The 71,285-nt window shown below is 48.6% G+C and overlaps 1 protein-coding gene across 3 annotated transcripts; it reads right to left on the bottom strand.

The window, feature by feature from the left end:
- Positions 1 to 11,309: 11,309 nt before the first annotated feature.
- On the bottom strand, positions 11,310 to 60,895 carry KLHL25 (kelch like family member 25). Of its 3 annotated transcripts, none has more exons than XM_024749552.1 (4): positions 60,790 to 60,878; positions 33,246 to 33,329; positions 25,625 to 27,432; positions 11,310 to 11,643 (listed from the first exon to the last, which is right to left on the bottom strand). In XM_024749552.1, exon 3 carries the CDS (start codon positions 27,416 to 27,418, stop codon positions 25,649 to 25,651), a length of 1,770 nt encoding a protein of 589 aa, XP_024605320.1. In that variant the 5' UTR covers positions 27,419 to 27,432; positions 33,246 to 33,329; positions 60,790 to 60,878; the 3' UTR covers positions 11,310 to 11,643; positions 25,625 to 25,648. The 3 variants fall into 3 exon arrangements, with proteins under 3 accessions (XP_024605320.1, XP_024605230.1, XP_024605377.1); XM_024749462.1 differs by having other exon boundaries at positions 25,625 to 27,429; XM_024749609.1 differs by lacking the exon at positions 33,246 to 33,329 and having other exon boundaries at positions 60,790 to 60,895.
- Positions 60,896 to 71,285: the final 10,390 nt, after the last annotated feature.

Genomic DNA, 71,285 nt, shown 5'->3' with positions numbered 1-71,285 from the left:
CAAAAAAAAAAAAAAAAAAAAAAATGTTCCCCCTCCTGAAGGAGAGAGGCTAGTGGGTGGAGTCATAGGGGCTGGGGGGCTGGGACAGGATAGAGTTTACAAGTTTCTTGCTGTGCTAAATACCCACCGAGAGGAACCAAAGCGCTTTCCAAGCTGCACTTATTAAAGACAATCGCTGCTTAAAAGGCTCCTTTTTTTTCTTTAAAGTCTTTATTGAATTTGTTACAATATTGCTTCTGTTTTTGGTTTCTTTGGCCCCGAGGCATGTGGGATCCTATCTCCCCAACTAGGGATGGAACCCACACTCCCTGCATTGGAAGGCAAAGTCTCAACCACTGGACCGCCAGGGAAGTCCCTTGCTGTGCTAAATACCCACCGAGAGGAACCAAAGCGCTTTCCAAGCTGCACTTATTAAAGACAATCGCTGCTTAAAAGGCTCCTTTTTTTTCTTTAAAGTCTTTATTGAATTTGTTACAATATTGCTTCTGTTTTTGGTTTCTTTGGCCCCGAGGCATGTGGGATCCTATCTCCCCAACTAGGGATGGAACCCACACTCCCTGCATTGGAAGGCAAAGTCTCAACCACTGGACCGCCAGGGAAGTCCCAAAAGGCTCCTTCTATAATGGAAAAGAATCGAAAAAATATATATATATATACATATATATATGTATAACTGAATCACCTTGAGGTACACCTGAAACTAACACAATATTAGAAGTTAACTATACTTCAATTTTAAAAAAAAAAGCTCCTTCTTTCCCCACTATGATTTACAGGCTCGGGTGTACCAGGAAGCATATCCAGTACTTTCACCCTACACATCTTTGCTGTAAGAATTTTCACCACATAACTAATTGGCCATAAGGCAATTTTGCTGTAAAAGATAAAATAATGAAAAATAAGAGAGGAATGTTTAAAAGAACATAATAAAATATGAGAAATGAATAACAAAATTAAAAGCGTTGTGAAATACAAAACGTTTAAATACATTTAAAATGTGTGTAGATTCATGGCAATACTGCACAAAAAACTGATTTTATTTTGTGAGTTGTATCTAAGCCCTTGTCCTCCAAGTCATAGTATTTTATACATATTTTTATTTGCTGGTTCATCTGTTTTGTTGACATCACACTTTTTCATTAAAATTTCTTCCTTCATTAAGAAAGTATGTTTTCCAAGTACTAAGAGCATATTCATAGCTGAGCTCTGTGTTGTGTTGTGAAAGCCTCTTTCACTGCTCTTCTGTTTTTTGGCATTTTGTCATATGTCTGCTGATAGACGTTCCAAAGTTCTACGGGAAATGTGGGTTCAACTCTGGGCCTTCAAATCACCGAAGGATTTACGAACTGATATGTTATCATTTCCTAGTATAGCAGGCAGTGTGGCTTTACACTTTGTTATTTCACACTTCCAGTAAGTTTCATCACCATATTTCCTATCACGGCCACATACATAATGGTTATCATCCACTATTTTAAGACCCCTGCATCTACCCGTCACTGTATAAGGCTATTATGAAAATGCTAAATGCCAGAGGTTCCTGAAAATTCCTGAGATTTATGTAATATGTAAATGGGAGTATTGTGTTAATGGAGAAGTGAAACCAAACTGTCAACCAGTTACTTTATCTTTTACAGCAAAATTGCCTTATGGCCAATTAGTTAGGCAGTGAAAATGCTTGGGACAAAGATGTCGATGGCAAAGATTCTTACGGAGAAAGTGCCCAGAACCGCCGGGAAGGCCCTTTGGATCAGGGAGGGCTGGCTGAAGAGCAGTTAGGGGAGGAAGTCAGTGCCCCTCCTCGCCCTGGGAGACGCAGCATCTCCAGGGACGCTGACCCTCCAGGTGGCCTGTCCTGTTTCCTGCATCGGGAGCCACAACCCATGAAAGCTCTGCTGGTCCTCTTGGGACTGAGGTCCCCAGGATCCCTTGCCCCATCACTGATGGGAAAGCTCCCTCTCTCACCCCAGAGTCGGTCTGGCCCCTGGGAAGCCAAGGAGCCAGTGGGTCAGTGACTGGGTGTGAATCCCACTCACTGCAATGGTGGTGGCCATTCCCACTGTATCCAGGGCTCTCCAGGTGTTTAGTGCTTTACAGAACTTGACCATTGTTAAACCTCTATCAGAGAATCAAATGGTTTATCCAAGCCTGCACACAGATGAGAGAGCTGGGACCCAAACCCAGCGGGCCTAGCCCCAGAGACCACGTTCTGCCCACTGCAGCCTGGTGCCTCCTACCAGTGTGAGCCTGTGGTGAGCAGCTTTAACCTCTTGGCCTGTTTACTCACCAGCAGGAAGAGGACAAAGATGCCCACCTCCCAGGGGGTCACTGTGAAGATTAAAGGAGGCAGTTATGCAAAGCACTGGTCAGGGGGCAGCGGAGTTGCAGATGACAAATGCTAGTACGCACGCAAGGGCCAGGCTCTTGAAGTGGCCTGATAGCTGGGCACGCGTGTCCCGCTTCCCCAGCTCAGAGAAGGGGGGAGTAGGTCGGTGTAGGCAGGTTCCACTCCACACCAGGTGGAAAGATGGAGAGGCTGCTATTGTCTCTCGATAGCCTCCCTCCCCTTTGCTCAGCAATAGAGGTTTACTGACACTTCCCAGCCTCCCTTGGGAGTGTGCAGAAGTTATGTGTCCTTAAAGAGGCTTGCTAGTCATGTCATCTTCTTCCCTTCCCTCTGGCTGGAATGCAGATGAGATGGCAGGGGCTAGGTGGCTATGTTGGGCTAGGAGGTGGAAGCCTGCATGGAAGCTGGCAGAGCCACAAGATAGAAGGAGGCTCCAGCCAACCCTATGCAGCCACTCCAGCCTTGGCTTGTTCACACTCACGTCACGGTTGCATAAACAAGAAATACACCCTTACTTCCTGTCTGGGCTGTTTCTATAGCAGCCCAACCAGAGGCTGAACTCAAGTGACCAGATATCAGGCCTGGGAGGAAGTGATGCTTGCCTTGGCTGTTCTCACCACTGCAGCAGGAGTGGACAGTGTGATGTAGCCAGGGTGTCCTTCCCAGGGCTGGGCCTGGGGGCTGTGAAGGGCATCTCTGCTCTTGGCTCTTCTACCAGCACCATACTTTTGAGATCCACTCATTCATTCAGGTGATGATCAATTTTATGAGAAATGTGCTGTAATACCCCTACTTCAGCACCTGAAGCATTAATTCACAGTGTTAAAGCCCAGTTTCAGCTTTGGGGGCCTGTACACTGCTGAGGTATAGAACAGAGGTGCCCTCACCCAACCACTGGGCTGCCCACCGAGGGGCCCCTTGAGATCAGATCACAGACACTGCCCAGCGGCATGTCTTGCCTGTGCCTACACTTTTTTTTTTTTTTTAATTTACATTTTCCTACACTTTTTTTTTTTTTTTAATTGACGTATAGTTGATTTACAATGTGGTGTTGTTTCAGGTATACAGCAAAGTGATTCAGCTATGTATGTATATATATATATTTTTTCAGATTATTTTCCATTATAGGTTACTACAAGATATTGAATATAGTTCCCAGTGCTATACAGTAAATCACTGTTGCTCATCCATTTTATGCATAGTAGTTTGTATATGTTAATCCCATACTTCTAATCTATCCCTCCCCCACCTCTCCCTTTCCCCTTTGGTGACCATAAGTTTTCTACATCTGTGAGTCTGTTTCTGTTTTGTATATAGATTCATTTGTATTATTTTTTGGATTCCATGCAAAAATGGTATCATATCATATTCATCTTTGTCTTACTTCACTTAGTATGATAATTTCTAGGTCCATCCATGTTGCTGAAAATGGCAATACGTCATTATTTTTTATAGCTGAATAATATTTCATTGTGTATATATACCACATCTTCTTAAACCAATCATCCATTGACGGGCACTTGGGTTGTTTCCGTGTCTTGACTATTGTAAACAGTGCTGCTGATGAACACTGGGGTGCATGTATCTTTTTGAATTAGAGTTTTCATCTTTTCTGGGTATATGCCAGGAGTGGGATTGCGGGATCATATGGTAGCTCCATTTTTAGTTTTTTAAGGAACCTCCATACTGTTTTCCATAGTGGCTGCACCAATTTATATTCCCACCAACAGTGTAGGAGGGTTCCCTTTTCTCCACACCCTCTCCAGCATTTATTATTTGTAGACTTTTTGATGATGGCCATTCTGACCTGTGTGAAGTGATACCTCATTGTGGTTTTGATTTGCATTTCTCTAATAATTAGTGATTTTGAGCATCTTTTTATGTACCTGTTGGCCATCTGTATGTCTTCTTTGGAGAAATATCTATTTAGGTCTTCTGCCCTTTTTTGATTGGGTTGTTCTTTTCATATCAAGTTGTATGAGTTGTTTGTATATTTTGGATATTAACCCCTTGTCATTTGCACTGTTTACAAATATTTTCTCCCATTCCGTAGGTTGTCTTTTTGTTTTGTTGGTGGTTTCCTTTGCTGTGCAAAAGCTTTTAAGTTTGACTAGGTCCCGTTTGTTTACTTTTTCTTTTATTTCTTTTGCCTTGGGAGACTGATCTAAGAATATATTGCTACAATGTATGATGGAGAATATTTTGCCTATGTTCTCTTCTAGGAGTCTTATGGTATCATGTCATATTTAGGTCTTTAAACCATTTTGTTTAATTTTGTATATGAAGTGTTCTAATTTGATTTATATGTAGCTGTCCAGCTTTCCCAACACCATTTTTGAAGAGACTGTCTTTTCTCCACTGTATATTCTTGCCTCCTTTGTTGTAGATTAATTGACTGTAGGTGTGTGGGTTTATTTCTGGGCTCTCTATTCTGTTTCATTGAACTTTATGTCTGTTTTTGTGCCAGTACTCCACTGTTTTGATTACTGTATCTTTGTTTGAAATCTGGAAGGGTTATGCCTCCAGCTTTGTTCTTTTTCCTCAGGATTGCTTTGGCAATTCTGGGTCTTTAGTGGGTCCATGTAAATTTTACAATTATTTGTTCTGGTTCTGTGAAAAATATCATGGATAATTTGATAGGGATTGCATTAAATCTGTAGATTGCTTTGGGTAGTATGGCCATTTTAACTATATTATTTCTTCCCAATGCAAGAGCATGGGCTATCTTTCCATTTCTTTGAATCATCTTCAATTTCCTTTATCAATGTTTTATAGTTTTCAGCATATAGTTCTTTCACTTCCTTGATTAAGTTTATTCCTAGGTATTTTTTTTAATGTGACTTTAAACAGGACTGTTTTTTTTTTACTTTCTGATTTCATTGTTAGTGTAAAGAAATGCAACAGATTTCTTATCCATATAAACTTGTATACAGATTAATCTTGTATCCTGCTACCCTCCTGAATTCATTAAGTTTTTTTTTTAACATCTTTATTGGAGTATAATTGCTTTACAATGGTGTGTTAGTTTCTGCTGTATAACAAAGTGAATCAGCTATATGTGTACATATATCCCCATATCTCCTCCCTCTTGCATCTCCCTCCCACCCTCCCTATCCCACCCCTCTAGGTGGTTACAAAGCACCAAGCTGCTCTCCCTGTGCTATGCAGCTGCTTCCCACTAGCTATTTTACGTTTGGTAGTGTATATGTGTCAGTGCTACTCTCTCACTTCATCCAGCTTACGCTTCCCCTCTAATAGTTTTTGTGTGGAGTTTTGGGGTTCTCTATATGGAGTATCATGGCATCTGCAAATAGTGAGTTTTACCTCTATCAGTTTGGATACCTATTATTTCTTTTTATTGTCTGATTGCTGTGGCTACGACTTATACTATGTTGAACAGAAGAGATGGCAGTGGGCATCCTTGTCTTGTTCCTGAATCTAGTTAGCAGGAAGACTTTTAGCTTTTCACCATTGAATGTCATATTAGCTGTGGGGTTATCATAAATTGCTTTGTTCCTTCTATACCCACTTGGTGAGAGTTTTTTTTTTTATCATGAATGCATGCTGAATTTTATCAAATGCTTTTTCTCTATCAAGATGATCATGTGGGTTTTGTCTTTTCTTTTGTTAATGTGGTATATCACACTGATTGATTTGCACATGTTGAACCATCCTTGAAACCTGGCATGAATTCAACTTGACCAGGGTGTATGATCCTTCTTATGTATTGCTGAATTCAGTTAGCTAATTTTTTTTATTTTAAATATTCCTATATTTTTATTAGTCTTATTTATTGATTTTTTTTTTCATTGCAGCAGCAGTGGGCGAAAAAAGTAAACTTTCTCCACACACAAAGGGTGTCCAACTGACAGAAGTTTATATACGAAGGACGTCTTTCTGTTGCTGAAAATTCCTCAGTGTGCTTGTGCTGGCTGAAGGCAGCCCCAGAAGGATGCTGCGGTGAAACTCTGAAGTGAATTCTGGTGCCTGGGACCAGCCCAGCATGGACCAGGAGGCATGTTGGAGAGGAATCAGCCCTCCCTGCCCCCACCCGGCAGTTGTACCTGGCTCAGGAACGTTCGAAAACAAGTTGCCAAGTCCCCCGTTCCTGATCCCCAGCCCCAATCCCAGGCCAAGAAATGTTTACCAGAAGGATTGGGACCACGCCATGCACCTGGGGATACCACGAGTCCCTGCTGCCCGGTGATCCTGATGCGTCCTGCTCACTAGACTGCCGGTTGCCAAGGTAATATTTTGTTGAGGATTTTCACATCAATATTCATCAAAGATATTGGCCTGTGATTTGTTTTTGTAGTGTCTTTGTCTGTTTTTGGTATCAGGGTGATAATGGCTTCACAGAATGACTTTGGGTCTGTTCCCTCCTCTTCCATCTTTTGGAAGAGTTTGAGAAAGATTGGCATAAGTTCTTCTTTGTATGTTTGGTAGAATTCCCCAGTGAAGCCGTCCAGTACTGGACTTTTGTTTGCAGGGAGTTTTTTGGTTTTTTTTTTTTTTTTACAGGTTCTATTTCACTTCTAGTGACTGCTCTGTTCAAATTATGTTTCTTCTTGACTCAATTTTGGCAGGCTGTATATTTTTAGAAACTTGTCCATTTCTGCTAGGTTATCCAATTTGTTGTCATGTAACTGTTCATAGTATTCTAGTATTTTTTTTTTTTGGTATTTCTGTGGTATCAGTAGTTATTTCTCCTCTTTCATTTCCTATTTTGTTTATTTGGATCCTCTTTTTTCTTCTTGGCGAGGCTGACTAGAGGTTTGTTGATTTATCTTCTTTAAAAACCATCTTAGTTTCATTGTTGTTTTGTTGTTTTTTTAGTCTCTATTTTCTCTCTGATCTTTTTATTTCCTTCCTTCTGCTGACTTTGGGCTTTGTTTGCTTTTTTTTCTAATTCTTTTGGGTGGTAGGTTAGGTTGAGATTTTTCTTATTTCTTGAGGAAGGCCCATATCGCTATGAACTTCCCTCTTAGAACTGTTCTGCTGCATCCCATAGATTTTATAAGGTTGTGTTCTCATTGCCATTTGTCTCAAGGTATTTTCTGATTTCCTCTTTGATTTGATCATTACTAGCATGTTGTTTACTCTCCATGTATTCGGGTTTTTCCTGTGATTGATCTCTAGTTTCATACCGTTGTGTTCAGAAAAGATGCTTGAAATAATTTCTATCCTCTTAAATCTATTGAGACTTATTTTGTGACCTAGTATGTGGTCTATCCTAGAGAATGTTCCATGTGCACTTGAAAAGAATGTGTATTCTGTTTTTTTTTGGATGTAGTGTCCTGTAGATATCAAGTCTAACTGTTCCATTGTATCATTTAGGTTCTCTATCGCCTTGTTGATCTTCTGTCTGGAAGATCTGTTCATTGATGCCAGTGGGGTGTTAAAGTCTCCTACTATTGTATTCCCATCAATTTCTTGCTTTGTGACAGTATTTGTTTTATATATTTAGGTGCTCCTGTACTGGGTGCATATATGTTAACAAGTGCAATATCCCCTTCTTGTGTTTATCCCTTTATATATCCCTTGATCGTTATGTAATGTCCTCCTTTGTGTTTTTTTTTTTAACAGACTTTGTTTTAAAGTCTATGTTGTCTGATATGAGTACTGCGACCCCCACTTTCTCGTCACTGCCATTTGCATGAAAGCTTTTTCCATCTGTGTGTCTTTCACTCTAAAGTGAATCTCTTGTAGGCAGCATATTGTAGGTTCTTCTTATCCAATCTGCCACTTGATGTCTTCTGATTGGAACATTTAGTCTATTGACAGGTCAATTACTATCAGTAATTACTGATAGTAATTACTGATAGGTATGCACTTATTGCCATTTTAAACCTTGTTTTCTAGCTGACTTTGTAGTTCTTTGTTCATTTCTTATTTTTCCTTTTGCGGTTTGATGGTTTTCTTTTTTGTTATGCTTGAGTTCCTTTCTTTTTTGGCTTTTGTGAGTCTATTGTATGCTTTTCCTTTGCAGTTACCATGGTTTTCAAGTATGTTAACTCATAGCTATATCTACTTGCTTTAGACTTACAGTCGTATAAGTTCAAACACATTCTAAAAGTTATAATCACTTCTACAAAAATTTTTTGATTGTATTTTAATGTATGTACTGGTTCATATAAATGATTTTAATCTTCTTATGTAATTTGCCTTTCCCATTGTGATTTTCCCTTTCCTATAGATTCTTGCTTCTTTTCTATTTAGAGAAGACCTTTCAATATTCCTTTTTGGTTAGGTTTAGTATTGCTGTATTCATTTAGTGTTTGCTTGTCTGATTAATTCTTTCTCTCTCCTTCTAGCTAAATGATAATCTTTCTGGGTAGAGTATCCTAGGCTGCAGGCTGTTTTTCTTTCAGGATTTTGAATATATCCTGCCACCCGCTCCTGGCCTGCAAATTTTCTGCAGAGGAATCAGCTGATAGTCTTACATGGGTTCCCTTGTAACTGGCTCTGTTTTTCTTTTGCTGCCTTTAGAGTCCTCTTTAACTTTTGCCATTTTAGCTATGATATATCCTGGTGTGGGTCTGTTTGGGACTCGCTGTGCTTCCTGTACCTGGATATGTTTCATTTTTTCGGGTTGGGAAGTTTTTCAGCCATAATTTCTTCAAATACATTTTCAATCCCCTTCTCTTATTCTTCTTCTGAAACCCCTATTATGTGTAAGTTGGCAGTTTTATATTCTCCCATACATGTTTTCTTCTCTTTTTTTTTTTCATTTGTCTCTGTTGTTTTGATTGGGTGATTTCCATTATTCTATCTTCCAGATCACTTATTCACTGTTTTGCATTTTTAGTCTGCTATCTACTGCTTCTAGATTGGTTTTTATCTCAGCAATTGTTTAATTTTGATTGGTTCCTCTTTATAGTGTCTAATTTTTGTTACAGTGATCTGCATTTCTATCAATAACCTTTCTTAATTACTTTTTTTTATTACCTCCTCTTTAAACTCTGGGTCTAGTAGACTGGTGAGGTCTGCTTCATTATTTGTTCTTTCACAGGATTTCTTTTGTTCTTTTAATTGGGATTAGTTCCTCTGCTTTTTTATTTTATGTTTGTCTCTACAAATTTAGAAGAAACAATTACCTACTGTGGTCTTGAAGTGGTGTTTTTATGTGGAGCATCCCTGTGTAGGCTGTGTGAATCCAATATTTTTGGTGCAAGGGCTGTTTTTGGAATGGATGCCAGCCTCGTCTTTCTCCAAGGTGTGTTGGCCGTTGTCCCCTTGATAGGTGGTGTGTTTGACGTTGTGTTCAGGGCCTGTAGTGGGATGTTGGGAAGGGCCTCCTCTTTAGTCTGTGGCTGTCACAGCCCTGTGTCCACGTTCTTGAGTTCATGGTTCATAACAGCTGTGAAAATGTGTGAAACATGAACATTAGCATGTGTGTCGTGATAACTGTTGCCAGCCACTGGAGTATTGATGCCTGTCTTAACACTGCTTGTGTTATTTTCACATAATTGAGTGTCAACTGGGGGTTCACAGCACACAGAAGAACACATGGAAATCAATGGAATCACATCTTCAAGTTAGAGTCCACCCACGCACGAATTTTTCAGGAAAAAAGTATGAGGATCAGTGTAAAGGCTTCTGCTGCTGAAACAATCAATTTGAGGACAGGAAGCCCTCTCCTCTGCGTGCTTGCAGGTGCTTGAGGAAGGTGAATCTCCCTCAACCCCCCAGAGGGGCAGACTGGCTGGTGGGGTGGAAATCAGTCTGCTTGTGCCTTAATGTCCTGCAAGACTGGCCCCAGCACCCAAAGAGCACAAGATTTTTCTTAACTCTTTATTAAGTTAGAAACGGATAAAAGCAACACAACTTTTGGGAAAAGCACCACTGCGAGGTCCTCTGTGCTGTGAGATCTGTGCTTTACTCGGCTCAGCAATGCAACAGGCCACAGGGGCCCCTCCAGGCAGTGTGGGCTCTGGACCTGGGGCTGCTGCTTCCCCACCAGCCCCAGGGCCTCCCCAAATCTCAGGCAGAGCCATCTCCTGGGACAAGCCACCTGGCTTCTAGGTGGCTGAGATGAAGCACCAAGAGCAAGAGGTTGGCCTCTCATACAGGTGGGGTCTAAAGAACCTGGAGATGTGCCTTCCGCTTTTGGCTTTTTCCCAAGTGGCAGCTGATGGCCTTGCACTGGGGCAAGCGAAGGACCAGCCCAGAAACTCTAACACTAGGAGTGAGGAGGGCCACTGGCAGGAGCCAACCTCTCCAGAACCCCAGATGCTGAGGTTGTACCTATGAGGTACCCAATGACTTGGGAGGTGGAAAAAATGAACAAATGGTTGGCAGTTTTCTTGGGACCATTGTTTTTGAGCTCAGGGGGCAAAGGGGCCAGATCCCATTACGCTGGAAGGGCAAGATGTCAGAGGACACTGGATGGGGGGGGCGGCGTCATGAGCCTTGTCATCCTCCAAGTTGAGATGTGTCCAGCCCCGGTGGGATCTATAGTGGGCACCCTGGAGTCCCTCTGTGGTCCCCAGCTCATATCTGCTGCTGGTCTTGGAGATTCGTGCCATATTCTAGGGTGACCGTGCTCCTGTCAGGAGATGGGGTCATTGCTGCCTCTTGGGCTGGGCGAGGGGAGGTGATGGGGCATCCCCTGGTCTCCACATGCATCTGCACCTGGGCACAGTATCCTGTGGCACAGCTGGCCTGACCAGGAGGTGGTGAGGTCACTGGGGGCAAGGCCTGACTCTGGGGAGGGGCCTATTAACCCTGGGGGTCTGGGTGTCTCCCCTGCCCTGGGAGACTGGTGGGCATCGCTGAAGGGTTCCCTCCCCTAACATGCTGACTTTCTCCACAGCACATTCTGCTCTCAGCCCTGATGCACCTGTTTCCCAAAGGCCTGGGACATTATCTGTGGGGAGACATTACAACACCAATAGGGAAGCCCTGAGCCAAAGACTTCCCCCCCACCCAACCCCCCCATCCCAGCCCAGAACTTGCTGAAATAGGCGACCTCAAAGCTCTGCAAACATGTCCTTCTCCCTGAGGCTGAGGGAGTCCTGGCGTCCGTCCACGCCCCGCCTTGAAAGGTCCTCTCCCCTGCAAACCACTGCAAAGCAGGAAAGGCCTCAGCCAGACACACGGGGCGCTGGAGATGGATTTTCTTCTCTGAAGCTCAGAACAGCCCCCGAAGCCACCCAGAGCTGGTGGGGCCGACTTCCAGCTGCTCAGAGTACTGGCCTGGGGCCGGGCTGAGCTTCCCGCCGTGGCAGACAGGGTCAGGGCCACCGTGCAACAGTGAGGGCTGCAGCCATGGGGTGGGGAGAAACACACAGCGTCTGTGGAGGAACGAGAGAGAGAGAATGTGAATCATGCCGACAATGTTCTGTCCTAACCTGGAACCAGATGATCAAGAGGCCACAGGGAAGGGCTGGAGCTCAGGCCCCGAGTGGAAGGCCTGAGTGTGAGAATGGAGCTCTCTCATTTACCAGCAGCGCAGCCCCGAATGGTTCCGTAACCTTCCTGAGGCATGCTTTCCTCACCTAGAATATGGGAACTACTCATGGGTCCATTCAGCCCCTCCAGCCATGTGCACCTGAGCACCTGAAACCAGCAGGCACCGACCATTCCAGGCCTGGGGAAACAGGAAGGGCAGACACAGCTACTGCTGTCTCCATGGATCATCCTTCAGTGGGAGAAACTTCAGGCTTGTACGAGTAAATGTATACAGCCATCACACACTAACAAAAGAGCTATATGTTTGTTAAAAATAAGAAGTTAGTTAGAGATGAGAGAGCCATTTCACACTAGGAATGCTTGTCTTAAGTCCTGGGTGAGAGGCCTCTGTACCGGCAACCTATGAACAAGTGAAACTGAACTAAGCGCAAAGGAAAAAAAGGAGCCAATAAAACATGGAAGAAAGTAGTGTATAAAACAGTGATTAGAGGAGATGGAGACAAGATGGCAGAGCAGAAGGATGTGAGCTCACCTCTTCTTATAAAATCACCAAAATCACAACTGCTTAACAACCACTGATTAAAAAAATGCTGGAACCTACCAAAAAACATATCCTACATCCAAAGACAAAGAAGAAGCCACAAAGAGATGGTAGGAGAGGCACAACTGTGATAAAATCAAATACCACGCCCACCAGTGGGCAACCCACAAACTGGAAAATAATTATACCACAGAAGTTCTCCCACAGGAGTGAAGTTCTGAGTCCCACGTTGGGATCCCCAGCCTTGGGGTCTGGCAACGGGAAAAGCCCCCAGAGAATCTGGCTCTGAAGGTTAGCAGGGTTTGTTCACAGGAATTCCACAGGAATGGGAGAAACAGAAACTAAACTCTTGGAGAGTGTAGACAAGGTCTCATGCAAAGCAGGATACAGAAAAAAAAGCAGTAACCTCATAAGAGCCTGGGCCAAACCTACCTGCTGATACCAGAGGGTCTCCTGTGGAGGCGGGGGGCTGTGGCTCACTGTGGGGACAAAGACACTGGCAGTGATAGTTCTGAGGAGTGCTCATTGGCATGAGCCCTCCCAGAGGCCACCATTTCCTCACTAGGACCTGGCCCCACCCAAGAGCCTGTGGGATCTAGTGCTGGGACGCCTCACGCCAAACGGCCAACGAGGTGGGAACACAGCCTCACCTGTAAGTAGGTGGGCTGCTTAGAGTCTTCCTGAGCACATAGTTGTCCGCTAAACACACCGCTTGACTTGGCCCTGCTCACCAGAGGGACAAGACCCAGCTCCACCCACCAGTGGGCAGGATCCAGTCCCTCTCACCAGGAAGCCTTCACAGGCCTCTTAGACAGCCTCATCTACCAGGGGGCAGAGAGCAGAAGCAAGAAGAACTACAACCTATGAAACAGAAACTGCAGTCACAGAAAGCTAGACAAAATGAGATGGCAGAGGAGTATGTCCCAGATGAAAGAATAAGATTAAACCCCAGAAGAAAAAGTAAGAAGTGGAGACAGGCAGTCTACCCCCACAAAAATTCAGAGTAATGATAGTTAAGATGATCCAAGATCTCAGAAAAAGGAGGTACAGATCGAGAAGATACAAGAAATGTTTAACAAAAACCTAAAAGAACTAAAGAACAAACAGAGATGAACAATATAACTGAAATGAAAAATACATCGGAAGGAATCAATAGAATAACTGAGACAGAGGAACAGGTAAGTAAGCTGGAAGACAGAATGGTGGAAATCAATGCCACAGATGAGAATAAAGAAAAAAGAATGAAAAGAAATGAGGACAGTCTAAGAGACCTCTGGAACAACATGAAACGCACCAACATTTGCATTTTTAGCAGTCGCAGAGGGAGAAGAGGGAGAGAAAGTACCTGAGAAAATATTTGAAGAGATAATAGCTGAAAATTTGCCTAACATGGGAAAGAAACAGTCACCCAAGTCCAGGAAGCACAGAGAGTCCCAGGCAGGATAAATCCAAGGAGGAACACACCGAGAAAGATAGTAATCAAATTGACAAAAATTAAAGACAAAGAAAAAATATTAAAAACAAGGGGAAAATGACACATAACATACAAGGTACCTCCCATAAGGTTACCAGCTGATTGTTCGTCAGAAACTCTGCAGGCCAGAAGGGAGTAGCACCGTATATTTAAAGTGATGAAAGGGAAGAGCCTGCAACCAAGAATACTCTACCCAGCAAGGCTCTCAGTCAGATTCAACCGAGAAATCAAAAGCTTTACAGACAAGCAGAAGCTAAGAGAATTCAGCACCACCAGACCAGCTTTGCAACAAATGCTAAAGGAACTTCTCTAGGTGGAAAAGAAAAGGCCACAACTAGAAATAAGAAAATTACAAATGGAAAAGGTCACCGATAAAGGCAAACATACAGTAAAGGCAGGAAGTCATCTACACACAAATATGATATCAAAGCCAGCAACTGTGAGAAGGGGAGAGCACAAATGCAGAATATTGGAAATGCATTTGAAATTAAAAGAACAGGAACTTAAAACAATCTTGTTTATATATAGACTGCTATTTCAAAACCTCACGATAACTGCAAACCAAAATCTACAATACACAAACAAGAAAAAGGAATCCAACACAACACTAACGTTAGTCATCAAATCACAAGAGAACAATAGAGGAAGATAAAAGAACTAGGAAAACAAATCCAAAACAATCAACAAAATGGCAATAAGAACACACATTGATAATTACCTTAAACGTAAATTGATTAAATGCTCCAACCAAAAGACAAAGACTGGCTGGATACAAAAACAATACCCATATATATGTTACCAAAGACCCACTTCAGATCTAGGGACACATACAAACTGAAAGTGAGGGGAGGAGAAAAGGCAAATATTAACAGCCATAAAAGAAGAAATCAACAGTAACAATAATAGTGTGGGACTTTAACACCCGACTTTCATCATTGGAGAGATCATCCAGACAGAAAATCAATACGGAAACACAGGCCTTAAATGACACATTAGACAAGATGGACTTAATTTATAGAGTGTTCTGTTCAAAAGCAACAGAATACACAGTCTTCTCAAGTGCACATGGAACATTCTCCAGGATTGATCACACGCTAGGCCACAAAGTGAGCCTTGGTAAATTTAAGATAATTGAAATCATATCAAGCATCTTTTCCAACCACAATGCTATGAGATTAGAAATTACAGGAAAAAAAACTGTAAAAAACACAAACATGTGGAGGCTGAAACAATATGCCACTAAACAACCAATGGATCACAGAAGAAATCCAAGGGGAAATCAAAACATACCTAGAGACAAATGACACCAAAACTACGACGATCCAAAACCAATGGGATGCAGTAAAAGCAGTTCTAAGAGGGAAGTTTATAGCAATACAATCTTACCTCAGGAAACAAGAAAAATCTCAAACAACCTAACCTTACACCTAAGGCAACTAGAGAAAGAAGAACAAACAAAACCTGAAGTTAGTATAAGGAAAGAAATCATAAAGATCAGAGAAGAAATAAATGAAATAGAGATGAAGAAAACAATAGAAAAGATCAATGAAACTAAAAGCTGGTTCTTTGAAAAGATAAACAAAATTGATAAACCTTTAGCCAGACTCATCAAGAAAAAAAGGAATAGGGCTCAAATCAATAAAATTAGAAATGCAAAAGGAGAAGTTACAACCAACACCACAGAAATACAAAGGATCATAAGAGACTACTACAAGCAACTATATGCCAGTAAAATGGGCGACCTAGAAGAAATGGACAAATTCTTAGAAAGGTACAATCTCCCAGACTGAACCAGGAAGAAATAGAAAATATGAACAGACCAATCACAAGTACTGAAATTGAAACTGTGATTTAAAAACTCCAAACAAACAAAAGTCCAGGACCAGATGGCTTCATAAGCAAATTCTATCAAACATTTAGAGAAGAGTTAACACCTATCCTTCTGAAACTAATCCAAAAAACTGCAGAAAAAGGAACACTCCCAAACTCATTCTATGAGGCCACCATCACCCTGATACCAAAACCAAAGATACCACAAAAAAGAAAATTACAGGCCAATATTACTGATGAACATAGATGCAGAAATACTCAACAAAATACAAACAAACCAATCCAACAATACGTGAAAAGGATCATACACCACGATCAAGTGGGATTTACCCCAGGGATGCCCAGATTCTTCAATATCTGCTAATCAATCAGTGTGATACACCACATTAAAAAAACTGAAGAATAAAAACCATATGATCATCCCAATAGATTCAGAAAAGGCTTTGACAAAGTTCAACACCCATTTATGATTAAAAAAAAAAAACTCTCCAGAAAGTGGGCATAGAGGGAACATACCTCAACATAATTAAGACCATATACAACAAACCCACAGCTAACATTCTCAACAGTGAACTGAACACATTTCCTCTAAGATCAGGAACAAGACAAGGATGTCCACCCTGGCCACTATGATTCAACACAGTTTTGGAAGTCCTAGCCACGGCAATCAGAGAAGAAAAAGAAATAAAAGGAATCCAAGTTGGAAAAGAACTGTCACTGTTTGCAGATGACATGATACTATACAGAGAAATTCCTAAAGATGCTACCAGAATACTACTAGAGCTCATCAATGAATCTGGTATAGTTGCAGGATAGAAAATCGATACGCAGAAAACTGTTGCATTTCTATACACTAACAACAAAAGATCCAGAAAGAGAAATTAAGGAATCAATCCCATTTACCATCACATCAAAAAGAATAAAACACCTAGGAATAAGCCTACCTAAGGAGACAAAAGACCTGTACTCTGAAAACTATAAGATGCTGATGAAAGAAATCAAAGCTGACACAAACACATGGAGAGATACACCATGTTCTTGCATTGGAAGAATCAATACCATCAAAATGAGTATACTACCCAAGGCAATCTACAGATTCAATGCAATCCCTATTAAATTACCAATGGCATTTTTCACAGAACTAGCACAAAATTTTTTTTTAATTTGTATGGAGACACAAAAGACCCCAAATAGCCAAAGCAATCCTGAGAAAGAAAAATGGAGCTGGAGGAATCAGGCTCCCTGACTTCAGACTATACTACAAAGCTACAGTCATCAAAACAGTATGGTACTGACACAAAAACAGAAATATAGCTCAATGGAATGGGATAGAAAGCCCAGAAATAAACCCATGCACCTATGGTCAATTAATCTATGATTAAGGAGGCAAGAATATACAATGGAGAAAAGACAGCCTCTTCAATAAGTGGTTCTGAGAAAACTGGACAGCTACATGTAAACGAATGAAGTTAGAACACTCCCTAACACCATACACAAAAAGAAACTCAAAATGGATTAAAGACCTAAATGTAAGTCCGGATACTATAAAACTCTTAGAGGAAAACATAGGCAGAGCACTCTTTGACATAAATCACAGCAGTATCTTTTTCAATCCATCTCTCAGAGTAATGGAAATAAAAACAAAAATAAACAAGTGGGACCTAATCAAATTTAAAAGCTTTCGCACAGCAAAGGAAACCATAAACGTAAAGACAACCCACAGAATGGGAGAAAATACTTGCAAAGGATGCAACCAAGAAGGACTTAATCTCCAAAATTTACGAACAGCTCATGCAGCTCAATATCAAAAAAACAAGCCAATCAAAAAATGGGCGGGGCTTCCCTGGTGGCACAGTGGTTGAGAGTCTGCCTGCCAATGCAGGGGACACAGGTTCGTGTCCTGCTCCGGGAAGATCCCACATGCCGCGGAACGGCTAGGCCTGTGAGCCATGGCTGCTGAGCCTGCGTGTCCGGAGCCTGTGCTCTGCAATGGGAGAGGCCACAACAGTGAGAGGCCTGTGTACCGCAAAACAAAAAAGGGTGGAAGACCTAAATAGACATTTCTCCAAAGAAGACATACAGATGGTCAAAAAGCACATGGAAAGATGGTCAACATCACTAATTATTATATAAATCCAAATCAAAACTACAATATCACCTCACACCAGTCAAAATGGCCATCATCAAAGTCTACAAATAATAAATGCTGGAGAGGGTGTGGAGAAAAGGGAACCCTCCTACACTGTTGGTGGGAATGTAAATTGGTACAGCCGCTATGAAGAACAATATGAAGGTTCCTTAAGAAACTAAAAATAGAACTACCGTATGATCCAGTAATCCCACTCTTGGGCATATGGTTGGAGAAAAACACGGTTCAAAAGGATACATGCACCCCAATGTTCATTGCAACGCTGTTTACAATAGCCAGAACATGGAAGCAACCTAAATATCCATGGACAAATGAATGAGTTAAGATGTGGTACGTATATATAATGGAATATTACTCAGTCATTAAAAAGAATAAAATAATGCCATTTAAGCAACATGGATGGACCTGCAGATTATCATACTAAGTGAAGTAAGTCAGATAGAGAAAGACAAACATATGATATCGCTAATATGCAGAATCTAAAAAAATGATACAAATAAAACTTATTTACAAAACAGAGCCACAGACTTAGAGAACAAACTTATGGTTACCAGGAGCGGGGAAAGGGCTGGGGGAGGGATAGATTGGGAGTTTCGGGTTGACATGTACTCACGACTATATTTGAAATAGATAACCAACAAGGACCTACTGTACAGCACAGGGAACTCTGCTCAATATTCTGTAATAATCTAAATGGGAAATGCATTTGAAAAAGAATAGATCCAAGTGTATGTATAACTGAATCACTTTGCTGTACACCTGAAACTAATACAACATTGTTAATCAACTATACTCCAATATAAAATAAAAAATTTTTAAATAATAAAAAAAGAAAAAAAATTAGAGATTAGAAGGAGGACTTTCTTTTACTTTGGTGGAGGGTATGGGAAGGAGGTAATATTTAACCTAAGACCTGCAGGACAGACAGGAGTTTTCTAGAAAGGCAAAAAGCACTCCAGGCAGAAGGAATGGCATGTGCAAAGGCCTGGGGGAAGGAATCTGGTATTGATATTTTTGAGAACCTGAATGTAGGCCAGTGAGGTTGGAAATGGTGAGAGAGGGAGGGCAGACATGGTCAGAGAGCAGGGGGAGCAGACATGGTCACAGCCAGTCAGGTCACCAGGAACAACAGTACAGCTGTGGGCAGCAGCCAACACATTCATTCCTGCACTTGACAAATATTTACTGCACAGCCTATCAACCCAGACCCTGCAGGACAGATGCAGTGGTGAATGAGGTCAGACGGTCCCCATGGTCATGAAGCTCACACTCCAGTGCTGGGTCCTCAATCAGTGTGGCATCTGCTCTGAGCTTCGCATTTTCCTGTGGAAAATAAGGAGATACCTGCCTTCTCCCAGAGAAGGATGGAGCCATCTAATGCACACAAAAGGCTTAGCATAGAATGTCCTGGAAGCAACGAAGAAAACGCAGGTGGCCAGTGTGATCATTTCTAAAGACCAACCCACAGCGACAGCTTGGCATAACCTAGCCCAACTCCAAGCAGAGACGTGGCCGTGGACGTGTGTCCAGGAGGTGATGCCCTTGGCTGGGGTAGCAGCTCCTGAGTTGATCACCTAGTGGAGAAAGGATACAGCAGGCCCAGGAAGGACCTAGAGGGGTGGGGAGCGGGGAACACTCAGGACAGCGATGGGCAGACTGCCCACTCAGCCTCCACAGGCAGACACACCCCTGTGGGATTCTATTTTAAAAACAGGTTCTCTGGAGTACCAGGGGAGGGAGCTGGGGGTTCTTGCCAAGGGTGTTCCCCACTCCCCACCCATCCACAATGCCAGACAGCACACTTACTCTGGCCAGCTCTCTGAGTGCCATGGGCTCAGAGGCAGCCCTAGACCAAGGAGGCAGGTTTGTGCCAGGGGACACAGATGATGTGCCCCCGCCTCCACCCACACCGAGCTGCCTAAAGGGGTCTCACGGCGGCTCCAAAAAAGAAAAGAGAAGGAGCCCCCTGCACAGGTGGGCTGAGCTCTCCATAAACCTGCACATCCAGCCATCCAAGAGGCAGAGGGAGGCAACACAACTTCCACAAAGCATCAGTTAGCAGAGACCACATTCTCCGTCTTGCGTCTTTGGGTGTATTTCACCTGTACAATTGTTAGCGCTGCAGCTGTGAAAGAGCTACAAACACAGGGAGCTTACAGCTAGTTGTAAGTCTGTACGTATTTAAGTAACATTATAATGAAAAAAATTCAAGCCAGCACTGGGACCTGTGGACCTGTTTCCTTCAAGTAGGATGCGCCCCTCACTCCCAAGGCTTCTGGAGGGCAGACTCAAGCTCTGCTGGAAGCTGGTCGAGCCCAGGGGGTCAGCAAGCTCCCAGATGCGTGGGCTGGGCAAGGCGACCACTGTGCTCTCAGTGGGGCTGGTGAAGGGCCCCCAAACCCCTCCAAGCTCCTCACAGGCCCCTAAACGTCCTGAGAAGCTCTAAGGCGGTGAACCCAAAGCTTGGGGGCCTGCCCGCCCTACCCACCCCCCACCAGAACACCAAGCAGACATGGGGTTCCCCTCGGGGCAGGCCCCAAGCCAAGCCTCAGAGCCCCCTGTGCTGGGGGTGAGGGACTGTGGGATCCTGACCTGGGGGGTGGCCCTTCTGGGCTGTCCCGAGTTGCTGAGGAAGAGGTGGCACCCTGAAGGCAGAGGAGCTGGGAAGCCGCACTGCCTGGATCACTCAGGCGCGTCCCATGGCCGTCCTGGTCTGCGCCACCCTGATTTCTGGCAGTTCCTTCTCTGAGGCCTGGTTTCCTCATCTGTGAAATGGGACCATGCATCAATGCAAAAATGGTGCCCGCCGCGTCAGTAAACAAAGGATGTTGCAGCCGCCCCCGACGGTGCACCCTGAGGAGACTCAGGATGGGAAAGCACAGGATACTGGACCCCTGACAGCTGAAGTGCATTGTAAAGGAATGACTTCAGTGAGCCCACTCTTGCACCTTCCCATACACAGAAAAGCGCTACATGCCTTAACTTGCGATGTCTGGTTTCTTTAACAATATTCTTTTGATGTTCTGACTACCTGGTCTTCGTTGCAAGAACTCCTATATGTGCTGGTTCCCCCCATGACCTCTTGGGAGCAGTCCCTCAGAGCTATCTGAGAAGCTGCGTCCCAGGCTTAAGTCTTCAGTTTTGTCCGCCAAATAAAACATAATTCTCAACCTTTAGGTTGTGTGTTTTTTTTTTTTTCAGTCAACAGGACACTTGTCTAGCCCACCGCCCATGCACAGTGGCCCCGGCCAGCCCCGTGACTGCCCTCGCTGCCCCGTGGCGTGCTGGTGGGGGCCTGCCATGCGGACCACAGCCACTAACGCCGTCCCCATTGCGGGCCTGGCATGGGGCGGCCCTGGTTAACACGGACAGAACGGGAGGCCGTGGGTGTGCAGGCGGATGGGTGGACGCGGGGTGTTGCAAAAGGCCTGCCCTCCTGCCCCGGGCACCCCCCCCCACCGGCCACACCAGCCCAGCCCTGAATCCTGTGCTCCGGGGTTGCCTCTCGGGCGCAATCTCTCTTAAGGCAGGGCAGGATGTGCTGAATCAGCCCTCCTCTGGTGGCAACTGAGTTCCCTGTAGGGCCCCCAGGGGACTGACGGGCTGAGCCCTTCCCAGAGAGGGGCTGGAGCCCGTGCCCCGGCACCCCAAGTGTCTGGGTTCCAACAATGCCTGTGAGGAGAAGACGGCTCCCGGCAACCTGGACCCTTGCCCCGATGTTCTGAAGCCCTCAGGCCAGAGGCAGGCTGGGGGAGGTGGGAGCTCAGCGGGAGAGAACAAGAGAAAAGAACGTTTACAGCTAGTCTACACTTGGCGGGTAACCCGGGGAGATGGGCGCCCACCCTGGCTCCAGGGGCCTCCTGCCACCGCTGGCCACTGTCACCTAGGGACAAGGATCGGATGTGACACGGGAGCTAAGGGCTGGCCCTGGAGGTCCTGCCGGCATTCAGCTTCCAGCACAGCACTCCACCCCCACTGCCGGGCAGCACCCGTGTGGCCCGCCCTCGGGCCAGGGTGCAGATGTGGGGTGCCCAGTGCCCAGGTCTCCAGAGACGCCTGCAGGCCTGAGGCAGCTCCAGGGCTCAGATGCCACTCCAACCCTCACCAGCTGTTAGTGTGATGCCAGCCACCTACGCTGAGACTCAGGTGCCAGGTCCATAACAGCAGCCCCAATGACAAATGCTTCTGAGAGGGTTAAATAAGCTCACGACTGGGGCACCTGGCGTGGATGCAGGCACCACCCAGAGCTCACAAGTGGTGTCCTAGATGGGGGAACAAAGCACATGGGGACGAATGGGGGAAGTCACTCAGGGTGATGGGGAGGGGCTGCAGAGCGCAGGGCTCTGGCTGGTGGTTCCTGAAGCTAAGTGGAGTCTTAAGAGATGGACGTGGGGTTCGGGGACCAGAGAGGCACTGCAGATAGGACCCCAGGCCGGTCCTATGCCCGCAGGAGGGACTGGGACAGTAGAGCAGGGAGGGGCACTCGGCGGACGCACTGGGTACAGACCCCATTCTCTGGCCCCGGCACTGGGTGGAGAGTGGGGGGCCCATGCCAGAGGGGCAGCAGGCGTGCTAATCTCTGCTCGTCACGACCTGCAGCCTTGTCGAGGGTGCGTGGGCCCAGCCCCTTAGCCACCACTGCTGTCACAGGCCCCTCCTATCCCCCCACCTGCCGTAGCCCCCCGGCTCAGGACCACCTGGTCTGCGGCCTTCCGAGTAGAGCTGCTCCTCCACCGGGTCCTGGCAGCACTGTGGTGACTGCCCCAGCAGCAGCAGAGCGAGGGAGCCTTCCTGCCACAAAGCCCCGCTTCCCAGGAGCTGAGGGAGGCCCGGACGGGCCCAGGCATCAGCTTCCTACCCCAGTGCCCACCACATCCTCATTCCTGAGACCACAGCACTCACGCCGTGGGCTGGGGAGCACAGAAGGAACAAGGCCCGCGTGGCACTCAGCCAGGCAATGGCAAGTGGGATCCCAACCGTGAGGGATGGACCCTTCCAGAAGGAGGGGCTGGCCCAGGGACATCCAGAGGTCCCTGCGCCCAAAGCATCCCGAAACCATTATCAGCACCATCCCCTCCTCCTCGCAACCTCATATAAAAGCGGACTCTGAACCCAGCCCCTCACTCGGTCTCTCCTCCTCAACTACTGTGAGTAATAGTTTTCATTCCCGTTTTCCAGATGAGAAAGCTGAAGCTCAGAGAAGTTAAGCAACCAGGGTCAAGCAGCCAGCAAGAGGCAGAGCCGACCCTTCCACGGTCCCTGAAATGGGGGGAAGTCCTGGAAGAGTAAAGGGCTCCCTGGGTCCGGCTGACCTACCCCCCACCCTCTCCCGCTTGGGGAAGAACTGCCCTCCAGGGTCCCAGGGATGGGCAAACACCAGACAGGATCAGAGCCACCTGGCCTGGGCTGGGTGGCCCAAGATGGAAGGAGCCTTTGGGCCCCACAGGTGACCAGCCTAAGTTCCCAGAGTGTGGGAACAGGGACTCAACAAGGAAACGCCAGTGTTCTCTTTGAAGTCTATTCCCCAGGACCAAGATATTTTGCTGGTCAGATTTTTCTCCCAAAGAGGAAGAGAGCACATTAAAACAAAACAAAGCAGAGAAACCTTAAAAGAGAACAAAGCCTATTCTCATCCAGGCTGGCCTTTATGAGGCCAAACACCCTGTTTGGCACATCTGATGCCTTCGCTGGGTCCTGCCCTGCCTGCCTTGCCTGCCAGAGGACATACCTCTTTAAGGGCCTCGAAGGCACGGCTGGATTTGATTTAATAGCTGAAACATCAGATTCCATTCAGAAGCAATCCCAGCTAAGTATGATTGCTTTCGCCGTGCAGAGCTTTCAGCGTTCTTGTCAGCAGCCGCCAGGTCATTGAGGAAATTAATTTCTCCGCTCTGGCCAGCTCCTGACGGGGTTCCTGTGACCTGAACGGCACGGGGCTGGCTCCTCAGAGCTGCAGGAGCACAAGGCAGGTGTGGGCAGGGAGGGGCTGGGCCAGCCGGGCAGAGTGCCCAGTGCCCAGGTCTAGCACCTCGGTGGACAGGACAGCCCAGGGCCAGGTGGGAAGGCTCCCCCTGCGTGACCCTGGGATCTCCCACCGACCCCGCTTCTTAGAGCACCCAGGACCTATGCTTCCTGACTCCCATCCACCGGGGGTCCCCAGACCTCACCACCCCAAGGGCCAAGGACCCGAGGAGGGCTAAGAGTTGGGACCTGACCATGGATGACCTTCTCCAGTGCCCACGAGTCCACCACTCCATTCCAGCCCCTGCCCCTGCGTTCCTGCCAGGCTGGCTCAGGACACCCTAATCCAACCTCAGTGCCTGCTGTGGATCCTGCCCCAGCGGAGCTGCAGGAAAGGTCCCGCCCACCCCTCAGAAGAGGTCCTCCAGGACATGCTGGTCCTTCCTTCCGCCCTCTCCCTTCCCCTGACTGTCCTGAGTGTCCCAACCCGTCCTGGGACCTGGGCAAGTCCCTCTTCCTGTCTCCCTGTTCCTCTGTCACCCACAAAGAGTGTCTGAATGAGTCTCTTTGCCCCGGCATCCACTGTCACCTTCCCTTTTCAGGCAATGATTTCGTATAATGATGGCGCTAAGAACAGAGCAAGATAACTTGGGGTAACTGGGGCAGCACTGCAGCAAGCCCTGCTGGGGGCTATTCCCTCACGTAATCGTGACGCCCGCTCTGAGGAAGGCCTTCTCTCCATCTTGCGGAGGGATGGGAGACAAGAGGTTCCTTCGCACACCAGTGAGCACACAGCTGCCCCCAGGAGAGGCAGGACCCAATCCCAGGGCCGTCTGGTCCCAGAGCCCTGGAACCACCAGATGTCCACAGTGGCACCCGACCCCAGGGCGCCAGCTCCCACCTCCCTTTGAGCCCTCCATCCACTCCCCTCCTGTTGCCTCTCAAGGGCCCCTCATGGTGGGGCTCTCACCTTGGCTGCACACTGGACTCACCTGGAGCTGTAACGACTACTGAGGCCTGGGCCCCAGAGGCCCCGAATGGCCTAGGGAGAGGCCTGGGCTTAGCATTCGAGTAGGACAGAATTTGTGGCCTTTGCCCCAGCAGAGATCTGGCCTTTGCCCTTGGCTTCTGGGAGGTGATCTGGGTCACACCTGATAGGAGTGTCTGTTTAGGGTGGGGGCTTTGGGTCACGCCGGACCAGCTGACTTGAGAGTAACCACGGGGACATGAGCAATCGGTCATGCCCACGTGATGGGGCCCTGCTAAAAATTCTGGACACCGCAGCTTCTGTGAGCTCCCCTGGCGGGCAGCATTCCGTGCGTGCTGTCACTCACTGATGCTACAAGAGTAACAGTGTCCCAACTCCATGGGGAGTGGACAAGGGATGCTTTGCATTTGGACCCCCGTCCAGGACTCTGACCCATGCATCTCTGCCCTCTGATCTTAATCTGTATCCTTTGCCCATAATAAACCGTAACCGTGCACATATGCCTTCAGCACATTCATGAGTCCTTCCAGTGAGTGCTGGATCTGAGACGGTTCTGGGGAACACTGACCTCGCAGCTGGTGTCACAGGGAGGGTGCCCTTGTGTGGAGACTGTGCCCTTAGACTTCACAGGTTGGCCTAGACTCCACATAGGATTGTCAAAAGGCCCCCCGGGGACTCTGACCTGCAGCCATGCCTGGGAACCACCGCCCCAGTCTAAGATTGTCACCCCCACTTGGCAGAGGGGTTATGTGTTTTGCTCAAGATCAACTGCAAGTAAGGGGCAGAGCCAGGCTCCGGCTCCAGAGTTGAAAAAGGGTCCCAGAGCCCCCCAGTCACCTGCTGTCCTGCCTCGCCCGGCCTTCTGCGGAAGATGCAGCCTTTACCTGGGGTGGGATCAGGCCTGGGGTGCGGGGGCTCACCTGGTTGGGCTCTACAGGTGCGCCTCATGCGGGCAGGTGTTTCCAGGTGCTGACGAAGGCCGTGGGGATGAGCGAGTAGGGCACGGTGGTGATGCAGTTCCACGTGTCCGAGGTGGGGTCATAGCAGTCCAGGGTCTTACACCGCTGGGTCCCGAAGTAGCCCCCCACCACGTAGAGCTTGTTGCCTGAGGCCAGGGCGTGGCAGGACATGCGCTTGGCAGTCATGTCCCCGATCCGCGTCCACTGGTTGGTCTCGCAGTCGAAGCGGTAGGCCGAGGCAGCTGTGAACTCCGTGTCGCCTCCCATGATGAATATCTGGCTGCCCAGGACGGCAGCAGCGGTGTACCGCCAAGGCTGGGGACACTCGGCCTTGATCGTCCACCGGTTCTCTGCAGGGTCGTAGCACTGGACTTTGGACACCATGTCCCGGTGGATGCTGGTCCCCCCGAAGACAAAGAGCTTCAGCTTGGCGCTCACGACCGCGGCATTGCTGACGCCATCCCTCAGCGGGGCCACCATCGTCCACTTGTTAGCCCCGGGGTCGTACTTCTCCACCTGCTTCAGGGAGACAGACGGCGAGGCCGGGAAGACGCCAGCCAGGGACGTGTGCCCTCCGACCACGTAGAGGCAGTTCTCCAGCTCGGCTGAGCCGTGGCCGAAGCGGGCGATGAGCATGGGCGCCGCCTTGGACCACTCCTCGTGGACGGTGTTGTATACCCACACGTCCTTAGAGACCCCGTTCTCGGAGCCCCGGCCCCCGGTCACATAGACCTTGCAGCCGATGGCCGAGGCGCTGAACTCCTTGCGGGGGCTGGGCAGGTCCGCCTTGGGGATGATCTCCTTGGCCTTGTGGTCCACCTGGTAGATCTTGTCACACATGAAGGTCTGGCCCCCGAGGATGAGCAGCGTGTGTCCAGCCCTGCGCGGCCGGGCACAGGGGCTGGTGACCACGCCGTCGTTCTGCAGGATGCGGGCCTTGCAGCGCAGCGCCTCGTCCACGATGAGCCGGGTGCGCTCGTCGGCCATGAGCAGGGCCTCACCCGACACGGCCTCCTTCAGGCAGTCAGACGGCAGCAGGGCCAGCCGCACGCCGCGCAGCAGCTCGGGCAGGTGGGCCTTGCGCCGCTCCAGGTCGTGCCTGACCCACTGCAGGATGGCCTCAAAGACCACACGCTCGTCCTCCGCCTCCAGCTCGTCACTCGAGATGAGGTCCAGCAGGGTGTCCTTGGACAGGCTGTTGAAGTCCTCGCTCTGCCGCACGGCCTCGAAGTGCACCAGGCACATGCGCCACGAGAACTCGTAGAGCCGGCGGCACTGGTGGGCGTCCGACAGCAGCATCATGCCCAGGCAGTTGGACGGGAACAGGTTCTTCTCCAGGAACTCAGCGGCCGCATCACGCACGTCATGGAACTGCAGCATGTCACCCGCCTCGAGCAGCGACTCTGCGTTCTCCTCGTTGATGACGATGCGGGACGAGTAGGCGAAGTCCAGCAGCAGCTCCAGCACCTCGGGGTGCAGGTTGTCCTGGAAGTTGACGGTGTCGTCGCGGCTCTCCCGCAGGCCGTGGCTGAACATGGCCTCGAAGTAGCGGCTGGAGGCGGCCAGCACGGCGCGGTGGCAGGGGAAGGCGCGGTCGCCGGCCCAGAGCGTGACGTCCGTGAACATGCGGTGCTTGCGCAGCGTGTTGAGGTGCGCCAGCACGCAGTCGGGGTGCGAGGCCTTGTGGAACAGCGTGATGTTCATGGAGCCCGTGCTGCTCCGCGACTTGCGGGTCTCGTGGACGCTGACCGACATGCTGAGCCAACCTGCTGGTGGGGGACAAGGCCACAGGTGAGAGGGGCCAGGGCCTGGCACCCCCGCAGCTCCCCGCTCAGCCCCCAAGCATGGCCGGCCCACCCCCTCCACCCCTGGTCTCTGCTCAGCTCTGCCAAACCCGGCCCAAGCCCCACCCCTCAATCTGCCAGCCAAGGACGACTCAGATGGTAGAGGCTGGGGTTCAGACCAACCGCTTTCGCACCAGCTCTGGATACGAGCCTCCTTGGGTGGCCTCGAGCTGCAGTTGCCTCCCGTGGTTGCTAGAACGTGCAATAGTGTCCCCAGCCTGGCTAAGAAGCCAGCAGGGCAGTGCTAAGGAGCATGTGCTCTGGACGCATTCCACCGTCCGGGGCTGGTACTGCGTGGCCCCATTCTTCAGCCGGGGAAGCCAAGGCTCAGAGATGCAAAGTGGCCGCCTCACATGCTGCAGCCAGAATTCCCCCGTGGGCTGTCTGGTTCCAGCCCAATCTCTACCCCCCATTGGCCCAAGGAGACTGGGATTCCTGCAGGGGGACTTTTGAAAGCCGTTCCCAAGGAGCCACAGACCCCAAGCAGAGCCTTACGCCCCCCTCTGCTCCCAGCGCGCCCTGTCCTGAGCTGGGCTCCAAGCAGCCCTGGCCACGCCCCTCACACCCCTTGCCCTTGGAAAGTTCCCCAAGAACTGCTGTCACAGCCCAAGCACTCAGCATAGACACATTCTGCAAATCCAGGGCTCTCCAGAGGCCTCCGGACCCAGCTGCGATAAGCAAGGTGTGGAGGTGAGGCCAGCTAGCCTGTGGCTCACCCTCTAGACACCTGCTCGATTCCGAGGTCCCAAGGGGAAGCCAAGACAAAGTCCTGGGTGACAGCGGGACGCTAAAGCAATCCAGATTTGCCTCAACCAAAGCAGCAGGAAAACCTGTAGCCATCGGAGCCTCCCTGGTCCCGACAGGCGACTCCAGGCTCCCGGGCCACAGTGAACGCTCCACCTGCCCCCTCGTCTGGCGTCCTCTGCCGGGCCCGGGACTTGGGGCTCAGAGTGTGGGTCCCCAGAGCAGACAGACACAGGCTCGTCGCCAGCTGGAACATGGGGATTCCAAAGCACTTGAATTAAAGTCTGGTCGATGGCATGACCCAAGACCCCACTGTGGTACTATGGGAAGGAGGCTCAGCCAGACGGCAGGCAAAGATCCTAGGCCTCAAGAGAAAGTGGCCAAAAAGTAAAATGCATTCAGCGTCCTGACCCCAGGAGCCTGGGCTTCCTCCTTCCCGCTGGTAAGGAGGCCAGAAAAACCCCCTTCTTTTTCATTTTTATTTTCAGAAGTGTAAACTCCCCCCACTCCCCACTCCAAGTCAATTTTGTACTTAAGTAATAATCCGGTAAAGGAAGGCTGCGATCTCATGCTTCACTGGATTGTAAATTATTGTCCAAGTGCACTGCTCTCTCCCCTGCTCACTCCTCTCCTGGCAAAGAGCCAGGGAAGCCACCGAGTGACGTGATCAGAGCTGCCCGGGCAAGGCCCCTGCTCCCGGGCTGGGGCAGGGAAGACACAGGGGCTGGGCCTGGCCTTGCTGCTCTGGCCCCCGAGCTCCAGGCGGACTGCGGGCCGATGACCCATCAGTGTCCCTCAGTGCAAACCTGCCACCGCGGAGCACTGAGCTCCAGGTTAGAGGTTCGCCTGAGGGGGTCCGTGTGCAGCCCACAGGGGCGGGAGAGTGCTGGACCCGACATCCAGGCTGTACACAGGGGTCCCCACTCTACCACCTGCCCCAGGGCACCTCTCTCCTCTGCAACTTAGTTTTCTCTATTGTGAGACGAAGTCCCTGCTCTGCTCAGGCCTCTGAGAGCCCCTCACTTGTTGGCAATTGTTTACAGAGCTTGACCCCCGAGCCTGGCCTTGGAGCCAGGCACTGCAGAGATGAGAGACTGCGCTGACCTGGCCGCAGAGGCCTCCTGGGAAGCGCCCCACCCCCCCCAGGTCTGAATTGCCCAACCTGAATCCCAGCCTTGCAGCACAGCTCCCCAAATCTCATGTGACTGCTAAATCCTCGTTCCGGCTTCTGCCTCCTTGATCACCGGGCACTTTCCCAAATGTGGCCATCTACCTGGTGACTGTCCATCCGGCTCCCGTGTGTCTGGGCTGTTGGAGGGACATGGCCTTTGATCTCTGTGCCACCTGAGGGACTGGCTCCGAGGTCTCCAGTTCAGGGCCCTGATGCTGAGGCTTGACCTCGGTTCCTGCTGTTCCACAGGCCCCACCTGCTCTGGGCCCCTGAGCACCTCACTGCCCTCGCCCTGTGCCCCACCCCAGCCAGGAAACCAGGCTGCTTCTGAGCTCCACATGGACGTAGCCTTGAATGCTGGGGCTTGCACACCCACGCATGGTGCCCAGCTCCTCCTGGACTCACTTTACAGACAGCCCCGGGCTGGAATGCCAGCTCTCTGCCGTGCAAACAGGACGTCACTAGTAGCTGCTCCTGGGGGGCAGTAGGCTCAGAGGCTGCCCACAGGGCCTGGCCCTGGGGCTAGCCAGAGAGCGGACGGCCCTGCTTTCCTCCCACAGTCACACGTGGACACACACTCTCAGCCCGTCAGGCGAAGGCCCTCTTGGGTTTTCTGGCCCCGCGTGGCATGCTTCCCTCCCTTCCAGGCCCAGGTCCACGCTGAAGCAGCTGGCACTGAGGCTGTGGGAATGGGCTGGGCCCCCCTCCACTCTGGGGGGCTGCTAACAGGGCCACCCTAGGAGGGATCCAGGTGGAGATTCCCTTTGGAGGGCGTTAAGGGCAGGACGAAGCAGGACTCAAAGACAGAGAAGGTGCCAAAAAGCAGGGCAAACCCCAGCAGAGCAGCCACATTTGCCCTGAGAATGAGGTCAACTGGTGACCTCTCCAAGGGCAACGCTAAGTGGGCAGCCCGGGGCCCCTGAGCTGACTCTGTCTCGCTCAGCACCAGGACGCCTGCCCGCTGACGCCAACTCCCGCCCCGGCCGAGAGCCCGCGACGCACGGACACACCCAAGTGGGTTCCCACCCCCAGACGGCTGCTGGCCCAGGCTCCTCTGAGCAGAGCCGAGAGCAGCAGCACCTGCCAGGAGGGCCGCCTCCCCGTCTGTCCCGCCTCCTCCCAGGAGGCGCCCAGACCTGAGCCAGTCTTCCAGGGACAGCCCCGAAGCACCAGGATTCTGCGGGGGTTGGAGAGTCTCACTGGCCCCAGTTTACAGACAAGGAGGCTGAGGCCCAGACACACGGAGGGGGCTGCAGAGACTGTGAATCGAGTCTCCACCCAGGCCCACGGGTGCCCAGGGCTGCCCTTCAGCTCCAGGCCAGCAGTGTGGGAGGACAGGCCTGAAAGCCAGGGGCCCTGGATGCTGTGTGCCCCACCTCAGGCTACTCACCTCCACCAGAAATATACCCGGAAGCCGAAGCGTTACCTCAGCCGTAACATGTCCAGCATTTCCCCCAAACCTGCTCCTCCCCGATCTGGGAAATGCCACCAACACGCTCCTTGGTGCTCACATCCCATCATCCCAACAACCAGGCCACCACATGTCCTGTGGCCGCGCCTCCTACACGAGCCCTGGGCCTGACCCTCCCCCCAACCCCTGTCTCTCCCCTGGACTAACAGAAATGCCCCTCACCAGCCTCTGCTTCTGCTCGTGCCCCCCCCCAGGGTCCGAATTCATCCAGAGACCAGAACCTTTTAAACAGCATCACCTGGATCACACCACGCCCAGCTCAAAACTCTCCAGGGCCGTCCCAGCACCCTCAGTAAAATCCCAGGTCCCTACTGTGGCCTCCAGGTCTCCACTGGCTACCCCTGTGTCCTCACATCCTGCCACGTCCCAAAGAGCTGCCCCTCAGGCTGCGCCGGACTTGTCACTGGCCTCAGGACCTTTTCACGTGCTGTTCTTCTGCCTGGAATGTGCCCCTGCCCACCCCATTTTTCCTGAGTGGCTCACTCTCGTGCCTCCTGAGAGCAGCCACCTTGTTGAGGTCACCCCCTCCCACACCTCCCCTACTTCTGCCTTCGCAGCACCCGTCACAACTTAGCATCACGCGCTTATCTGCCTCCTGCATCTCTGGCCCCTGAAGGCAGGGACCGTGTGTGGTGCTGATGGGACCCAGCACAGAGTGACCACTTGACTGGACTAAATGACGAAGCTAAGACGCATATGGTGCATAAAGCTCACCTCCCTAACATCCACTGCGGTGCTCACCCAGCTGCCCTCCTCCAGGCCCAGAGAAGATGCAGGCTGAGACAGCTGTGAATGCTGCCGAGGTAGGTGTGACGATGGGCGGGCGTGGTGGACATGCAACCCAGCACAGTCCCCTCCTGCTTGCCCCAACATCCAGCTGTTCTCAGGAACCACCCTCCTCCACTCCAGACTGTTTAGACACGGGATCCGAGGCAGGGCACCGGGCTGGCCAACGTGGTGCATCCCTGGGCTCTAGCATCCTCCCAGCCATTGTGACAGGCCCACACCCAGGATGGGGCCAGGAGACTCTGATGGGCCCCACACCCAGGATGGGCCCAGGAGACTCTGACGGGCCCCACACCCAGGATGGGCCCAGGAGCCTCTGATGGGCCCCACACCCAGGATGGGCCCAGGAGACTCTAGTCAACGATGTTTACTCAGCTGCAGGGGGTGAGGCCAGCTCTGTTCCTGGGGCTGCTGACAGACTGAACTGAGGCTGGGAGCGGAAGTGCTGCCTGAGGTGGGAGCTGCACAGAGGAGGAGAGCAGGGCCCTCATGCCTGCTGACCCGAACCAGTCTGCCCCCTTCCTTTCTGTCACTTGCCACCAGGAGTCCCAACTAGTAAAAGGATCACTGGGACGTCAGTTCCTGAATCAGGGATCAGGACTGCTGGCCTTAGTAAGGGGTCTTAGCTATGCGAGTCCTGCCACCCTTTCCACCTCCAGGGGAGGCCACCCTAGACACCAAGAACGGGTTTCATGAGGTGATTTCCAGTGTTCAGTACCAGTTACACACCCAGCCCTATGCAGGGGCTGGGGGATCCAAAGGGAGTATATAAGACAAAAGGTTCCCAGGGGCAGGAAGGGTGAGCACCAGAAGTGTGTGTGCAGTCAGGTCTGTCCAGACTCTTGGAAGCCTGTCTCCATGGCCCCCTGCCTTTGGGGGCCCCCAAAAATCAGACACTCTCAAGCTGTACATATCTCAGGACTATTTTGATGACCTAAGCGTCATCCCGGGTTTTGATGGATTTAAGGCACATAAATTAACTGACGAGCAATTTATTATCCTGCTAAGAGGTACTGATCCACCTCCGACAACAGCTCCGCTTCCCCGACTGCGATCCTTACCTACAGGAAAGAGGTTAAAACGCACCAGATAGAAGGGATGGGATCAAGATGGCAGAGGAACAGGCTGGGGAGCTCACCTGCTCCCACAAAAACATTAAAAATACACCTACAGGGCTTCCCTGGTGGCGCAGTGGTTGAGAGTCCGCCTGCCGATGCAGGGGACGCGGGTTCGTGCCCCGGTCCGGGAAGATCCCACATGCCGCGGAGCGGCTGGGCCCGTGAGCCATAGCCGCTGAGCCTGCGCGTCCGGCGCCTGTGCTCCGCAACGGGAGAGGCCACAACAGTGAGAGGCCCGCGTACCGCAAAAACAGAAAAAAAATACACCTACAAGTGGAACGATGCACACAGAACACCTACTGAACGCCAGCAGAAGGCCTCAGACTTCAGAAAGGGCAAGAAAACCTCCATGTAACTGCATAGGACGAAAGGAAAAAGAAAAAGAAAGAAATCGGGATGGGGCTTGCGCCCCAAGGAGGGAGCTGTGAAGGAGGAAAGATTTCCGCACCTTGAGAAGTCTCCTCGCTGGCAGGGAGATGAGCCTGGACGGAGGCGGAGCTTCAGAGCCTCGGAGGGGAGTGCAGCAACTGGTCTGCGGAAGGCAAAACGGAGAGTCACCTGCAGAGAAGGTCGGCACGGCCACCCTGCGCTCCCCAGCCTGAGACTCTCATCTTTCGGTGCAGGTGGGGGCTGGGTGCTAAAGCTCAGGCTTCAGAGGTCAGACCCAGGGAGAGGACCGGGGATGGCTGTATGGAGACAGCCCGAAGAGGCTGGGGTGTGGACACTGAGGGGGTACTTGGAAGAAGCCTGGGCCTGCCAGAGAGGCAAGGTGCCATTATGGGGAGGGGGCATGAGGAGAGGAGTTGGACCACCAAAAGAGCTTCTTTCCCTGTGAGCGCTCCCAGGCAACAGGACACCGCCTACCAGAGTTCCAGGGGTGGGTGTGAGTCGCTGCTATGAGACACACGAGTGGGTGCCAAGCGCTGACCCCAGTCTCCCAGGAATACACGGAGAGCAGCTACTACTACGGGACCTGCGAACAGGCATCAAGCACTGCCCCCGCCATCCCGGGAGTGCACAAGGGCCACTGCACCTGCACACCCCATATCAAGGGGATAACAGCCAGCACACGCTGAAGAAAGAGACAACAAACATCCAAACTAAAGGAAGCCCCTCTCTTCTGGAAAACATGGTGGAGTAGAAGGACTTGAGCCTACCTCCTCTCATGAAAACACCAAAATCACAACTAACGGCTGAACAGCCATCAACAAAAAAGACAGGGACCTACCAAAAAGAACGATATTTTAGATTCAAAGACAAAGAAGGAGCCACAACAAGATGGTAGGAGGGAGGCTTCCACGACATAATCAAATCGCATACCCACCACGTGGGTGACCCACAAATTGGAAAATAATTATATCACAGAGGCTCTCCCACAGGAGTGAGAGTCCTGAGCCCCATGTCAGGTTCCCCAGCCTGAGGGTCTGACATCAGGAGGAGGAACCCCCAGAGCATTTGGCTTTGCAAGCCAGTGGGGCTTGAGTGCAGGAACTCCACAGGACTGCGGCAAACAGGGACTCCACTCTTAGAGGGCGCACACAAGATTTCACATACACTGGGACCCAGCCCAAAGCAGTAACTCCATAGAAGCCAAGGCTCGACCTACCTATGAGTCTCGGAGGGTGTCCTGGGGAGGCAGGGGGAGGCTGTGGCTGACTGACGAGGGAGCAAGGACACTGGTGGCAGAGGCCCCAGAGAATATTGATCAGCATTACCTCTCCTGGAGGTCACTATTTTGGCATCAAGACCTGGCCCTACCAAACAGCCTGCAGGCTCCAGTGCTAGAATGCCTCAGGCCAAACAAACAGCAGGATAGGAACAGCCCCACCCATCAGCAGACAGGCTGCCTAAAGCCGTACGGAGCTCACAGCCACCTCTAACCACACCACTTGACACGGCCCTGCCGACGACAGGGACAAGACCCAGCTGAACCCACCAGTGGGCAGGCACCAGTCCCTCCCACCAGGAAGCCTGCACAAACACCAGGACCAACTTCACCCACCAAGGGGCAGACACCAAAAGCAAGAGGAGCTATGATCCTGCAGCCAGCAGAAAGGAAACCACAAACACAGAAAGTCAGACAAAATGAGATGGTAGATAAATACGTTCCAGACGAAGGAACAAGACAAAAACCCACAAGAACAACTAAATGAAGTGGAGATAGGTAACCTACCCGAAAGAGAATTTAGAGTAATGATAGTAAGGATGATCCAAGATCTTGGAAAAAGAATGGAGGCACAGATTGAGACGATACAAGAGATGATTAACAAAAAGCTAGAAGACTTAAAGAACAAACAAACAGAGATGAACAATACAATAACTGGAATGAAAAATACACTAGAGGAATCACTAGCAGAATAACTGAGGCAGAAGAGTGAATAGCTAACTGAAAGACAGAGCAGTGGAAATCACAGCTGTGGAACAGAATAAAGAAAAAAAATGAAAAGGAATATGGTCAGTCTCAGAGACCTCTGGAACACTATTAAACACACAAACATTTGCATTAAGGAGTCCCAGAAGGAAAAGAGAGAAAGGACGTGAGAAAATATTTGAAGAGATAATAGCTGAAAACTTCCCTAACGTGAGAAAGGAAACACTCAAATCCAGGAAGCACAGAGTCCCATACAAGATAAACCCAATGAGGAACATGATGAGACACATATTAATCAAACCGACAAAAATGAAAGACAAAGGAAGAATATTAAAAGCCACAAGGGAAAAGAAACAAGTAACATACAAGGTAATCCCCATAAGGTTTTCAGCTGATTTTTTCAGCAGAAATTCTGCAAGCCTGAAGGGGGTGGCACTATATATTTAAACTGATGAAAGGGAAAAATCTACAACCAAGAATACTCTATCCAGCAAGGCTCTCATTCATATTTGATGGAGAAATCAAAAGCTTTACAGACAACCAAAAGCTAAGAGAGCTCAGCACCACCAAACCAGCTTTAAAACAAATCCTAAAGAAACTTCTCTAAGTGGAAAATAAATGGCCACAACTACAATAGAATCAAGAAAATTGTGAATGGGAAAGCTCACCAGTAAAGGCAAACATAAAGTAAACATCTACACACAAATATAACATCAAAGCCAGCAATCGTGAGAAGATAAGAATACAAATGCAGGATACTGGAAATGCACTGGAAATTAAGAGACCAGCAATTTAAAACAATCTGGTATACATATAGACTGCTATAACAAAACCTCATGGGAACCACAAACCAAAAATCTACAATAGAAACACACACAAAAAAGAAAAAGCAATCCAAATACAACACTAAAGATAGACATCAAATCATAAGAGAACAAAAGAGGAAGGGAAGAAAAAAGACCTTCAAAAACAAACCCAAAACAATTAACAAAATGGCAATAAGACCATACATATTGATAATTACCTTAAATGTAAATGGATTAAATGCTCCAACCAAAAGACATAGACTGGCTGAATGGATACAAAAACAATATCCATATTTCTGCTGTCTACAAGAGACACACTTCAGATCTAGGGACATGTACAAACAAAGTGAGGGGATGGAAAAAGGTATTCCATGCAAGTAGAAATCAAAAGAAAGCTGGAGTAGCAATACTCATATCAGACAAAATAGAGTTTAAAATAAAGACTGTTACAAGAGACAAGGAAGGTCACTACATAATGATCAAGGGATCAATCCAAGAAGAAGATATAACAATTGTAAATATATATGCACACAACACAGGAGCACCTCAATATATAAGACAAATACTAACAGCCATAAAAAGAGAAACTGACAGTAACACAATAATAGTGGGAGACTTTAACACCCCACTTTCATCATTGGACAGATCATCCAGACAGAAAATCAATATGGAAACACAGGCCTTAAATGACACATTAGACCAGATGGACTTAACTGATATTTATAGAACATTGCATCCAAAAGCAACAGAATACACTTTCTTCTCAAGTGCACATGGTACATTCTCCAGGAGAGATCACATCTTGGGTCACAAATCAAGCCTTGGTAAATTTAAGAAAATCGAAATCATATCAAGCATCTTTTCCGACCACAACACTATGAGATTAGAAGTCAATCACAGGAAAAAAGAAAACTGTAAAAAACACAAACACGTGGAGGTTAAACAATATCTTACTCATCAATCAATGGATCACTGAAGAAATCAAAGAGGAAATCAAAAAATACCTAGAGACAAATGAAAATGAAAGCATGATGATCCAAAACCTATGGGATGCGGCTAACAGTTCTAAGAGGGAAGTTTATAGCAATACAATCTTAACTCAGGAAACAAAAAAAATCTCAAATACACAACCTAAACTTACAGCCAAAGCAACTAGAGAAAGATGAAACAAAACCCAAAGTTGGAAAAAAAGAAATGATAAAGATCAGAGCAAAAATACACTTGATCTTAGCCAAAAGGCCAAGAAGCAATAGAGACCAGAAATAAATGAAATAGAGAAGAAAACAATAGAAAAGATCAATGAAAAAAAAAGCTGATTCCTTTAAAAGATAAACAAAACTGATAAACCTTTAGCCAGACTCTTTGAGAAAAAAAGGGAGAGGGCTCAAATCAATAAAATTAGAAATGAAAACGGAGAACTTACAATGGACACCACAGAAATTCAAAAAGATCATGAGACTACTACAAACAACCACATGCTACTAAAATGGACAACCTAGAAGAAATGGACAAATTCTTAGAAAGGTACAATCTTCAAAAACTGAACCAGGAAGAAATTGAAAATATGAACAGACCACAAGTAATGAAATTGAAACAGTGATTTTAAAACTACCAACAAACAAAAGTCCAGGACCAGACGGCTTCACAGGTGAATTCTATCAAACATTTAGAGAAGAGCTAACACCCATACTTCCCAAACTCTTCCAAAAAATTGCAGAGGAACACTCCCAAACTCATTCTACAAGGACACCCATCACTCTGGTATCAAAACCAGACAGAGATACTACAAAAAAAGAAAATTACAGACAAAAATCACTGATGAATATAGATGCAAAAATCCTCAACAAAATACTAGCAAATAGAATCCAACAACACATTAAAAGGATCATACACCATGATCAAATGGGATTTATCCCTGGGATGCAAGGATTCTTCGATATCCACAAATCAATCAGTACGATATACCACATTAACAAACTGAAGAATAAACACCATGTGATCATCTCAACAGATGCAGAAAAAGCTTCTGACAAAATTTAACACCCATTTATGATAAAAAGTCTCCAGAAAGTGGGCACAGAGGGAACTTACCTCAACATAATAAAGGCCATATATGGCAAACCCACAGCTAACATCATTCTCAATAGTGAAAAGATGAAAGCATTCCCTCTAAGATCAGGAAATAGACAAGATGTCCACGCTCGCCACTTTTATTCAATGTAGTTTTGGAAGTCCTAACCACAGCAATCAGAGAAGAAAAAGAAAAGGAATCCAAAGTGGAAAAGAAGAAATAAAACTGTCACTGTTTGCAGATGACATGATACTATACATAGAAAATCCTAAAGATGCTATGAGAAAACTACTAGAGCTTATCAATGAATTCGGTAAAGTTGCAGGATAGAAAATTAATACAGGACTTCCCTGGTGGTGCAGTGGGTGAGAATCCACCTGCCAATGCAGGGAACACGAGTTCGATCCCTGGTCCACGAAAATCCCACATGCCGTGGAGGAACTAAGTCTGTGGGCCACAACTACTGAGCCTGCACTCTACAGCCTGCGAGCCACAACTACTGAGCCCTCGTGCCACAATGACTGAAGCCCACGTGCCTACAGCCCATGCTCCACAAGAGAAGCCATCACAATGAGAAGCACGTGCGCTACAACGAAGAGTAGCCCTCACTCGCCGCAACTAGAGAAAGCCCACGTGCAGCAACCCAATAATAAATAAATAAATTTATTTAAAAAAAGAAAGAAAATTAATACATAGAAATCTGTTGCATTTCTATATGCTAATGACAAAAGATCCAAAAAGAGAAATTAAGGAAACAATCCCATTTACCATCACATCAAAAAGAATAAAACACCTAGGAATAAACCTACCTAAGGAGACAAGACGTGCCCATACTCTGAAAACAATAAGACACTAATGAAAGAAATCGAAGATGACACAAACACATGGAAAGATACACCATGTTCTTGCATTGGAAGAATCAATATTGTCAAAATGACTATACTACCCAAGGCAATCTATAGACTCAACGCAATCCCTATCAAATTACCAATGGCATTTTTCACAGAACTAGAACAAATTTTTTTTAAATTTCTATGGAGACACAAAAGACCCCCAATAGCCAAAGCAATCCTGAGAAAGAAAAATGGAACTGGAGGAATCAGGCTCCCTGACTTCAGACTATACTACAAAGCTACAGTCATCAAAACAGTATGATACTGGCACAAAAACAGAAATATGGCTCAATGGAACAGGATACAAAGCCCAGAAATAAACCCATGCACCTATGGTCAACTAATCTATGACTAAGGAGGCAAGAATATACAATGGAGAGAAGACAGCCTCTTCAATAAGCGATGCTGGGAACACCGGACAGCTACGTGTAAAAGAATGAAATTAGAACATTCTCTAATACCATACACAAAAATAAACTCAAAATGGATCAAAGACCTAAATGTAAGGCTGGACACTATAAAACTCTTAGAGGAAAACAAAGGCAGAACACTCTTTGACATAAATCACAGCAATACTTTTTGGATCCACCTCCTAATGAAAATAAATAAATAAATAAATAAATGGGATCTAATTAAACGTAAAAGCTTCTGCACAGCAAAGGAAACCATAAACAAAATGAAAAGACAGGGGACGAGGGGAAGATGGTGGAGGAGTGAGACGCAGAGATCACCTTCCTCCCCACAGATACACCAGAAATACACCTACACGTGGAACAACTCCTACAGAACACCTACTGAACGCTGGCAGAAGACCTCAGACCTCCCAAAAGGCAAGAAACTTCCCACGTACCTGGGTAGGGCAAAAGAAAAAAGAATAAACAGAGACAAAAGGATAGGGACGGGACCTGCACCAGTGGGAGGGAGCTGTGAAGGAGGAAAGGTTTCCACACACTAGGAAGCCCCTTAGCGGGCAGAGACTGCGGGTGGCGGAGCGGGAAGCTTCAGAGCTGCGGGGGAGAGCACAGCAACAGGGGTGCGGAGGGCATAGCAGAGAGATTCCGCACAGAGGATCAGTGCTGACCAGCACTAAACCAGCCCGAGAGGCTTGTCTGCTCACCCGCCGGGGCGGGTGGGGCTGGGAGTTGAGGCTCGGGCTTAGGTCGGAGCCCTGGGAGAGGACTGGGTTTGGCGGCGTGAACACAGCCTACAGAGGGTTAGTGCACCACGTTTAGCCGGGAGGGAGTCCGGGGAAAAGTCTGGACCTGCCGAAGAGGCAAGAGACTTTTTCTTCCCTCTTTGGTTCCTGGTGCGTGAGGAGAGGGGGTTAAGAGCTCTGCTTAAAGGAGCTCCGGCTAAAAGTGCGGACCCCAGAGACGGGCATGAGACGCTAAGTCAGCTGCTGCCGCCACCAAGAAGCCTGTGTGCGAGCACAGATCACTATCCACACCCGCCTTCCGGGAAGCCTGTGCAGCCCGCCCCTGCCAGGGTCCCGGGATCCAGGGACAACTTCCCCGGGAGAACGCACGGCGTGCCTCAGGCTGGTGCAGCGTCATGCTGGCCTCTGCCGCTGCAGGCTCGCCCACACTCCGTGCCCCTCCCTCCCCCGGCCTGAGTGAACCAGACTCCCCGAAGCAGCTGCTCCTTTAACCTCGTCCTATCTGACCGAAGAACAGACGCCCTCCTCCTTAAATGTAAATGGCCCAAATGCTCCCACCAAAAGACACAGATTGGCTGAATGGATACAAAAACAAGACCCATATATATGCTGTCTACAACAGACCCACTTCAAACCTGGAGACACATACAGACTGAAAGTAAGAGGATGGAAAAAGATATTCCATGCAAATGGAAACCAAAAGAAAGCTGGAGTAGCAATTCTCATATCAGACAAAATAGACTTTAAAACAAAGACTATTAGAAGAGACAAAGAAGGACACTACATAATGATCAAGGGATCAATCCAAGAAGAAGTATGTACCAAAATGTTCATTGCAGCTCTATTTACAATAGCCCGGAGATGGAAACAACCTAAGTGTCCGTCATCGGATGAATGGATAAAGAAGATGTGGAACATATATACAATGGAATATTACTCAGCCATAAAAAGAAACGAAATTGAGCTATTTGTAATGAGGTGGATAGACCTAGAGACTGTCATACAGAGTGAATTAAGTCAGAAAGAGAAAGGCAAATACCGTATGCTAACACATATATATGGAATTTAAGGAAAAAAAGGTCATGAAGAACTTAGGGGTAAGACAGGAATAAAGACACAGACCTACTAGAGAATGGACTTGAGGATATGGGGAGGGGGAAGGGTAAGCTGTGACAAAGTGAGAGAGAGGCATGGACATATATACACTACCAAACGTAAGGTAGATAGCTAGTGGGAAGCAGCCGCATAGCACAGGGAGATCAGCTCGGTGCTTTATGACCACCTGGAGGGGTGGGATAGGGAGGGTGAGAGGGAGGGAGACGCAAGAGGGAAGAGATATGGGAAGATATGTATATGTATAACGGATTCACTTTGTTATAAAGCAGAAACTAACACACCATTGTAAAGCAATTATACTCCAATAAAGATGCAAAAAGAAATAATAATGAATAAAATAAAATAAAATTACAAGCAAAAAATAAAGTAAAAATGAAAAAACACACGAAAAGACAACCCACAGAATGGGAGAAAATACTTACAAATGATGCAACTGACAGGGATTAATCTCCAAAATATACAAACAGCATATGCTGTTCTGTATCCAAAAAACAAACAGCCCAATAAAAAAGATGGGCAGAAGATCTAAATAGACGTTTCTCCAAAGAAGACATATGGATGGCCAAAAAGCACATGGAAAGATGCCCAACATCGCTAATTATTAGAGAAATGCAAATCAAAACTGCAGTGATGTATTACATCACACCAGTCAGGATGGCCATCCTCAAAAAGTCTACAAACAATAAATGCTGGAGAGGGTGTGGAGAAAAGGGAACCCTCCTACATGTTAGTGGGAATGTAAATTGATACAGCCACTATGGAGAACAGTATGGAGGTTCCTTAAAAAACTAAAAATAGAACTACCAAATGTTCCTGCAATCCCACTACTGGGCATATATAAGGAGAAAACCATAATTCGAAAAGATACATGCACCCCAATGTCCACTGCAGCACTATTTACAACAGCCAAGATACAGAAGCAAACTAACTGTCCATCAACAGAGGAACAGATTAATAAGATGTGGTACATACCTACAATGGAATATTACTCAGCCATAAAAAAGGAAATAATGCCATTTGCAGCAACATGGATGGACCTAGTGATTATCATACTAAGTGAAGTCAGACAAAGACAAATATATGATATCACTTATATGTAGAATCTAAAAAAAATGATACAAATGAACTTATTTACAAAACAGAAACAGACTTACAGATATCGAAAACAAACTCATGGTTATCAAAAGGGAAACGTGGTGGGGGGGTAATGGTAAATTAGGAGCTTGGGATGAACATATACACACTACATATAAGGCAAATAACCAACGAGGACCTACTGTACAGCACAGGGAAGTCTACTCAATATTCTGTGATAAGCTATATGAGAAAAGAATCTGAAGAAGAATGAATATATGTATACGTCTAATTGAATCACTTTGCTATACACCTGAAACTAACACAACATTGTAAATCAACTATACTCCAATATAATATATATATAGTTTTAAAATTGCAAAAAGGGACTTCCCTGGTGGCACAGTGGTTAAGAATCTGCCTGCCAATGAAGGGGACATGGGTTCGAGCCCTGGTCCGGGAAGATCCCACATGCTGCAGAGCAACCAAGCCCATGCGCCACAAGTACTGAAGCCCACGCTCCTAGAGCCCGTGTTCCACAAGAGAAGCCACCGCAATGAGAAGCCCGCGCACTGCAACGAAGACCCAACACAGCCAAAAATAATTTATTTAAAAACATAATAATAAAATAAAATTGCAAAAAAAAAAGCACCAAATAGCAAGGTGCCCAGCTCACTTTTCATCCTCCTTGGAAAGTCAGCCAAATACATAAGTAAACAAACTAGCCAAGAGGCAAGACCTTGAGAAGAAAACTTGCCAAGCTCTCTGAAGATTCCAGTGACTAAGATCTAAAGACCTCCACTCTCAGAGAAAAAGGCACCAGAGGCAATCAAAGCTGCATTTTGGGGGTCACTCTCTGGGAGGCCCAGCTCTGTCCTGCAGCGCTAACGCCCTCCCCCACTTCCACCCCCAGCCAGGAGTTAGCAACTTTCTAAATGAGTGTGTCAACTCCATCACTCTTCGCTGGCGGCCAGAGGGAGCCAGAAAATCCCAGGGCCCAGCTGAGGGGTTGCAGGTAATGGGTTTCTGACTCGCTCATCCACCAGTAGCTTCCCGAACAATTCCCACGTGCCAGGCAGGGAGACAGTGATGCACAGAGACAGAGCTCCTGCCCCATGGACCTGCACTCTGTGGTTGGCGGTATGGAAGGGGGCAGACAGACCAGCGATAAGCAACCAAACCAGTGAGCAGGACACCTTCCCTTCCCGGGAGTTCTATGAAGAAAATGAAATGGCAATGGGCCACAGAGGGACAAGACGACGGTGGGCTCATTTAGGCCCCTGTGAAGAGGGGACACGTGGGATGAAACTTAAGTGATGAGCGGAGCCCAGATGTGATGGCGGGGAAAGGAGGGTTCAGGCAGAGAAGCAGCAGGTGCAAAGGCTGGGTGGAAACCATCGGCCCTTCAGGGAAGAGAAAGGCCAGGGACAGGCAGGGGCGCTATCACACAGGGCCACTGGCATGTGAACCCTGGGGCCAATTGTGTAAGTGAAGAATTCGCCTTGGACATTCCAGCTGCAGCAGGTGGACCCCAGCCCGCAGAGGGGAGGGGCAGCAAGTATTTTAAATCTGTATCTCCCAGGGGGTTCTGCCCCAGCTGCACGGACACACCTGTGACAAGGCAGCCCCGGGGAAACTCACAGCTCCTCAACGCCAGTGCACAGGAACAGGGCCCCTGAAGACAGCTCAGCCCTTACTGGTGACCCTGAGAAAGTTAATTCACCTCTCTGGGCTATTTTTCTCAATCATAAAGTGATGACGAAAACAGCCGCTATTTTATAGGTTTGTTTGAGACTTAAATGAGACCGTCGATGACAAGCATTTGGGACGGCCTGGCCCTCTCCTGCTTACTTGGTCAGCTGTTTTATTATTGTTGCTGTTGTCATTACCACCGTCACTGAATAAAGGACACAGCAGACATTACCCCAACCTCCACTTTGAATAAGGGGATTTTCATTGTCTACTCTAATCATTTTTAAGTTATTTGATTTTTTTTTAATGAGTATGTAATATTTTTATGGTCAGGAGAAACACTAAAGGTTTTCTTCAAGCCTGCTGGATCTGGGTTACTCCAGAACTGTGATAATGAAGGATTCCAACACTATCAGATATCAGGGCTATGCAGGGCGGCGTGCTGCAACAAGGTTCCCAGGAGCAGGGTTCCAAGAGGACGCCCCGTGATACTGCAGCTCAAATCCCCACCCTGCCCAAGTCTGGGGGACACACACACCTCGGGGAGCCCACGGGGTGCAGGGGCAGCCATCCGTCCAATCTTCAAGTGGAAAACAAACTAAGCACCGTATGAAGCAGACAAATCTAATTGTTAAGTGAAAGTAAAATCAGTATGACCACTGTAACTGAATCAGAGCCACAGATCATTCTAGATACAAGTGAATTATCAGACAATGGGTCCTTTTCCTAGATGCTTCTACCTTCCAATGGCCCTTTCTTTTAAAAAGAAAACAAAAAACAACTTCATATATATTTATTCAGAAGTCGTATTACCTGAATTTTTATTGAAAATCCAACAGGTTAAAACTGTTTATATTTTTTACTATGTATTTATTTATTTTGATCTTGTTTTTCAGCTTTTGATTTTGAAAGACTTCAAATCCGCAGTAAAGTCACAGGAATCGTGTAACGCATGCCTCCTGCTCTCCCGTGGTTAGCCTGCTGGATGCTACTCCACCCTATCCCAGCCCCCAGCCTCACCCCATCCCTGCCTCACTGCAAGCCCGGGACCTCCTGCAGGCGAATGCGCTGGCCATGAGGGTGGTGGTTCTAGAATGGAGTGAGGCTCAGGGAAGGGGTGACAGTGTCTGCTTCATACCCTGCCTGGTAATAAATGGCGTTCTCTTCAGGCAGTGCCAGAATGTCCCACGAAGGGTGGAGCCCGCCCCTGAGCTCGCCCCCTCTGGACAGAAGCCCAAGCCTTCCACACCCTCTGACAAGGCACAGTGTGAGACAGCCCGGTTGCCACCTGCTGTCCTGAGGGCGTGAGCAACAGTGCAACTGTACCCTCTCAAAAGGGTCACGCACGCTCACACACACAGTCCCAGGTGGGCACTGAATCCTACACATGGCCCAACTTCCTGCACCCAAAGCCAGGAAGGGGAACGTGGTCCCAGCAGACCCCGAGGGGCAGGCAAATGCCCCGGTGCCTTCTCCATGTGCTCCAGCCTTTTTACTCAACGCACACGAATGTTAGGCACACTTGAGGAAGGGCAGCCACTTTCGCTCCTGTGAGTGATAGCCAGGTCTCAGGCTGCCAGCAGCCTCTGGTCAACAGGGAGCCAGACCTGTTATTCCGAGTTGATAGATGCTATGGGGATGGATGCCAGCTCTGCCGGAGTGGGTGGGCCACTTCTGGAGGAAGGGTCTGGGTGGTGCACTGCCCTGGCCTTTCCCAGGCAACAGGCTCTGCCTTCCCAGAAAAGGCAGAGGACAGGGCTAAGGGCTCAAGGCCTGTGAAACTCTGCTGTAGGAAGAAGCAACACCTGCTGCAAAGAATCAACAGGGAATTCTGGTTGGGAAGGGAGCCACACGGAGCACATGACTACCATGTATCCATACTGTGCTGGGCATCTTACATGGAAGATTTCATCCTCACAACCAAGCCTGACAAGGTTATGACTCTAATGTTTTAATCAAGATGGGCTAGGCTGTGCTGCAGCAACAAACACCCCCGAATCTCGGTGGCTTTGGGGACAGAGACATTTCGCGCTTATGCTACACGCGCCGTGGGTTAGTTGGTGGTTGAGGGGGCAGGGGAGGAGAGAGTACTCTTCTCATCACTGTCACTCCCAGGGACCCAGATGACAGAGTAGTCGCCATGTCACCAGTCACCATGCCGATGGGAAAATAGAGAACGCTCTGGAAAGCGGCACTGCCAATTCGGTGCTTGGCCTTAGAAAGACGCACATCACTTCTGTCCCCATCTCATTAGCTAAAACGAGTCACGTAGCTTCGTTCACCGGGACAGCACCAGAGGTGCAATCCTGCCATATGCCCTATTAGTTTTGTAATTTACAGATAAGAAAACAGCAGCTCAGAGATGAATGGTAATGACAACAGTACTATTACCAATAAGTCATAGTGACTGAGCACTTACTATGTACTAGGCACTGGTCTGAGTGCTTTTTTCAGGCTGGGACACTGGGCAGGGATATGTGGGAATGACTCCCTGTAATGACTGCCCAGCCATAGGCCCAGCCCAGCAGATGCAGCCACGGATGGTTGGCGCCCCCTTTTCTGCCCAGGACCACCCCTTCTGAGTGTGAGCTCCATGAACCAAGTGAGATAGGCCAACAGGCACACCCAGGAGCTCAGTCATTTTTACTGAGAGGAGAACACAAAGGTGAGGGCAAGACACAAAAGACGACAAATCCCCAGGAATCACAGCCCCGACACAGACGTCCTCACGGGGGCTGAGGGGGTCAGGAGGTGGTGGGCAGAAACACTGTCCTAAGAAGGCAAAAACTGGTTCTTGGAAGACAGAAAAAAATCTTACTTGTTTTAGGTACAAAGCACAGACATACATACAGACAGACTTATAGCGTATCTGGTATTAAAATTTATGGCGGGGAAGGGGGTTGAGTGCAATTAGGAATAAAAGGTCCAAAAAGGTTTGTGGGGGGAAGTGATAAGGTTGAGAGGCACTGCAAACACAATGACTATTTTCACTTTGGCTTATTATTTTCTGCTTTTATCCCAAAACAAACATTTTACATTGTTGCAACTACAGAACACACTTTCACATTGTTTTTACCATTCACAGAGTTTGCATGCTCCTATCCTTCATTCACCACTGAACACAGATTGATCAGGGGTCTCCTGCATGCAGACACTGGGAGGAACCGGTTGGTTTATCCCAGCGTCTCTGGGGTTGTCAGCTGTAATTTTTAATGTCTGTGAAGTATATAAGCACCATGACTTACTAATTCATTCATCCACAGTTTTGCATTTGTGTCCAACGAACAAATAACATCTTTGCTGTGGTGTATTATGAATCACCGTATTCTCTTGAGATAAAAATCTTTGGAGAAGAATTACAGATGTGTGACGTCATACTGTCATAGAAGCTCTGGTTACCATGCTTAACGAAACCACCGCTGCAACAAAGAGGCTTCTTTGAGCTAAGGGAGGAGTGGCTCAGATGCCTCCAAATTCGGCAGGGAAGGGCTGAGAGAAGCTGCCACCTGGCTTCCATTGCCGCATCCTGCTGCCCCTCAGCTCAGTGGGGCTGCCTGGACTGTCTCTGGCCCCCGAGGCTGGGGGGTCTGCAAGCCCAGCTATTGCTGCAGAGGGGAGCGGGGCCAATGAAATGGACATCATCCCTGGTCTAACCACAGAGGGGACAAAGCACTTGGTGCTCAGGTTCGCCCATCTGTTGAAATCACTTGTTTCCTTTCATTTATCCAGAGCGAGACAGAGAGAAACAAGCAGGGGCAGAGAACAGCCCCCATACAAAGCAAACACCGCCTCCTGGTCCTGGGTTCCTCCCTCTTCAGCAGGACTGGCCGGGCCCTTGGCAAACAGAGGGAGGCTGGGGGCCTGGAGGGAGGCTGTCTCTCTTCCTGTCTGGTCCCCTGAAAGAGTCACAGAGCCCCACAGATGGAGTCATTAAAAGCACTGTGGCCTAGATATCACTTTCAGTGAGCCACCTGGAGTGACAGCCTGGGAGGAAAATGCACACGCAGAACAGGACAGAAGGAAAAAAAAAAAAAAAAAAAGTCAAGCACCAGCTACTTGTTCGTGGATTTCTTTCTCCCTGTGCTCTAGAAGCTTCGTTCTACTCCAGGCTGCCAGGGCTGCTGTCGAACCAGAATGGGAATGTGCCTCAATTGCTAAAGCCCAAGACACAGCTCTGTTTCTCTTCTCCCATGGAGAGGGAGGAGGGCAGGGGAGTGTAGCTGGAGAGCACTTTGGTAAGATCTTTCAAAATGACAAAAGCCCTCTGCCCCAGCCTCTCCAGCCCAGGAATCCTGCCCTCCATCACACTTGCACACTCTTGGCTGCAAGCAAAAGGCTGGAAACAGGCTCAATGTTCACAGGCAAGAGGCCCAGTTAAAGAAATGGTGGTTCATTCATACAATGGAGTACTACAGAACTATATATATAAAAAAATAAGCAACTGGCTTTCTCTGCTAAAACGAGAAGTGCTATGAATAGGATGCCATCTCTTACATCTGTTAAAAACCGACTACCTAGTCATACACATAGACACGTAATACACACACACACGCACCTGCTGGGGTTGCAGACTGTCTCTGGTAGGTTGGGTGAGAAATGGGTTGATAGGAGGGTGGGGAGGCTGTCCCCACCGCACACACCCCTGAACCTGCCGGACACTGTGCCAGATGCAGGGTCACTTTTTTGTTTTTTTTTTTTTGGGGGGGGGGGCCGTGCCACACAGCGTGTGGGATCTTAGTTCCCTAGCCAGGGGTCGAACCTGTGCCCCGTGCAGTGCTGGGTCCTAACCACTGGACCGCCAGGGAAGTCCCGGAGTCACTTTTTTTCGAACCTGGCTGTGAACGAGCTTTTGCATCAGGCCCCGTACATGCCTTCTTTCATTTCATCCTTACGGCACCTCTTTGAGGCGTCACGGTCCCTATTGTACAGGTGGGCAAACTGAGGCTCAAAGAAGGTAAGAAACGTGCACACATCCTCAGTATTCAAAGCTGTTTTGCTCCAAAGTCCCTGCTCGAAAGGCATAACATGGGCTGTTTAGAAAGAACCACCTTCCTGGCTGCAAACGCCGTGTGTGCCTGAACAGGAGGTGCTGTTTTTAATGAAAAACACTTGATTTCCCAAGTGCCTCGCTGCCACTTAGCAAACCTGAGTCTGCCTTCCTGGGCCTCAAGAAAGGAGGAAGGGTGTGGAAGTGGTGTGCCTCCCCGCCTGCCAGGCCCCATGCCGCCCTGAAGAGCTCGCACTACGTCCAACAGCTCGTAACTTGAGGACACAGACCAGGCCTGCATTACAAGCTCGCTCTCAGGCGCCTGGCTTCCTCCCTGCCTGGGGAACAGGGACGTCGGTCTGGCACCTCTCTGCTTGCTGGCACTGCCACCTCTATACTGCGAGGCCTGGGCTGGGTATTCAAATGCTCAGTGCCTCGGTTTCCACATTTGTAAAATGGACGTGAAAATAATCACACCAACCTCGCAGGATTGCCAAGGGACTAAAAGGGGAAAACAGATGAACAGAGCTGGGTGCAGGGCCCACACCCAGGCCCCAGCTTGCAAGGGCTTTGCCTAGCACACCTGTTCTCAAATGGTTTGGTCTCAGGATCTTTTTACAATTTGAAAATGATTGAGGACCCTAAGGGGCTTCTGTTACATGGTTTAACCTGTTGATATTTATCACAGACAAAATTAAAACTGAGACAAAATTGAAATGTACACTAGTTACCTGAAGAACAATAATAAACTCATTATACGTTAGCGTAAATAACAGTTGTTTTTCATAAATCTAGTTTCCAAAAAAAAGTTTATTTTATTGACAATAGTGGCCAGACTCTCTAGCTGCTTCTGCATTCAAGTTGTTGTAAAATGTCGTGGTTTTTTTTCTAATGGAAGTATAGCTGATTTACAGTATTGTGTTAGTTTCAGGTGTACAGCAAAGTGATTGTTATATATATTTTTTTAGATTACTTTCCATCACAGGTTATTACAAGATCCTGAATACAGTTCCCAGTGCTATACAGTAAATCCTTAATGCTTACCTATTTTATATATGAGGTAAGTGTGTGTAAGTGTTAATCCCATACTCCTAAACATTGTAAAATGCTTTCATTGTGAAGACTAGAAGAAAATCCAGCCTCATACAGACAGGGAGTTGGAAAAGGGAACAGATTTTTAAGAGCCTTTACAGATCATTTTGGATATTCCTCTTTGAAAAAACACTAAGACTTGTCAAGCACTAGTTTCTTAAAGATTAGCTGCAGTGTGGGACCTGAGCCCGTGTGGTGCCCTTGTGTACTCCATGACCTTCCCGTCTCCTGGTCTGTCTTGCACTCTGGCTCACTTACACATGCATGATTTAGTAACTTCATGCAATGGTCATCTGGAAAACATTGGGTCACGGGGTTATGCACTGGGAGGGAATGGGTGAAAAAGGCAAATAATATCTGGGTGTTACTATGAAAACAGTTTTGACCCCCGTGGACCGCGAAAATATCCCAGGGACCGTCCGGGACCACATTGTGAGAACAGTGGGTTAGCAAAATTTCCTCATCCGCCACACATTAACCATGTTTTTTTTTAAAGTACTCGAAAAAGAAACTGCCATGGAAAGTGAAGGGCAGTGAGAGTGGAATCACCTGCCCGGAGGGTCTCGGCCCCTCCCCAGCTTGCATGGACATGTGGGCACAGGAGCTGGCGCCCTCTGATCCCCGCTGGCCGGCCTCCCCTCGAAGAACCCAGCCTGCTCTGCGCCTCCCTCCATCACCAGATGCTTTCTTCTCGCCACAGGACCCCTCATTTTCCCCCAAATAACAGACCTCGGTGGTTTGCAGAGGGCAGCGCCTGAGACGGCAAACTACAGGGGCCACGCATGGGCTGCTGCCCTTGGGCTTTGCAGTTGATGATTCTTGGTCTCTTGAAATTACATATGTAACGTGTATTTATAGCCAAATACATGGGTGCCCAGAAACTGCAACTCATTCATACATACATTTTTAGCATATCATTCGGCCACCAAGTTCCATTAAATCCTCCTTCCTGGGTCCCTTGTGTGGCTAGTCCTGCATCGGAAACAAGGTGAGGACTTCACAGTTGCGGAATGGGCTATGAACAGGCCCTGTCCCCAGTCTCTCCCACTCCAGGCAATCCGGTCTTCACTTTTGACCACCATTCTCTCCTGCTCAAAAGCTTCAAGGAGGCTTGGACATCCAAGCCTTGTGCAATCTGGTCCCCAGCCCCTCTCCTCCACCACTCGCTGGGGCACATGCTGGACTTTCCAGCTCTCCCATCCCCACTCCCTCTCTCCATAAGCCCTCTCTTTTCACGCTCACACCCTCCCCTGGACTTGACATCTGTCTGGCGTGTACAGGGCCTCGTACATAGTAGATACTGAAAAAATTAACCTGACAAGGAATTTCTGAGCACCTACCATGTGCTGGGTCCTGTGCTATGCACCAGGAACATGGCAGAGAGTAAAGAGAACATTTTTGTCTTGTCTCCTACAATTAACATTCTAATACCCGTTGGCCCTTTGCTGCGGAGCTGTGAGGGTTCTTCTCTAGTCCAGCATTATTTATTCCTTCAGGGCATTGGGTACTCTGCCTTTATTTTTATTTTCAACTCATCGAGGACACTATTCTGTGTCATCTTTGCTGCCTGGAATACATTAGATCGATAATATTGCTGAATGGGAAGTAGATTAACCACAAATACCCACTGGAATAAGAATCAAAAAGATCCACCTGAGAGGTCCTCAGTGTCTGCTGTGTTAACCTGCAATATGATTGGTATGTTTCATATTTAAGTATTTTAAATGCTGGATGGGAAAGAGCAACCCTCATCCCTGTCCTATACGGTGTTCTGCATATCACAGTAATCAAACTGGAGATGCTGGCCTCGAGCACCCTGAGGGGGTGGTTAGGCGCTAAGGTCCTGGTCTCAAATCCCAGCACTGCTGTTTCTACCTGTATGACTGGCCCAAGGTACTTATATTCTCCGAGCCTCAGTTTTACTCATCTGGAAAATGGGGCGGGTGGAATAAGTGTCAATGTGCTATCCTGAGAATTAAATGAGAAGGTCCATGTACAGAGCCCAGTACAGTGGGACACACAAAATTCACTCTATTCGTGAGACCTGCTGTTATCAATACTGTTGCTGTTGTAGCCCCTGTTGGCACAAGCTCTTGGCAGGAAAATTCAAGGATGGCACCCTGATCTCCACCCCTGGTCTTACTCCTGTGACCATGTTACCTACATAGCAAAGGGATTTGCAGATATAATTAATGATGTTACTAACTCATCAGGTGGCCTTAAAATAGGGAGATGCTCTGAGTGGGCCTGACTTAATCACATGAGCTCTTTAAAGCAGAGTTTTCTTCAGCTGATTGCAGAAGTTGATGTCAGAGATCTGAAGCAGGAAAGGATCTGACACTCCACTGCTGCTTAGAGATGGGGTATCTGGCATGGAATGCAGCAGCCTGTAGGAGCCAAGATCAGCACCTAGCTGACAGCCAGGGAGGAGAGAGGGAGCTCAGTCCTACAACCACCAAGAACTTGATACTCCCCACAACCTGAATGAGTCTGGAAGCAGATTCTCCCCCAGAGCCTCAGGATAAGAGTCCAGTCCAGCTGGTACTTGACCTTGGACTTTTGACAGCCTAGGCAGAGAACCCAGTTGAGCCAACCCAGGTTTCTGACCTACAGAACTGTGAGCTAATAAATAGGTATTGTTTAAGCCACTAAGTTAGTGGTGACCCGTTAGGCCACAACAGAAGCTAACGTAAGCCCTGCTTGGCCTCTGGCCATAAGGCATATAAATTAAAAACATACCAGGTGTTTGTCCAAAGGGTTCAGGGATGGCACTTCCTGCATCCTTAATGCTGCATGGGTGATGCTCTAGGGTGGGGTCTGTCTGATCCATCTCTACCTCTAGCACTTAGCAGTGTGGCTATCACACCGTAGGGTCTCAATAATTTCATTTAACAAAATTTCAGCTTCCTGAGCAGTCCGGAACAGAATGGCTTACAGCTCCCCAGATTGGCTTCATAATCTCATGACCAGCCAATCATAACGTGTTCAGGTGCACTAACCTGGACAAATCCCAGCAAAGTCCTCTTTTCTGCCTAGAGGAAAACTATATAGACACTGCAAGCAGTTCACAGGAAGCCACCCAGCACCCAGGGTAGGGATGTGTCCACGTGCAAATGAGTCTTGCTTTACACACCCACCGACACCACCATCGTCCCTGCCTTGGCCTGTGGCAGCCTCCCAGGGATCAGCTGGCCAGCCAAACCCTGACATTTTGCTTGTAATTGTACCTTCCTGTAAAAAGTCCTAGTTGGAGCAGTAAAAATAGCAGCTGCAACTTCCTGCAACACGGACAGACCAGTCGATCCTGGTGCCTGAAACAAAACCTGGCGACTCGACCTCACTCTGACTCCACAAACCCCTGCAGGCTGGGCTGGGGGTGGCAGTGGGGTGGGACCCAGTCTGCCCCTGCCCTCACAGACTGCCCTTGAGCCAGCTCCTGAGTGAGATGCTCCCCTCACTCCCTTCATGAAAAACCCAGCCCTCAGAACCATGGGATGCCTAACAAATGCAAAGATGTGCCTGCATCCAAGGTCTCAGCCTTCTCTCCTCCTGCCCACTGGCTGCAGAGGTACAAAGGCAGGATGCCTCCCGACCAAAGCCCTCTGGCCACCTGCTTGTTCGTTCACTGCTATCACCGCCCCCCCCCATGTCTGTCCACCTTCCTGTCTGTGGCCTAGTCCCCCCCAGCTCCCCACAGCTGTCCCAACCAGGTCAGGCTGGTGGGGATAACAGAAGCCTCCACCAGGGCTTAGGTCCCAGGCGGCAGCAGGGCAATCGCAGCCAAGTCTGGATGCTGCTCCCCAAGGTGTGGACCCGCTCGCTGTGTTAGAGCCCACTTGGGGAAGGACAGGACAGCCTAGCTATATATACCCCAGGCACCTGAATCCCAGCAGTGATGAATTCCTCCAGGGGCCCAGCCCGCTCCCTGGCTCCTGCATCATGGGGCCTGAGGCCGCCCAGGGACCACATGGGCCTGGTTTTCCTTGGCCCTGATCCCACCTTTCCTTTATCAATCCCCACAGCTTCCCCTCCTTCTGTCTCCAAATCAAGTACAAGGGCCCTTTTGTCAATCTTTTGCTTATTTTAAAGCCTCCTGTTACAAGAAAACAGACAAGGACCCCCAAAGTAACAAACATGGAAATGCACAAAGTTCTAGGAGCCCCAGCCTTTGGTCTCTACCAACAGATAAATGGGGGATCAAGTCTGTGGTGACCAATGCCCCTTTCTGAGCCTGGCCCTAGACCAGCTAGAGAACCAGCTAGAGAACTTTCTCTGCCCTCCTGGCTCATTTATTTGACTCGGCTGGGTGAGGTCCTCCCCATCTCAGGGATGCAAGGCAGACGTCCCACCTAAAGCCAGCCCAGTCCCTCCCCTGGACACACTGGCTGTTTAGAAACACTCACATCCATTCAAATGTTCCAGGCTCCAGACATCTGCCTTTCACTAGTAAAACCCATGATGTCTGCAGAGCTTTTCAGCATAAAATGAACTTTCAGGAATGTTTTCCCATGCCCAAAACGCAGCAGCCTGGCAGGGGGCAGGGCGGGGATTAAAAGGACCTCATTTCACAGATGAGTACACAGGGCAAAGGCTTCGCTGAGTCCCCAGCCGCGGTCAGACCTGCGAGAGGCAGCACTCGCTAAACCTTGATCCTCTGGGAAAAACAACAATGGATTACAATAAAAAGAGAAAGCCTGAATAAACTGGATCACTTTTTTTTTTTTAAAGGAATAATGAGATCCTTTTCCCCCATCACGGTAGCTAAAAGGGAAAATGTGGATAATAATAAGCGTGGTGAGGACGTGGGGAAGTGGGCTCCCAGACACCATCAATGGGAGAGAAAACTGGCTTATTAGTCTTCACAAACGGCACTTGGTTTTGACAATGAAAATTTAAAGACCAGAAAGACGTATGATCAAGGATGTGCATGACTTCATGGATTGTATAGGGGGGAAGAAAAATCAGACACACCTAAAACGTCTTCTGTTAGGAGACTGTGAGCTGAAAGATGGTGGTCTGGCCGCACCATGGAATACTACACTGCTGTGAAAAGAGAAAGAGATTCACCACACAGTAAGTGATAGACACTGTGGAGTACTGAGTGTGATCCAAATTACATAAGCACAAAATCTGTATATGAAAAGGGGGATGAGAACAGTATGCCCCAAACTGCTGACAGATACCAAGGATGGGGCCACTTTCATACCATGCTCCATTTCTTCTTATATTGCTTGTTTATAAAGGGAACCTACTGATGTATGATTGAAATTAAAGACAATAAAACAACTTAAAAGGAACATGTTTTCCTTAGGCTCCCTACGCATCAGAAGATTCCAGGATGGAATGGCTGCAGCCTATCTCTGGGTCTCATCTCAACCCCCTCCCCAGCCCACAATGCTCCCAGCCTGTGCACTTGCTGGGCACCCCCTTCCTCAGAACTTCCCACAGCTGCCTCTTGCCGTCTTGGAGGTCTCGGCTCAAATGTCACCAGCCCAGAGCCCCCTCGTCTAAGCAGATGCCCCACCTTGATCCTTTTCCTCACACCTCCCCGTCCACTTTCTGCAGCCCAACCGCAGCTCTATTTATTTTATCCATCTGTGGTCTGCCTCCCCCAGTTGAATGGGGGCCCCAGGATGGTGGGGACCTTGCCTTGTTCTCTGCTGCATCGCAGATCCTGGCAGAAAAACAGATGGCAAAAAACATTCATTGGCCACGTTAGGAATTGAGACACAAACGACAGTCCATTTCCTCACGTGTCCAATGGCTCTGGCCACGCCACTCACAGCCTAGCGCTGACCCATAACCACCTGACTACTTGTCTGTCTCCCAGGCCAGAGGCCGAGCTTGCAAGTACAGACCCTCTTTGAACCTGACTTTCCCTTCCCAGTTTCTTGTCCAGGGTGAGCCATTCAGAAGGTGCTGAATAAATGTCTGTTGCCTGAATGGAGCTGTACGTCTCGCTCCCTCGGATTTCCAAAGCCGCAAATAATACAGGTGCTCACGGGTTAAGGGACTTGCTGCCCAGGGTCTCGCAAGCCCAGCTGGGATGCAGCAGAACTTGAACTCTGGATGCAGGATGCAATCGCCATGGCTTTCTAGAAAAAGAGCTCCTCCGTCTCTTGGCCCTCACTCCTGACCAGACAGATCTGACCTGGCCAACTGCAAATCTGGCAGGTAGCTCATCCTGGGGTTTGAATGAGCCAAGCCTTTCTTATCTTAATTAGGAAATTAATTCCTTTCAGCCTAGATTGATCTGTGCTCAGCCTCTCCCTGGGGGCCCAACAGGAGCAGGCAGAAAATAAGCAAGTCTGAGTCTGAGTTTCCATCCTATCCCCACTACCTACTCTGACGGGAGGGCGGCTGACAGTCCAAGGTGACTTCCTGGCAGACAGAGGTGGGTGGGGAGCGACAAAGGGGTCCTCCCTTCGGCAGCCGCCGACACAGTTCTCCCACGGCCCTGCTCAGCCCCCGCCTACCGCCTCCGCGCAGGAGGAGCCATCAGACTGGTCTTGCAGGCGCCTCCTTGGCAAAGTGCTGCGTGCAGAAGGCAGGGAGCCTGGCGTCCTCCTCTGTCCCCCTGGGCTCCCTCAAGGTCCCTCTTGCCCCCTAGGAAGTCTTTGTCCGTCTCTCCTTTCAGAGGTGGCCCTAGGCTCTATGCCCAGGGGACACTCCTCAGGCGAGGTCTCACCCCATCTGTTCCGGGCTGGGTGGGGGGTGTCAATTTAAGTGCTCCCACACCTGCTGCCCTTCACACCTGGGCCCTAAACTCCAAGGCAGTGGACAGAGGCAGGGGAGTTACTGGGGAGTTACTGGGAAAGTCTGACTCAGTTTCCACTTACCAAGAAAGGAAAGGAAATGGGGCGCCTGCCTACTACACCACTTTCATTCTACAGGTGGAAAAATGAGGGCCCAGAGACGGAAGGTGACCTGCCCAAAGGCCAACAGCACCCATCAGAGGCGGAGCTGGAGCTAGGACGCCAGATTCCTGCCTTCTAATTCAGCCCCTCTGCACTCTACCGGCCACCTCTCCCTCTTCCTGCCCAAGAGAGCTATGCAAGTAACTCAAGCCTTATAAAACTACTTAATACCAGAGGACACAAGACATTTTGAGATTTTACAGCCAGACATTTAGTAGAAGCATTGTACTGAAGAACATCCACCCATTTTACAGAAGAGCAAATCGAGGCCCATGGAGGTAAGGGGACCTACAGGAAGTTATACAGTCAGGTAGGGGCAGAGCAGGACTCCCAGACCCCCACTTAAGTGCTCTTTCTGCTGACACGGTCCAGGTGTGAGGGTTCCATCTGTGGGATAGCTGGTGAAGAGGTGCAGCTGGCCTTGGGCCTCAGTCACGCTGAAACAAGGTGGGGCCCAGAGAGCCTCATCTAAACTCTGTCCCAGAGGTGCAGGAGACCATCGTTGGGGGAGGGAATGGCTTGGGAGATTTTTATGTATTTGCAGAAAATACAGTGAAATTTCTCAACTAAGCTGGATTTCTGAGACCACAGAGCTGGCACTTTTAAAAACAGGTTAGTGAGCCACACACGCCTACCATTTTTCATCCAAAAGGTCACTGACAGGGCTGGGAAGGAAAGGTTTAGCAGTAAGAAAGAACAGCGTCTACTGGCACCAGAGGGAGGGGGCAGGGTGGGTGCAGGTGGCTGGGACCCCAGGAGAGGGCTGACCACAGACACATAAGCAACATCTGAACCCGAGTCCAGTTCAAAGAGCCCATGCTCCTCCCCCCATCCCCCAACCTGGTGCTGAAGAGACTTAATAACAGGGAACCCTCCCATTCCTGAGCCCTCTCTCTGCCCTCCATCCCACAATCCCCCCTCCATGCTCCTAACAGCTAAGGGAACTGGAGTAAGTCTGGCAAGGTGAGTGCCTGAAGGTGACAGGTATCAGCTTTAGCTACATATTAGATTGGGGTGGGAGCAGTGCTGCTCAGGGGCCAGATGGTCTAGGAAAGGGGGTGGAACCTACAGGGGATGCTGGGCTGACTTCCATCACCTGGGGACAGACCCAGATTGCTAAGGGAAAAGGCCTGCTGGGATGCTGTGAGTAAAAGCTGTGGATGCATACACTCTCCCCACCCCCGCCCCTAGCTGTCCCAACTAAGTGTTTTCTGGCTGGGAAAATGCTTCAATAGCCCTGGTTGCCTAAGGCAATTCAATTATGAAATTTACCACATCAGATGAAAAGGAGCATCTCAACCAGCCAATTCATTTGTGTCTGGCCACTCTGTTTTCTTGTGCCCTCCGTTTTCAGGCCACACCCACACTGAGGGCTGGTACCGTGGCACTTAAGGGCTCAGGCAATGGGCTGGTGTTTGGGGCTGGTGGGGTGGGGTCTCCCATGATCCCCTGAGCAGATCGGCTGTATCCAGAAGCCACCCATCTTCCTGGGGGACTCCTGGGCCAGACCACCACAGTCCCAGGTGAACCTTTCCATCAACTCCCACCTGCATGCTCTCTGCCCTCAACCTGCACCTGCCTGGAGGCTGGCAATGAAGTGGCCTCTGGGAGAAGTGTGAGTGGGTGGGGGGAGGTGGTAGCCCACCACATGCCTTTCTCATCTTTACTTAATCAAGGCATCATCTCTCCAGGAAGCCTTCACCACCCGCGCACCTCCTGTGTCCCCTCAGCTCCCCTTGCTGCCTTTGTTACTGGGGTACTGTGTACACCTCGATGTGTCAGGGCCTCTAAGCCACACGCACGCCAGCACACCTGGTCCAGGAGCTCCCCGAAGGCAGGGTCCCAATCAAGCCCCTTCAAACCATCAATCAATTAATCGGTTAATGAATGAATGAACAAACCACCACTCCCTTTGACCACCCGCCCCCAACCGTGCATCACGGTAATAGATGGGAAGAACCAAGCCTGCTGTCGCTGCAGACCAGGAAGTCCAAGGCCCGGGTAATCGTCCTCTTTCTTCCTGCTCTCCTCTCCCACACTGAGCGCCCACAGGTTTAAGATGTTATTAAGGGGCATCAGGCTGCAGAAGCCGCCTCTGAGGTGGAGTGTGCCAGTCGCCCGTGGCTCCTCTCTCTGCACCACATACACAAACCCGGCTGCAGCCTAAGCCCCGGGAGGAAGGTCTCTACCATTTCTCTCTACCTTCCTTTGAGTAACCTGCATGGAGTCACTTCCTGACAAAGGGAATGGCTCAAGACGGAGATAGCTGCCGGGCACAGAAGACTGATTCCGTCATCCTCCAAAGGCACGGCTTGGGGACTCAAGGACCCCGTGTTAGAAGGACACCAAACCTGCCCCTGGTGGGGTGGACCTTGGGTCCTACTCCTCCCCAGTCCACAAATGCAAGTCTTCACCAACACCCCCTTAGTAATACTAACAGCACACCTGGGCTCAAAGAGCATCGGTCCCACCTGTGAATGGGCAGACTGAGGCCCAAGGTCCCAAAGGGCCTGAACCAAGTCAGAGTCACCAGAGTCTGGCCTGTGATCAGACTGTGGGGTTCCTGCCTCCTCTCCCCCTGGCAACTTCCCTCCCTCAGTCACGCCGCCAGAACCAGAGTGAATGAAACCAAAAGGCCCAGACACCTGGCCTTCTCTGCCCTGACTCACCAGGGAGGGCCAAAGCTCAGGGAGCCTTCCCCCTGCCCAAAGCAACCCAGCAGGACCAAGAGTGGCTGCGTTAAACCTGCGGGGGACCTGGGTCGCCCCCACCCCACCCCCTTTGTTAAGATCTCTATAAAGATTTCTCTGCTCAAAGACAGTGGAAATGAACTTTGGGCTCTTTGAAGCACCAGCACAAAAATGTCTGGTGCCCCTGGGGGCACAGAGTCCCAACCAGAAAGCTTCTCAAGCAACCATGAGGGAGAAAAGGAGTAGGGGGCGTGCCCAAGTGCTGCGGGGTCCCGGAGCCAGGGCAAGATGGGGTGAACAGGACAGCCAGGGCCAGAGAAGGCTTGCTCTGGACCTGCTAGGGTGGCGGCCACCCTGGGGGGCAGGTGGGCAGGGCTTAGGACGGGTGACCATTCCTCTGCTGCTCCACAGCTCTCTAAACAGAGACGAGGGGCCCTGTCAGGTGGGACGTAAACGGCCGGGGCACAGGAGACTCCGGGCCGGGCTCGCGTGGACGACCTTTCCCTTGGTTAAAACCCTCGCCCCTCGCTCTGCACGAGGCAGGCAGCCATCTGGCCCTCGGCGTCAAGTGCGCGGGGACTTCGCCCGGCCCGCGGCGCAAAGGCGGACTGCTCACATCCTCAAAGACAGGCAGCCTCCACTTTCCAGGATCGATAGTAATTTTTTAAAAAGAGAGTCTGCGGACTCAATGAATCAAGCACTCCCAGGGGAAAGAGTTGCAGCTCCCGCGCGCAACATCCATTTGCAAAACAATTCATTCTCTCGCTCAGAGCTTTCAGCAAATACCCTCGCCGGATCCCCCGGCACTCGCGAGGAGGGAGGAACGGGGTTGGGGAGGAGACGGCTCTCTACAGACCTCCACTCCCCACCATTGTCCCCGACTCCAGCCCTCCGAGACCCCGAGGTGGCCGAGGCGGTTCCAGACACTCGACCCCGTTGTGCTGCTCGCGGGGCACGCGGTCCAGCGAGGCTCACTCTGCCGGGGGCTCCCACGGCGGGGCGCGCGGGACCCGGCGCTCCCGATCCCGGCACGGGGTGAGGGGTGGTGACAAGTGCCAAAGCCGGCGGCCGGGCGCGCGGCTAGACCGGCCCGAGGACGGCGCCCCCAGCCCAGCCCGGGTACTCACCACTCGGGGCGTCGCCACCCGCCGCGCTCAGAGGCCCCTAGCCGCCCGCGCAAGGCTCCGCAGCCCTCGCCGCCGCTGCTCCCCTCCCCCAGCTCGCAAAAGCCGCTGAGCGCGTTGCTACTGAGGTACAGCCGGGGCGCCGCCAACAAACTAGTTTCTCCGGCCTTCCCGCCCCGCCTCCCGGCCTGAAGCCAATCAGAGGCGGCGCCTCTGTGACGGATGGGCATCCGAACCCGTAGTTAAGCGAGCAAGAGGAGAAAGGGGTGGGCGCTGGGCTTCCACAGCACCGCGAGTTGGTGGGGGGGGTAGGGAGAGAAAAAGGACTTCGACCAGATTCTTAAAGGGGCAGGCCCCTGCCCGCCCCCGCGGCCGAAGTTTGCGAACAAAACCCGACTGTGTTCCAGAGCTTTCCGAAGGAGGGAGCTCTGTAGATTGCAAATGCGTCTTCTGTACCTGGTCTGCGGAGACACACCTTTCACCTAGTTGTGAAAGTTAAGGAAACCGTTTCTTTTTATTTTGAGCTCGTTTCAGTGTTTGGGATTTTCTTCAGCCACTGAACCCCATCTGTGCTTGGAATATGTATTTAGCTCTCCTACCAGTGTCATTTCTCACTAAGTTCCTTTGTAAGCCGACCTTCAAATATTCATTCATTCATTCATCCATTCATTAATTCACTCCACAAATATTTGCTGGATGCCTGAGCGATGGGCTAGTCTCAGAGTGGGGAAAATTATCTATAATTTCTCCTTCTTGCTTTCTGAGTTTGCATCTCATTCCACCACTTCAGGTTGCTGTATATCTAACTTCATCTGTAACGTGGCAGGTAAAAAGTCCTCATCGGATTATCTGAGGGATTAAAGGAGACAAACTCCTATGACAAAGTAAGTGTGCAACAAATGTCCTTTCTTTCCTCCCTCCCGCTGAAAATGGATAATTCAGGTAGGATACAAAAAGGATGCAAAAAGCCCTGGTAAAGTACAGAAAATGATAAGTGTTGTAAGAGCCAAGCATGGGGTGGGGAGAATTCCCAGGAAGCACAGTTCACACTGATGGGAGGTGCAAGGAAGTTTATTGGGGAGGTGATTCGACTGCCCAAAAGATTTGGATGAGGTGTAGGATTTTGACTGGTGGAAACTGGAAAGGAGAGCCCATGGGTAGGAAGCTGTTTAGATTGGACAGAAGAGATTCCAGGCTTAAAAGTCTGTAAGATGACAGGGAAGACACTAGGCATTTTGGGGAGAAACAGCATGGTACAGAGGAAAGGGTTTGAATCCCAGCTCTACCCCTCAAGAGCTGTTTAGGACTGGAGGCAGAGTGCTCAGGCTCTCTGGGTGTTGGATTCTTACTGGTGAAAGGAAGATTCTAGAACCTATTTTGCAGGGTTATTGTAAAGATTAGATAAGAGCACACATGTAATGGGCCTGGTACCTAATAAGTGCTCAATATAGATCTGTGTCTCCATTTGGCCTAGATCTGGAGATGGGTAAGACACGAAGTTTCTGTTAGTCAAGAGCAGTCTTGGCCAGAGGTAAGAAGCTAGCCAAGTGTGCTGCTAAGGTGCCTTCCAAGGGGAAAAGGGGGCATCAAAATAATTGGTCCATTAAAGAAATGACATAGATCACATTTGTAATTTTAGCCTCCTGCCAATTTTCTAGAGCTTGAGTATTTATATAATTGTCAGTTGGATGAAGCTCCACATACCAAATTGATTCTTAGCAAGTTCATAACCATTGCTTATTATTCCATTGAGACTCTCTGTGAAATTATAAATGCCAACCATCTAAAATCTGGTCCACATTATCATTTTTTCCCCTCCTCAACTCCAAGCTTAAATTAGGTACTGGAATAAATTAAAATTAAATGTAGGCAAGGGAACAAAATCAGACCAAGAACACTTGTTGAGTCATTGAATTTAGATATGATTTGAAAGGAATGGAGAGGACGGAGCTTGCGTTGCCATCTGTCTCAGTTCTCGCTGTAGACCCTGGAGCACAACCACCATCATAGCCCCTACCAGCCAATGCTGTAATGACCCATGTACCTGTTAACCCTCCCCACCACACAGGGAGTCCTGGGAGGGCACAGACCATGACAAGCTGTGTAGGCAACTTGGTTCCTCACACAAGTTGTGCACACAGTTTTGAAAACCTATGAATAAATCTCAGCTCAGTTAGAATCAGATTTTGCAAAATTATGGCAGAGAACCTAAAATAACTGTGAATTTTAAAAAGACAGAAGTTTGTTTCTTGCTCATGAAAAATAAATCTAAAGTTAAGTAATCTATGACTAGTTGGCAGCTCCACAGTTTTAAAGAGCATGGGCTCCTGTACTTCCATTCTGCCATCCTTAATGCTTGGTTTCCTTTTGCTGATGCCTCATGATTCAAGATGGCTGCTGGAGCTCCAACTATAACATCTATCTTTCATACAGCAGGAAGGAATAAGAGTAGAAGAGCAGATGTGTGCCTCCCAACCATGTTAGCTGCATTGAAGCAAGCTGCAAAAGTCCCACATGATACTTCCATTTATATCTTATGTAGACGTTTATATGAGTACATTGCCTCTCCAAACAGAGTCAGGTTTCTTTTATCAAGAAAGAAGGGAAGAAATTCCTGGTGTCAACGAACAGTCTTGGCCCACACCTTTTTCTCCCCTCCTGGCATTGCCATCTGTCCCGTATTTCAGTAGTTCAGAATCTAAGGTCTTAGAAATTCTGAGGTGATGTTCAGAATTCAATACATATTTCTTAATAGATGATTGAATTCTTGGTTCTTCTACCTCTCTGGATGTTCCTTTCCAGTCTCCTCTGTTGATTTCTCCTCACTTCCCAGATTTCCAAATATTGGAGTGCCTGGGAAGTGAGTGCAGATAAAAAAAAAACCTCTTCCCTCTGTACACTCAGATCTAGGTGATTTCATCCAGGCCCATGCCTTATGCTCAGATAAACATAAGACAGCTCCCATATCTGTACTCCCACCAAAATTCTCCAGGAACTTCAGGCCCAGAGGTGCATCTGCTTACTCGACACCTCGGCTTGGATGTCTAGGGACACCTCCTCACCTTAGCACGCCTCCATTGAGCTCCCGCTGCACTACTTTGCAAAAGACATCCTGCTCCTTCAGTGGGCTTCCCTATCTCAGGAAAGGACAACTCAATCTTTTGCTCAAATAAAAAATCTTGGCACCATTCTGTTTTACCCTACCTCCAATCCATGTCCAGTCCGAGCACTTCATACCACTGTATTGCCACCACCAAGCTGGTCCAAACCACCATCATCTCTCCTCCCCTGGGCCATCTCAGCAGCCTCCTGAAGCATTTCCCATCTCTGCTGCCTAGAGTCCAGTCTCAAAAGCAGCCAGAGGGGACTTTTTATAATATAATCTGACTGTGTCCATTGTCCCTGCAAAATCCTCCAATGGCTCCCATCTCACACAGAATGAAGGCCAAATTCTTCACATTGGCCAACAGGCTTGACCCCATCTGGCCTGGACCACCCCTCACACTTTATCTTCCACTGCCCTGCCCCTCACTCACTCTGCTCCAGGCCCACTGACCCCCTATTTTTCTTTATAAATTTATTTATTTTCTTTATTTACTTTTGGCTGTGTTGGGTCTTTGTTGCTGCATGCGGGCTTCCCTGGTGGCACAGTGGTTAAGAATCTGCCTGCCAATGCAGGAGACACAGGTTCTAGCCCTGGCCCAGGAAGATCCCACATACCATAGAGCAACTAAGCCCGTGTGCCACAACTACTGAGCCTGCGCACCTAGAGCCCGCGCTCCGCAACAAGAGAAGCCCCCTTCAAACAAGCCAAACCCACTCCCACTGCGGAGGCCTTTGCTGACTCTAGCCAGGAAGCTCTTCCCCGGATGTCCACGTGGTTCTCTCCTGGCTTCCTCAAGTTTCTGCTCAGATGCTACCTTCCCTAAGCCCTCGCTGACCACCTGCTTCAAAGTAACCACGTTCCCCGTGGTGGCAACCCCTAGCCCTCTCTATCTCCAAAGCACTTACTTCCACCTGAAGTTACGTATATATTATATACAGAGTGAGAGAGAGCTTGACAGAGAAGCAGCCTTGACATCTGGGAGCTGGCCCTGCCCGCACAGCTAGGCTTTGCTCTTCGCCCGTTGAATGGAAACAATTTAGTAGGATGTCACCATCAGACAAGGTCCCTCTGTGACCACGATGTGTCAAGACAAAAACAAGATCACTCCGTTATCACGTCTGAACACAGCAAAACATGAGAATTGTCCAAGCCACAAAATACCCAAATCTGTGTCTCCTGGGTAATAGGAGTGACTGCTGTTTCTTCATTAAATACAGCTTTGACCTCCATCTGGTCTCCCTCCTTTTACATGAGATTTACTAAGATACCCTATCATAGACTCATCATTGCTTTCTGGCAGCACCCAATCCAGGTCAAAGCCCCACTTTCTTAGGCCCTGTCCCACACCACCCAGCCAAATTCCAAATCCTGTTCTACCTTCTTCCTAACACCCTTGTGCTGAGGTGCCCTCGGTTCCCCTATGGTGTGTGGGCTCCTTTGTTGCAACAAGTAATAAACCCAACTTGTTCATCTATAGGTATTCCTGGTTGACAGTACAAATACACAAATATTGGCAGTACAAACACACACACACACACACACACACACACACATACTTTATTTGGTGTGGGAGGATCTGATTGGCTGCCTGCTCTCCCAGGATGTAAGTTCCACGAGAACAAGGGTTTGTATTCACTGCTCCATTTCCAGACGTAGAACAGTGCCTGGCTCATAGGAGACTCTCCATACATATGTATTCAATCAATTCAGAATGAATTGCAGGTAGTTTTAGGGGCAGTATTAGCCACCATGAAGTCAGTAGTTTCTGATCTCAGTGTTGGATAAATTCAATCAAATCTTCCATTTTTGGTCAAGCTCCCCCAAAATGGCGGGTCAAGTGGGGCCCGCCCAGGGCAAGGCTGTGGCAGGAGATGGCTTTGTCAGCTTTGATTCCCAAGGGAGAGGCTGGGAGGCGATGACTGCCCTTCTGAGGGAGCAGCTGGGATCAAGGTCACTGGTGAGTCATCACTTCAGCTATGGGTGCACAAAGGAGAAGGGCAGGGCTGTGGCAGGCAGGGACAGAAGCTGTGGGAGACGGACGGTGTCCTGCCCTCACCTGGTGGCAGTGTGGGCACTGCATGAGGAAGAAGCTTTCCGGACTTGCTGTTCCTTCTACCCCAAGATGCTGCAGCCACTTGCCGAGCTCCATTGGGCAGCACCCATGAAGCCCCTTCCCCAAAGGCACTCTCCCCACACTGCCAGAAACGCCACCATTAGCTCTTTACTCAATACAGGGGGACACTCATGCTTCCGTACCAAGCAGTGCATCCTGGCGGCGTGGGAAGGACAAAGAGGGTAATGGCTTTGGTTGGGCATGTGCAGAGCTGTCAGGGAGGACGTTCAGACATCCGGGGCCCAGCAGTGGCGGAGCTGGACCAAGAGGGGCGGGAATGAGCTACAGGAAGGAAGCTAAGAGAACATCACAGAACAAATGCCTCCTTTGAGAAATGTTGCCCGGGGCCTGCCCTACTCCCTTGCTTCCCACAAACCAGAGACAAAACACAGTACGGAACAATGGTTCATAAACAACTGTTGAAGATGCAAAACAGTGTGGAGAGTGTTCAGAATCTTTGGGGCCCGAATTGGGAGAAATCAGAAAGGACACGTGTCCATGCGTGGATGTAAATGAAGATGCCCTGGGAGGACATGGGGAAAATGAGCCCAGTGGTCCCCTGTGGGTGAGGACGGAGATGGGGATGATGCAGGGCAGAGATGGAGAGAGTGCTGGATAGTTAGAGTTTGATTTCTGAGCTGTGGGAATCTATCGCTTACCTCCCAAAAAGAAAAAAAAAATCATTTAAAAACCAGTCAGACCCCATGGGGTGAACAGGAATCCACACCTGTCTCCCACTGTCTCCGGACCAATTTCCACAATGCAAGTGGTATAGGAAAAGCTAGCACCCTTCATCACTAGGCTGTAGTCACCAGCCCAGCATCTGGAGCAGCTGAAGGAAGAGCTGCTTCACGCTGGAGCAGGTGCTGCAGGAGCTGCAGGCTGGGCTGCTGCCCCGCATCAGCATGAGAGCCGGCAGATCGGTGACTTCACATTTGAGTTGAGACAGTCCCAGAGCCCTGCACCAAACTTCCTAGAGTTAAAAAAAAAAAAAAAAGGCAGCTGCTTTACTTCTGTTTTCCAAATCTTATGCAAAATGTCTCTATGGCTCACCCTAACAAGAAGCAAGGAAGAAAATTCTGGAAAATAGAAACCTAAGTAGACACAGTTCAAATCCACCACAAGGTTTTAGCATCTCCTCAAAAAGCTCTTCTCCACCATCTAATCCCTGGTTAAGGTCCCTGTATCATCCTTATTCCTACATCATCTCCCCCAGTCCTCTGTTTGTTTCTTCCACTACATTTATTAAAACTTTTAATTATTGTTCTGCATGTTGATTGGCTTAATGGTTTATCATGTGTTTCCTTACTACTTGTCTATCAGCTCCCTGAAAGCAAGGACTGTGTGTTATTTACTTCTGAATTTTCAGGACCTAATGATGATGATGATAAACATAATAAAGGCAGTTACTTATATAGCTCAAAAAAAAAAAAAACAGAGGGGACTTCCCTGGTAGTGCAGTGGTTAAGAATCCGCCTGCCAATGCAGGGGACACGGGTTCCATCCCTGGTCCAGGAAGACCCCACAAGCCGCAGAGCAACGAAGCCCGTGCACCACAACTACTGAAGCCTGTGCGCACTAGGACCTGCATGCCGCAACTACTGAGCCCATGTGCTGCAACTACTGAAGCCCGTGCACCTAGAGCCCGTACTCCGCCACAGGAGAAGCCACCACAGTGAGAACCCCGTGCACCACAACAAAGAGTAGCCCCTACTTGCCGCAACTAGAGAAAGCCAGAGTGCAGCAACGAAGACCCAACACAGCCAAAAAACAAAAACAAAACCAGTCAGAAGCTTCAAAATGAAATGAAAGCCCTGTATTTCTATGCACAGATTAGGATGGGAGAAGAGGGAGGATAATAAAGATTTGTACTCTAGGTACATAGTCTGGAATTTTAGAAAAATATATTCAGGTTTTCTTTGTATAATAAAAAATCATGTTTAACAGAAAGGGAGGAAAAAAAGAAGGGAGGGAGGGAGGGACAGAGGGAAGAAAAAAGGGCATTTGGAGACAGCACAACCACCTGGGTTTGTATCCTGGCTCTGCCACTTACTGTGTGATCATGAGCGGGATATTTTGCCTCATCTGAGCCTCAGTTTCTTTATCAGTAAAGTGGGGATACTGCTGCTGCTACTACTGGTACTGCTACTACTAGTTCCTACTACATAGGGTTCTTGAAAAGATGAAATTAAGAAAAAAAATCTGTGAGGAGCACTTAGCCCAGAGCCTTGGACCTAATAAACCCTAAAATATTAGCAGCTGCAAGTACGACCAGGTGTTTGTCAAGCGCCAAGGGATGTCCCTGGGTCACTTACCCTAAGTGTTCAATTAATTGTAATTATTATTTGGGAATTCCATAACTTTACGGGTGGTCTCTGGTGACTCCCCAGCTAGAGAGGCAGGAGCTCTGTACCTCTCGCTTGCCACCCCTGAAAATCTGTCCCAGTTAGGGGTCTGATCCCTTCGGGTTTTGTGGGCAGGGGCCTTCACCCCTCAGGCCCTCACCCGAGTATCCCTGAAAGCAGTGGGGGCCATGACCAGGGCAGGACTGGAGGATTCCTGAGCCTGGCTCCTGAACAGCTTCTCCAGGAAAATAGACAGTGTGCCCTGTGGGATTTTATTCCATGCTCAGATGAGTCCATGCCTAGCCAAGTGGGAGTGGTCTCTATAAGTTGTTTAAAGGCTACAGGCTTTGTTCATTGACGTGCTGATTTTAAAAAATGTTGATTGAATGCCCAGCACATTCTAGAACAATGCTGGGAGCTGAGTAGATCTGGAGGGAGATGGGGCACAGTGGTGAATAAATCATAGTCCTTGGGGTGAGGAAAATTCAACATGGGTAGAGAAAGCTTCCCAAGGTATAAATAAAGAGCTGGCATGGAAAAACTGCAGAGACAGATTTCAGAAAAGAAGAGGAGCCCCGGGAGGATTATGGCGTTTAGTGGGGAGGACAGGGAGAAGGGATATGGGTGGTGTGGGGAGACGAGAAAAGACCAGAAGGTAGGGAAGAGAGTGACTAACTCTCGCTTAGCTGTCCTGCCAACTGTTCGCCTACAGAGCCTACCCAGGCCCACAGAATAATGAAAACTCAAGACAGGAAAAACCAGGCATGGGAGTGGATAAACTGTTAATGTGTATTCACACAAAGGGCTACTGCACAGCAGTTAAAAGCAATGAGGTCTCTTTATGTGTCAACATGTATACACCTGGAGAAGATGATGTTGAGTGAGGAAAGCAATTTGCAAATGGATAAATAGGGTACAATCACGTTTATGTATATTATAAAATCTTCCAAAGCAATGCTATAAAGTATATATAGTGTTTGCACATAGTTGTTTATATTATGTAAATATAAAAATACCTTGTATGCATAGACACACACAATATGCTTTGGGATAACAAAATATTTTGAGAACTTCAATGCCATTGAAGATTTTCTGGGAAAATATAGGTTATTGAAACTACCTCAAAGAGGTGTAGGAACCATGAAGGGCTCAATGACAATAAAAGGAGTTTAAAAAGTTATTAAAAAGGATCAATCCACCAGAAAGATAGAATGACTTTAAATATGTATAGACCAAACAAGAGACCCTCAAGATAGGTGAAGTAAAAACTGATAGAGCTGAAAGGAGAAACAGACAAATGCACAGTTATAGTTGGGGACTTCAGCACTCCCCTCTCAGCAACTTATAGAACTACTAGAGTTCTGGTCAGCCTCTAAAATCAGAGATATAGGAGACCTGAACAGGATAATCAATCATCAGGCTCTAATTCATATTTATAAAACATCACACCCAACAACAAAATATAAATTATTTTTCAAGTGCCCATGAAACATTCACCAAGATAGATTATCTCTTAGGCCATAAAATAAACCTCAACAAATTTTTTAAAAAATGAAATCAATTAAAAAAATAGATAAATAAAATGAAATCATACAATGTTCTCTGACCATAATGGAATCAAACGAGGAATCAATAACAGAAAGACAATTAGAAAATTTCTAAACATGTAGGAATTAAACAACTCAGTTCCAAAAAACAATGGGTCAAAAAAGAAGTCTCAAAGAAAATAGAATACACACACACACACACACAATCGATTTCCATAAGACATCTTTTAAGACATCTTTTCAATGTTAAAAGCCACAGAAGTCCAATTCCCTGTAAAAGTGTTGTAAGCAGAGAACCCAAGGTCTTGGTAAGAAGCTTTTTGGCATAATGAAAAGAGGATTGATTTGATGTGCACCAGTTAGTAAATGCCCCATATTTTCTCCCTCACAGGAGCAGAGCAGATCTTCAGGAAATGCACACATGGCTGGACTGACAGCATCTGCTACACCCCCTTCTTCCCACATAATTTCTTACTGACTTTCCTCCAAGGTTATCACGGTATCTTTGAATTGTTTCCAGATGCACACTTGACTTTGAGAGCGTTTCTACTTTTTGTTTGTTTGTTTTTTCTTTTTTACACCGGACATGGCTGAGAACTGTTTGTAAACTGAAGTTCTTCATGGCATCATTTGCATAAGAGTGAATCACGGACAATGAATAAAGTACACTTCTGACAATTACTTGTTATAGAACTGAATGAAAACAAAAAGTACAACGTATCAAAATATGTCGGGATGATGCAAAAGTGGTGCTGAGAGGGACATTGATAGCGCTGAATGCTTATATTAGAAATGAGGAAAAGTCTCAAGTTAAAAACCTGAGTTGCTACCTCAAGAGATTAGAAAAAGAAAAGCAAAATAAACCCAAAGCAAGAAGAAGGAAGGAAGGAATAAAGACAAAAGCAGAAATCAATGAAATGGAAAATAGGAAACAATAGAGGAAATCAATGAAACAAAAATCTGGTTCTTGGGTGGAAAAATCAATAAAATCGATAAGCCTGTAGGAAAACCGATGAAGCAGAAAGAGAGAAGACATAAATTACCAATAATAAGAATGAAATAGGGGACATCACTACAGGTTCTGTCAATCTTAACATTCAACAGAGTATCAAACTTTTTCCCCCCTTTTTGTTAAAAAAATAAAGGATGAGTTTCCAAAACTCAGTGTGGAGTGTTACAGAAATAATTAAAAGAAAGAAATGATAATCACAGAAGTTATAATTCTTGTTTGAGGCTCCATAATAATAATAACTTTTAAAAAAATCACTGATACCATGCTTACAGGGTACACACCTTGGTGTGCCTGTGAGCAGAAGTTTTAATTTTTAATACCAAACAATTCCAAGATAAAAACAATTTTGAATTATGGCAGTGCCATATAATACAAG

The sequence above is a fragment of the Neophocaena asiaeorientalis genome, unplaced genomic scaffold (genome assembly GCF_003031525.2).
Source record: "Neophocaena asiaeorientalis asiaeorientalis breed wild unplaced genomic scaffold, Neophocaena_asiaeorientalis_V1.1 scaffold201, whole genome shotgun sequence".
NCBI classification, from domain to species: Eukaryota; Metazoa; Chordata; class Mammalia; order Artiodactyla; family Phocoenidae; genus Neophocaena; species Neophocaena asiaeorientalis.
Note: the sequence above shows the minus strand (reverse complement) of the source record. Positions and strands in the feature narration are given on the sequence as shown.

What these genes read in the sequence shown, in the direction of transcription:
- KLHL25 (XM_024749609.1), bottom strand. Translation starts at nt 27,418, where the DNA reads ATGTCGGTCAGCGTCCACGAGACCCGCAAGTCGCGGAGCAGCACGGGC.